Below are 57,052 nucleotides of genomic sequence, written 5' to 3' on the forward strand. Positions count from 1 at the left end.
GTATGGATAGTCCAAAATAAAAATAACTATAATTCTATTTTTTAGCATATCTAGATTGTATTCAGGTTGGATTTTACTTGTTTCTAGTTGTACACAGTATCAAAATATTATTTTTCTGCATTTGTATCCAGATTGTCAGTAAATTTTTTAAAAGACAGAAATGAGAAATGACACAAACAAATCTACATTTTTTGCATATCTACACTGCATCCAGTTTCCATACCTTTAATAGTCTGGAAAGCCAGAAACACCATGAAAACAGATTTCTTTGCATATTTAGATAAGGCTCTGATACTCTTAATCACCAGAAATTACATATGAATAATATTAAAATCACAGAAATCGATATTTGGCATTTATATGTTTAACGTCTGATTTGAAGATATTATCTACATTGCGTTCAGAATCATGCAAACAATGAAACCAAATAATTCAGATTTTTTGGTATATCTACACTGTATCCAGAACTGTGCTACTTTGTTAGTATGGACAGCCAAAAACCACAAGAACTCCAATTGCTGTGCATTATTACATTGTATCCAGATAGACATTTGACAGTCTGAACAGACAGTCTGAACAGACAGAATTCGACCGTTTCTGTCTCAGGAAGCCACTCAGGTGCTTGTGCAGTCTCTTGTCATCTCAAGACTAGACTACTGCAACTCTCTACTGGCTGGTCTTCCACTGAGAGCCACCAAACCACTACAATTAATTCAGAATGCAGCAGCACGACTCGTCTTCAATCTTCCGAAGTTCAGTCATGTGACTCCTTTGCTGCGTTCCCTGCACTGGCTTCCTGTTGCCGCCCGCATCCGATTCAAAACCCTGACGCTGGCCTACAAGGCAAAAAACGGACCAGCTCCTTCATACTTGATGGCAATGGTCAAAGCCAGATCTGCACCAAGAGCTCTTAGAGCTTCCAGCACGGCTCGGCTCGAACCTCCATCCCTCAAAACACACAGAAAACAGACATCCAGACTCTTCTCTGTGCTGGCACCAAGGTGGTGGAATGAACTTCCACTGGATGTCAGAACAGCAGAGTCACTCACGGTCTTCAAACGTCGACTGAAGACACATCTTTTTAAAGAGTTCCTAAACTTAAAAAAAAAAAAAAGGTTCCTAGGGTTCTAAACATGATTAAGTTCTATGTATCTCTTGATCCTAGTCTACAAACTAGCTTTGGATAACTTAAGTAACTTTGAAGCACTGTTGTAAGTCGCTCTGGATAAGGGCGTCTGCTAAATACCGAAAATGTAAATGTAAATGTAAATCAAACAAAAAATGATTTTTTGACATATCTAGATTTATTCTAAATTACTTTTTGTAAGTCTGGACAAACAGAAAGCACATGAAAGCTGATGTTTTGGTATATCTGTATTATTCAGATTCCTGTCTGTCTGAACAGACAGGAACCAATCAAATCCAATTTTTTTTTATTTTCTATGTTGCATCCATTAACCAGAACTATAGTTATCCAATATACTGAACAGACTAGAATCAGATTTTCTTGCATATTTAGACCACCATAATCACATAGAAATCTATTTTTTCCTAGAATCTTCTTTGGCTCTGGCCCTGGAGATCAACTTACTTCAATAAACAGACGCTACTGAGCGTGCTCTGATTTTTGTACAGCACTGCTCCATCCAAACGCATCAAGCAAATAACACAGTCCATCCAAGAATTCAGTCTTTTATTAAAGATGATATAAAGCCTTTAATACACTCCAAAAATGTCTTCAGTTGAAAATAACTGACTTAAAGTCTATTTAGGAAAATATTTTCTGAATACTTCCAGAAATTCTTCCAGGTCTTTTTTCTTAACAACTAATTAATAAGTAAATCTTAAGATTTTTCCAATAAATTTAATATCTTGGACAATATTCAGATACAGCTCTGGAAAAAAATTAACAGACCGCTTCAGTTTCTGAATCAGTTTCTCTGATTTTGCTATTTATAGGTTTATATTTGAGTAAAATGAACATTGTTGTTTTATTCTATAAACTACAGACAACATTTCTCCCAAATTCCAAATAAAAATATTCTCATTTAGAGCATTTATTTACAGAAAATGAGAAAAAGATGCAGAGCTTTCAGACCTCAAATAATGCAAAGAAAACAATTCATATTCATAAAGTTTTAAGAGTTCAGAAATCAATATTTGGTGGAATAACTCTGGATTTTAATCACAGTTTTCATGCATCTTGGCATCATGTTCTCCTCCACCAGTCTTACACACTGCTTTTGAATAACTTTATGCTGCTTTACTCCTGGTGTAAAAATTCAAGCAGTTCAGCTTGGTTTGATGGCTTGTGATCATCCACCTTCCTCTTTATTATATTCCAGAGGTTTTCAATTTGGTAAAATCAAAGAAACTCATCATTTTTAAGTGATCTCTTATTTTTTTCAGAGCTGTATATTCTGTAAATAGTTAATCTCTGATATTTATTCACTTTCTCTAAAGTTCACAATGCTGTGACTGTTTAAAGCACCATTTATACACTTAAATTGACTATAGCAGAACGTTATAACCCAGTTTAGGGTTTGTAATGATGCTAACAGTAAGAGTACCAGAGCTCGAGGCACTGTAAACTTTCCAAAAAGTCTCCAAAACAAGAACATGTGTGTTGTTTCTGTTATGAATGCATCCAATTTCAGTTTATTACACAAGAGAAAGAGGCATTATTGAGGAAATTATGGATCCAGGATGAGTTAAAGGTCCTTTCTCTGGGAGAAAAATCAGTGACAGAGCGCCACCTGCTGGAGATCAGCCATACTTCATCCAAAATCTCATCCACTCCTCATATTGAGTCCTGATAATCCTCCAGTCACTGAAACACTGTGTGTTTCTCTCTGTGTTACAGTTTGAGTTGGGAGTCCCGAGCCTCCATGGCTTTGATGGCGATCTCGGCGCGCTCTGTGAGCTGGGTGTTCTGCTCGGCTGACCCCTGTGTCTGAGAGCTCCGGAGCAGGAAGTGTTTGATGAAGAGCTTCAGGCCTTCCCGCAACATTCCCAGCTTCGGAATCCCTGAAATCCTGAATACAGAACAGATACACACAGAGGAACACATTCAGTAGGAGGTGCAAAGAAAAGTGTAAATAAATAAGTTATAAAGGCAAAAAGTTACACGTTAAAAAAATCTATATTTTTGTGTCAAGATAGAACTCTGTCTAAACTGCCAGAAACCACATAAAATACTATTTCCACAATATTTAGGTATTATCCAGATTGTATTTCCTTTAAAAAATGTTTTTGGCATGTGCATATTTTTCCCCAGATTTATTTTTGAAAGTCCAAATCAGAATAATAATAGTACAAATAAATAAATAAATTAATTAATTAATGAATAATAATAAAGACAAAATACTACACATTATACAAATAGAAAGCATTCCAAATGTAATTGTAGTTTGTACTTAATAAATAAAGTGCATCCACCCAAGAAGTATTTTTTGGACGACATATTGTCACAGAGGGTGTTGCAATAAATGGCAATATTGTATTTAATATTTTAACAACACTTTATGACATTGGTATAAGGATGAAATAGTTTAGAGATACACCCTTATGTATACTTTCAACATCCTAAATAAATGAAACTAATAAAAGTGTTATAAAACAAAGTCAACATATCATTCAAAAGCTTATTTAACTTAATAGGCTCTCTTTGTTTATAAAGGTCAATCTCCCTTATGTCCATTTACTGCAATATAAGCTGATTAAACAATAATATTAATATGGTGACAGGACTAATAGTTTGTGTCAGAAAGACTTTTTTTTTTTTAACATAATGTGAATCAGAAATTCAAATGTCTCGGTAAACGGACCAATAGAAACGCACTGACCTGCCGAACATCTGCACCAGGTCCTCAGGTTGGGTCTGCTGTAGGAGTTTAGAGAGAATCTGCCTCAAAAACTTCACTTTCGGCTTATCGAGCTCTCCAAACTCTATAGCCTGCAGGAGATAGACAGACAGAAACGCAGAAATAAGAGACAGAAAAAGAATTTAAACAATGAGAACATTACTTACCACAATAATAAACATTGTTAAATGAGTCCACAATGCTTTAATTAATTATTATCTGAGCCTGGTTAAGATTTTATTAAACATTATTAAATTTTAAAGCTTAAGGATGTTGTAAATCATTCTAATTAATAGTTAAAAAGCTGTAGTGATTATTAAAGTCTTAAAAAGTGTTACTGGTAAAATATACATAAACAAATATACTTTTGTTTGGTGATACTGTAAAAGTTATTTCCACAAAATCACTCATATTTCATATAAATAGATCTCACCAGCATCAGCAATTTAAGGGCTCTGTCACTTTATGCAAATAAGCTGTTGCTGGTCAATAAACTGTCACTGGGCATTTGAGTTAGCTTGTGCTACATAGCAAAACACACTAGTTCATGCTTAACTGTGATAGAAACACATTAACAGCTCATTGTTTGAGTTAAGTTATTAACATCTCCCTCATCTGCTGACTTGCCACAGACATTAGGTATAGATTCCTCCCTCAGAAGAAGTCCACTGGCTAATCCTGCTGTGTACTGTCTGATTTTCTCAAACAAAATGACCAAAATGATGTTTCTTTCAACGGATCTAGTGGGTGAGACTCTGGTGGGGGTTGATGGGTTAGGGGTGGAGCCAGGGTGGTTCTACGCAGGTTTCCTTTTTGAGTTTGAAGTGTTTATAGGGAGCGTTGAAATACAAAAGCATGCAAAAAGTGAGTTTTGCCTCTAATTTATGTCCTCTTTAATTTACAACCCAATGACAAAAAAGTACTTGGTTTTAGGTGAATGAAAGTACAACAATCAATCAATAAATCCCAAAAAAATGACCTGGGTCCGAGTTTACATGTAAAGACAGTTGTTTATTTGAATAGTGTCTAAATCCCAATAATAAATGGCAATATATATTATATTGCCTTGCTTACACTATCACTCTCAATATCTATCTATCAAATCAATCAACCAACCTTTATTTCCACTCCATAATACATTGAGGGTAACCCTCATTTTCAATGCAGCTGAGCATTAATAAAAAATTAAAGTGACTAAAATATAAGTTTAAATTAAATAATATAAGATTTAATTAAGAAGAAATGAAATAACTTAGAATAAAAGAATATGCAGACAGGCTAAAATGTAAAGCAATAAAACAAAGAGATAAATAATTAGAATAATAATTAATAAGTAAAAAGTTAAAAAAAGTAAAAAAAAAAATAAAAGAAAGAAATAAATGAAATAGAAAGATAAATGGCCAAAAGTAAAAACATGTAATAAAATAAATAAAAGGATGAAATGAATAAAATACATGAAATAAATATTGTATCATGAAAGTATCATGAAATTATAATAATCACCAGTTTTCTCCCAAAACGCAGTTCTAATAAAATAATAGAAAGCTGGAAGTTGAAGTTGAGGAACTGTGGGTAATGAAGTCCTACCTTCAGGATGGAGAGGGAGAGGGAGTTCTTGTGTAGAAGGTGGATCACCATCTGGACGAGGTTAGTGAAGGAGCTGCTGGAGAGGGACGCCAGTTCTTTAAACTTATCCCACAGACTGAACTGGAACGTCATCTAAACCAGTAACACAGGAATACAGATCAACAAGACAAAACAGTTTATTTAATTATTAAATAAAAACATTATGAGAGAATTGGTATTTCTGCTGCTCCTGGGCTCACCCTACTGGTGGGGAGTGTAATTTACTTTTACTCAACTGCAGTGAATACAAATCGTGCTCTGAGGTTTAAGGTTAAAAGTGTTGCATAATGTTGTTTTAAAATGACCAGTGAACACCCTCTCTTTTCCTGCAATTATTTTCCACACAGTGATATTTTTTAATAATTAATAATGTCTGTTTACACATTTGGTCACATAAACTGTATAGGCTTATTTATTACTATTGCACAAAATTGGTAAAAAAAAAAAAGTCATCCAAACTATGAAGAAAAACATATTGAATTATTTAGTAAAGAAAACATTGTTAAACAAACCAGAATATGTTTAATATTTTAAATTCTTGTTTAGATGAACAGCTTTGCACGACTAAGTAAAGAAGTTAAAAAGAAGAATTTCCAGAACTTGAAAGAATTCTCAAGTGCAGTCACCGCAAAGACCATCAAAACATTATAATGATGAAACTGGCACTCATCAGGACCACCAAAGGAAAGGAAGAGCAAGAGTTTCCTCTTAATATTCCTCTTTCCTCCTTCCACCTTAATACTTCTTCACAGAGTATTTTAGTTTGTTTAACACTTTTAAGTTACTACATGATTCCTTATGAGTTCCTTCATTGTCTAGATAGATCACTTTAGTTTTTAAAAGCAAATAAAAGCATTGAATGAGAAGGTGAGTCCTTCATCACCTGGAAGCGGCGATCGTGTGAGCAGAACTTCTCCGCTAAAACAGCGTAAAAGCCGTTGAAGCTCTTCTCCTGCAGACAGCAGTCCAGCAGAACATGAACGATATCCCTCTCCTGCTGACCTTTCAGCCCCAGCCTGATGTACAAGAGCAAGACAGACAGCTAATTAATCACTTTACCAAGTTTAGCCTCAATATCCTCCTGTAAATCACTCTTTTTGCCAAGCCCAGTGACAGTAGATTAGATTTGATAGAAACTGAATCATGGATTAAATCTATCAACTAACTCTCTCATAGTTCTCAGCTCTTTACACAGCATCGTGTTGTGCTTCAATATCAGATTAAATCTTAAAAGAACCAGAAATTCTACATTTAAAGCAAAACCGTCCAATCAGAATGCAGGAGAAACTGAGAAACTAACCTCAGAAGCTTCTCGAAGGCGTCCATATAGTCCTCGCTCGTCATGATCACACAGAAGATGTTCCTCCTGATATCTGTGTTCATCCGCTGCTTACGGGCCAGATCCAGCACTTTAGCGCTGAACTGAGAGAGAAGAGAAGATCATGTTCTAACTGTTCAGAACCCAATAGAGACCAGAGACAGTACCACCATAATCCATGTATCATTCGTTCCTTTAATATTCAATTGAAAGTCAAAATCGTAAAAAAAATTTTTTTAATATTAAACCGAAAAAATAAAAAACAGCTTGTTGATTTTCTGTTTTTCATTTGATGATCCAAATAAAAATAAAAATTAAAAAACAGATTCCAACTATTCCAAACTGATACAGTAATATCACTTGATATGCATGACATTAATAGTATAGAATGTCTCCTTTAAGGATTTCATTGTCTGATTAGATAACAATTCGATTTTTTGGTTTTATAGCACTTTATACAAAACTGAACGGACATTTTTGGTATCCAATTACTCCAAAATGAGGCAGTAGCCTTTCTGGTGTATCTGAGTTGATCAGACATGGTTTAATCACATTTATTTAGCTGTAAAACTAGTTTCTATCCCATTTTCAAGAGCAGAGTCGTGGCCGCGGTGAGTTTTCTGTTCACGGCAACGAGCTTAGTTCCTCTAAATAAGATAAAACTCTCCACCCTCAACTCCATCCAAAACCCAAGAGCTCCAGTTGCAGTAACTTCCGGGGCACACAAATGGGTCAAGTTTAAAAATCAAAATCAAGTCCGGCTCCGAATCCCATTTCCCCATTTTTGTTTGGATCATCAAATGAAAAACAGAAAATACAAGCCTTTTTTGTTTTTTAGTTTAATATTAAAAAACGAAAAAATAAAGTTTATTTGATTTTCCGATTTTGATTCTCAACTGAATATCAAACCATAATCCGAATAAAACACCCATTTATTTACACTACCAAAAAACAAGGGTACGGTAACATCTCACAGTGTGTTTTCTCAACTAAAAGGCCGGATGTCATTCCTCTTTTGTACCACTACCCCTTGTTTTTGACTTTAACCCTTTCAGTAACTAGAGAAATCTACATTGATCAGAGCTTGTCATCAGAACCTCTCTTACCTGTTCCCCTTTAGGCGGCTGTGAGGTCGCCTTGTTCTCGTTGTTCTCACTAATCATTGGAGCCCCGCTCCAGGACGAGCCCACGATCCACCAGCGGCCGACCCGCTCGGCTTCCAGAAGATTCTCCAGAGACACTCTGAGCTTCACGTCAGTCCCACTCGCACGGTTGTGGATCTTCAGAACACAGAAAACACACAACATGCTGTTACTGCTAGAGAGAAAGACTATTTCTGGCTATTTCTCTGATGAAGAGGTAATCACTGAGCCTCAGGCAGGTTGCTGCTAACCATAGCTGAGTAATTTACCATCACTGTAGCATAATAAATATTATAAGGCATACTATCAATAAATGTCTATTTTCTGGTCTATTTTCATACATAAGGTGCACTTGATTATAAGTCGCATTATGCAATACTAGTAAGGAACAGGAGTGTCGCCATGTTTCCTTCTAATTCAGCAGACATGTAAGGCTAAGCTAAGCTATGTAAACAAGAGAGAAGAAAAAACATTTTCTTTGAGTGCTGGATTTTAATCTACACAGATTTCTCTCCTGAAAACTGTTTATTTAGGTGAGTAAAGCACTTCCGTTTATCTACAGTAAGCTTAGATTTGCAGAGTTCCACTAAAGCTAGCTGTGGTTAGCAGCTAATGCCGCCAAACAGTGCTCCGGTAAGCCAGGGTAATATTAGCTAGCAGTTCATCCCACATAGCTTGTTTTAACACAGTAAAGACTAGAGTCCAATATACTCACCTCTGAATGGCAAAAGAGCTAGCGCCTAGCGCTGCGGTTAGTGGCTAATGCTAATACTGCTCCATCAGTGCAGCCTCCAGCAGCAGGTTACAGGTCAATAATATTCACCTCTGAACGTCGAAAGAGTTAGCGCTAAATGTGGTTAGCGGCTAATGCTAACACTGCTCCATTCTGGGTGATGGAGAACTAAACTGAAACTCCTGTATAACTCTGTACTTCAGCAGAGTGGCTTTACTGCTCCTAAATACCCGACTGGTAGAATTCATACATAAGACGCACTGGATTATAAGGAGCTCTGATGATTTTTGTGAAAATTAAAGGATTTTAAGTGAATCTTATAGTGTGAAAAATACAATAGTTTCGAACTCATACACACATTTATCACTGACTGTTCCTTTAACTATGAGTTTGGTCTGCCCCCTGGTGGTGGGAGGGTCTTACCAGAGTGCGCTGCAGCTTCCTGAGTCTCTCCACAGGTTCAGGATCGTAACCGGGGATCTTCCGCATGTCGTTGTTCTTCAGCGCCAGCATGGTCTCCAGCATGAACCGCACCTGAGAGATAGATCACACTTCATTACAGCACCTGAGAAAATTCACACTGAAAAATCCAGTTCTTAGTGTGAACTGGTATTAAAGCAACCCGGAAAGCAGTGGATTCTTGAGGTGAGCTTAAAAAATATATTGATTTTCGATTCAAAGCTACCTTAATTTTAATGATCTGATATCGAGTCACATAAACCCAAAATCGATCTTTAAAATTAGCCTATTTTTCTATGCTTATTATTAAAGGCTGCTAGAGTAGTTAAACAAGGTGTGTCAGTTAATTTATGATTTCTCTCTCGCTTTTACCAAAAAAGTTAGCATCAGAATTGTCCATAAGTTTTCGGTTCTACCTTAAACACACTAGGCCAGCTGTTTCAAAACAGCTGCTTTACTGTATAAATTACACGTATTTAGTGAACAAGTTTTCCATTACACTTTAAATGTGGTAGAAGTTACATAGAGAGGAAAAATGTAAAATTAATTTATAGTCTTTTTATGGTGTTTTCTGACACTGAAGTTGAGTGGAAGTGTGTGAGAATCACAGCTGAGTGTATGTTTACATTACATGCACTGTTGTTCTGTTGTGTTGTGGACACACTAGATATAACTAATAATAAAACATTATTGTAACTGTCGTGGGTGAATTTTTCATGTAAACACTAATATGCTTAATAATTGTACAGGGTTCATGCACTTTTCAAGCAGTACATTTCTTTTTCATGATTTCCTATGTTTTCAAGGGAAATTTTTATGACCATATGATCTTTAATAAAACACCAAAAATCAACTAAAACTATAATATTAAAAATAAATAAATAAATAAATGAACACAATCTTGAATAATAATAAAATATGTGTCAGGCCCTGAGAGCTCCATTGTGTAGGCTGTACTACTGAACTAACTGAGCTGATATACAGGGGTTGGACAATGAAACTGAAACACCTGGTTTTAGAGCACAATAATTGATTGTGGTGACGGACAGTTCTGGTGGAAACAGGAGAGTTGAGGTGCACATTGAATTCTGCCGTGATTTGATCAGCCGTGGTTTTATTTAGCACCCGAACATTCCTTTCAGACAGCTTCCTCTTACAGCGTCCACAGTTAATCCTGTTGGATGTGGTTGGTCTTTCTTGGTGGTATGCTGACATTACCCTGGATACCGTGGCTCTTGATGCATCACAAAGACTTGCTGTCTTGGTCACAGATGCTCCAGCAAGACGTGCACCAACAATTTGTCCTCTTTTTTTTAACTCTGGTATTTCACACATAATGTTGTGTGCATTGCAATATTTTGAGTAAAACTGTGCTCTTACCCTGCTAATAGAACCGTCACACTCTGCTCTTACTGGTGCAATGTGCAATTAATGAAGATTGAACACCAGGCTGCTCCAAATTAACCATGAAACCTCCCACAATAAAATGATGACAGGTGTTTCAGTTTCATTGTCCAACCCCTGTATATCATTAGTTCTCAAAAATCTCTTTTATATCTTAAAAAACGCTGTAATAGTAGCGGAAATATTCCTAAATAAATCAATATCTAATAAAAGCGGTTCAGTAAGTCAGTGGTGACGCTCAGCCCTGCTGCTGGATCCTGATCCTCAGCTTTACCCTGGTCTGGTCGCTGAAGCGCTGGCCCTCGGCGCTGGCTTTACGCTGGGCCTCGGTGATCAGCTCCTTCAGGGCCAGCGGGTCGTCCTTCCTCAGAGCGAAGCCCACGTTCCTCAGCAGCAGCAGCACCAGCTCCACGTCCCGCGCGCTGAAGGAGCCCAGCAGCCGCTTCAGCACGTCGAACAGCAGCAGAGCGTGAACCACGTGGAAGTTATACAGATGAGCCACGATGGACAGAAGATTATCACACTCTTTACCCTCCTCAGAACCCTGCCTGTACATCTCATCAAACCTCCGCACCACCGTCTCCAGAAAATGAGCTCCAACCTGAGAGAGAGACAGAGAGAGAGAGACAGAGAGAGAGAGACAGAGAGAGAGAGAGACAGAGAGAGAGAGAGACAGAGAGAGAGAGAGAGAACGACAGAGAGACAGAGAGAGAGAGACAGAGAGAGAGAGAGACAGAGAGAGAGAGAGACAGAGAGAGGGAGAGAGAGAGAGAGGGAGAGAGAGAGAGACAGAGAGAGAAACAGAGAGAGACAGAGAGAGAGATACAGAGATAGAGAGAGACTTTTGATGGTCCTTTATTTAAACCATTCAACAGTCACACTGTCATCTTAAAATTATAAATATATCAATCAAGGATTTAAAAAAAGATGACAAAAAAAAAAAAACATAGCTCAGTATTACACATGTAAATTTAAGAGAACTCAAGAGCAAAACAAAGCTCCTCCTCCTCCACTGAGCACACTGCTTCATCCCAGTACCACACACATTTAAAAGCTTCTAAATCTTGCATGATATTAAAATCAATTAAAATTCTGGATTTAACCAGTCTTATGAAAGTTCGTATGACTCGTATAAGAGAGAGAGAGAGACAGAGAGAGACAGACAGAGAGACAGAGAGAGAGACAGAGAGAGAGCATCAGAGGGAGAATGTGAGAAAGAGAAAGAGTGAGAGAAAGGGAGAGAATGAAAGAGGGAGAGAGAAAAAAGTAAGAGAAAAAGAGTGAGTAAGAGAGTGACAGAGCAAGAGAGCAAGACAGCGAGAGAGAGAGAGAGAGGGAGGGAGGGAGAGAGAAAAAATGAGAAAGAAACAGAGAGAGAGAGAGAAAGAGAGAGAGATAAAGAGAGAGAGAAACAGAGAGAAAGAGAAACAGAGAGATACAGTGAGAAAGAGATACAGAGAGAGAGATACAGATAGAGAAAGAGAGAGACCGAGAACAGATACACAGAGAGAGAGACAATTTATATTTACATTTGCAATTTATATATTATTATTGTACACTTCTATATTTATTTTTGTTTAAATCATATTCATATTTTAGTGTGATATTTTCCTCTTCTTTTTTTATTCCTTTTACTTTTTTCAAAAGATTTGTGTGTGTGTGTGTGTGTGTGTGTGTACTGGTATAATTATAAATATATATGTATATGTATGTACATATACGCTTGTGTATTTGTATGTTAGTGCACCCATTAATTTATGTCAGTACTGCTTGACTGAAATGCTTAGACAATACAAACGTAATTTTGTCATGTAAATAAAGCAAACTGAACTAAATTGAAAGGCCTGAGAGAGCATAAGGGAGCGAGAGAAAGACAGAGAGAGAGAAAGAGAGAAGAAAGAGGGCATAAAAGAAAGAGTAAGTAGTGAACATTAAAAAGCTTGAGAGAGAGCATATGAGAGAGAGAGAAAGGGAGGTAGAGAGAAAGGCAGTGTGAAAGAGGGAGAGAAAAAAAATGAGAGAGAAATAGAGAGAGAGAAAGAGAGAGAGAGATAGAGAGAGAAAGAGATAGAGAGAGAGAAAGAGAGAGAGAGAGTATACAGCCAGCTGTATACATATAGATACAGATTTTTTTTTTTTCCTAAAAACTTTGTTTCCAATTTGTTTTGGATAATTGGTCCTCACACAGAGAGAGCTCACAGCCTTAAACCATATATATTTTTTAATAAAGTTAAATGTATTAAGGTTAAATAATTATAAATATACTGCAGTCTTTATCACAATTTTACTGTAATTTATAATGACGGGATTTAAAGATAATTTAGTAAGAAAAGTAGGAGATGTGTCTGATTAAGGCTGATAAACTGTGGAAACTGAAATACCTCCAGACCAACTGTGTGATGCAGAACACTCAGAACCAGCACGTGCTCCATCAGCAGCCTGACGGGGAAAATAAGATAAAAAGATAAGATTAATTTAAGATTAAGATAATATGATAAGATATTCTTTTATCAATTCCACAAACATCAATACATCTAGTGTAAGTACAGGTGTAGATCTAGAATAATCTACTGTAGAACCCGTCTGCATTAAACCTGGTCCAGATTAAAACGCCGGTCTGATATAAAGTTACCTGTCAGGCATCAGAGTCGGCGTGACGCACGCAGCCAGCAGAAGATCCGTCAGCGTGTCGTTCATGTCCTTCCTGCTGCAGCTCATGTACATCTCCTCCACCTGCCCGCTGATGGACGCCATGTTCGCCTCACTCAGCCTGCCAATCACAGAGCACGATCAGGGTCACATGTCAAACCAAGAACAGTGAATATATTAGGAGTTATGAACAATCAAATCAATTCGGCAAAACAGTATCGATTTATATATCGATTGGTGTCAGAAGTGGATCATTTAGGGTTTAAACTCCGCCCACTAGACAGCAAGAGCTGCCATATGGAGAAAAACAGGTAATAAATCTAATGTCATAACTAAAAATCTTAGATTTCATCACTGTCCAATAAAAAAAACACTTATCTCCAAAACAGCAACTTTACAGGAGAGAGAGAAAACCTTGTAAACTTTCAATGGAAGTCGATGTAAAAAGAGTTTATTTCAGGTCATTTTGAAGATTTTTTTATTGGTCCGTTCATCAAGACATTTTGGCTTAGTGTGAGGGACAGTTTGTCTGTTCAAATGATGTAGTAAACTCAAAATCAACAAAAAATGGAGATAAGTGTTTTTCATTGGACAGCACAATTTGCTCTTTACATTAAATCAAATCAGGCTTATTGTCACACAGTAGTAAAATTAGTAAACTAATTTATTTACACTTAAAAATATATAGATATTTATGCAGTAAATATACATTATCACACTGTTTAAATGCACAAGGGACTATACATGATCTATAAACATGCAGATTGTTCATTATATATTTATAGATAGGTATTAGACACTAAGTATGGCAGCTCTAGTTAAACGCACCTGTTGATTAGACCCTTCAGACTGCGCTTCAGCCTCTCCAGCTCAGCTTTACGCTTACTGTCCGCTGCCTCCCGCAGCTGAGGGGGGACGTATTTACCCACAGTGGACGTGCTCTAAATAAATAATAAAAATACAACAGTTAACAGAACACAGTCTCTCACTGCAAACAAAACTTACACCACAATTAATTTAAAAAGTCACCCAAACGATGAAGAAAAATATATAGAATTATTAGGTAAAAAAGAAAACCGGAATACAACAAATCAGAATACAGCTCTGGAAAAAATAAGAGAGCACTTAAAATGATGAGTTTCTTTGATTTCACCAAATTGAAAACCTCTGGAACATAATTAAGAGGAAGATGAATGATCACAAGCTGATCATCAAATCAAACTGAACTGCTTGAATTTTTTAGTAAAGTCATAAAGTTATCCAAAAGCAGTGTGTAAGACTGGTGGAGGAGAACATGATGCCAAGATGCACAAAAAACTGTGAATAAAAACCATATTTATTCCCCAAATATTGATTTTCTGAACTCTTAGAACTTTATGAATATGAACTTGTTTTATTTTTTGAATTATTTGAGGTCTGAAAGCTCCGAATCTTTTTTTTGTTATTTCAGACATTTCTCATTTTCTGTAAATAAATGCTCTAAATGACAATATTTTTATTTGGAATTTGGGAGAAATGTTGTCTGTAGTTTATAGAATAAAACAACAATGTTCATTTTACTCAAACACAAACCTATAAATAGCAAAATCAGAGAAACTGATTCAGAAACTGAAGTGCTCTCTTCATTTTTTCCAGAGCTGTATATCTATCTAAAAACATAAATAATTAACAAAATGACAAAAAATGACCCATTATTAGATTTATATTAGTTTATAGAGACTTACTGGCTGCTCGCTGTTGGTCGACTTTTCAGACTCCTCCTCTTCTTCCTCCTCCTCTTCCTCCTGCTCATTTTCTGGGACACCTTCTACCTCTTCTTCCTCCTCCTCCTCCTCATCATCATCTCCACCTTCCTCCTCAACCTCTTCATCATCATCATCATCATCATCAACTTCCTCCTCAATCCCATCATCATCACCACCACCATCCTCCTCATCTTCATCCTCATTTCCTTCATCTACTTCTTCAGTAACACCCTCCAAATCTTTCTCCCGACCAGCATCCCTCTCCCCCTCCTCCTCTTCCTCACTGTCACTGATCTCCTTCAGTCTCTCCAAGCCCCCCTCATCATCCTCGTCTTCCAGCAGCGCCCCGCACCCCCCCGGCTCCAGGATGCCCAGGATGTAATCCAGTCCGTCGTCGATGAAGGACTGAGGAAGAGTGCGCTTGTTCTTCCTCTTGTTGAGATGAAGGCGTTTCTCCAGCTTCTTGATCTCCTTGTCCTCGGCCTCGTTTGCCTCCAGCAGCGCTTTCCTCCTCGCTATGTTCAGCTTGGCCTTCTTAGTTTCTTGAGAAGCGGCGTCGTCAAAGTGGACTTTCCTTTTAGGCTTTTCTTTAGGTGATTTCTCAGGTTTTTCTTTGGTTTCTGGATCTCTGAACTGAACTCTGTTCTTTCCACCAGCTCCATCATCACTGCCAGCCTGTATCAGGAGCAGAATCAGGAGTTTGTATTTATACAGGTGTTTTAAAACTTGCCTTTAAAGGGTATAAAGGGCATAATATCATTTAAATAAATCATTTTTTTCCCATTTTATCCCCAATTTACACAGCCAATAACCCAACCCACTCATTAAATCTCCCCCTATTACCAGTGATGCCCCAACACCAGGGGATTGAAGACTAGCACACGCCTCCACCAATACATGTGAAGTCAGACTCTGCCTCTTTTTGAACTGCTGTTGATGCTATAGCATTGCCGAGTACCATCACAGCGTTAACGCTCGGAGGAAAGTGCAGCGACTCGATTCTGATACATCAGCTCACAGACGCAGCCTCGTGCTGATCCATATCACCCTAGGAGTGATGAAGGAAAAGAGTGGCATCTACTGTAAAACACCCTGATAGAGAGCAAGGCCAATTGTGCTCTCTCAGGGCTCCGGCAGCTGATAGCAAACTTCACGAAGAGGATTCAAACCAGCAGTCCAGGTGTTTGTATTTCTACAGGTGTTTTCACATTTGCCTTTAAACTTTAAAGGGTATGATTAGAGATAACTACATCCTCACACTCTTATTCTTAATTGTTTTATACATTTATATAGATAGATATTGATGTGAGAGAACAAGACAGAGAGAAAGTGAGAAAGCGAGAAAGAAAGAAAGAAAGAAAGAGAGAGAGAGAAAGCGAAAGAGAAAGTCGTGAAAGAGAGAGAGAACGAAAAATAGAGAAAGTGAGAGAGAAAGTGGTCAAAAAAGAGAAATGTAGAGAAAAAGAGAATTATGTGCAACAAAGTATTTTAAAAACAAGAAAATTTTTCAGTGATGGAAAAATATAAGAATGCTGTTTTCTCCCTGTAATGTACATAAAATAAGACTCTATTCTAATAGAAAAATCTATATAAAATGTATCCAATTAAATGAAATATTTATTTTTTGTTTTTATATCCATTGTGTTTGAGGCTTGTGCTTAACATTTTAATTTGATATTTTACAAACCACTCCTAAACATGATTTATAAAGTGCTCTAGATCACATAAAATTAGTAAAAAAACGATCTCTTATTACTCTAGCTAATAAGCTAGCTAATATTGTCTCTAGCTACTGTTTCATTGGCTTGTAAATTTGTTCATTGGCTGGTTCATCTGATAGACAACAGGTCTCAAATACATTTATGTGCAACAAAACATTTGAAAAACAAGAAAAATAATGAAGTCCTTTGTAATGGAAGCAGAATATAAAGGGGTTAAACAAACAGAGAGAAATGAATGAATGAATAAATGCCAGTATAGATGAAACACTGGGTTTTGCTTGCCTTGGTTTTGAGGATGCTCTTGTTATTGGTTTGGGTCTGAGCTGCTGCAGATCCCTCAGAGCTCTGGGTCTGAGCTGCAGGGTTCCTCTGATTTCTCAGCTTCTTATTCCTCCTCTTCTCTCTGCGCAGATCCTTCCTACTCTTCCTCTTCATCAGATTCCCCATCCTCTCAAACCGGTCACTGTCCTCCTCCTCCTGTCCTCCCCGGCTCTTCACAAAGCTCTCCACACTCACCATCATCTGCTGCAGCTTCTTCTGCTGCTGCTTCCCTCTGAAGCGCCCTTTAGGCTTCATATCTGCTGCTGTTTCTCTCTGATTTAATGCTAATTTAACTCTGTTTATTCAATTCCTCTCGGTTTTAACTCTAATTTAACTGTGTTTATTCAGTTCCTCTCGGATTTATCTCTAATTTAACTGTGTTTATTCAGTTTCTCTCAGATTTAACACTGTTTAATACGTTTTCCCTGATTTAACTATGTTTAATCAGTTTCTCTCTGATCTAACTCAAATTTAATGATGTTTATTCCGTTTCTCTCAGATTTAACTCTAATTTAACTCTGTTTATTGTGTTTCTCTCTGATTTAACTCCAATTTAACAGTGTTAATTCAGATTTTCTCGGATTTAACTCTAATTTAACTGTGTCTATTCAGTTTCTTTTGGATTTAACTCTAATTTAACTGTTTTTATTCAGTTTCTCTCTAATTTAACCCTGTTTGTTTAGTTTCTCTCTGCTTAAACTCTGTTTATTCACTTTCTCTCTGATTTAACGCTAATTTTAAGCGATTTATTCTGTTTCTCTTTGATTTAACACAGTTTATCTCTTACTTTACGCTAATTTGACGCTAACAAGTCCGTTTCTCTCTTATTTAACTGTTTATACCGTTTCTTTCTGATTTAACTCTGTTTTAACGCTGTTTATTCCGTTTCTCTCTGATTTACCGCTGCTTTTTTTAGTTTCTCTCTGATTTAAGGCTAATTTAACGCCGTTTTACGCGTTAAATAAACATTTACGCATGCTACAGCTCTATATACTGTATTATAACCGATTAAACCCCTGTAATATTAGTAAAAAGCAGATTAAAGAGGAAATAAACGCGCTGTTATGGTCCAGACTCACAGCTCACATGGTGCATGGAGGTCGCCATTGCTCTGAACTGTAGGGTCTGCTGAAATATCTAACACTGCCCCCTACTGTTCAGGAGGAAAACAGATTCTCAGTCATACAGTATCTCACAAAAATGAGTACACCCCCCCCCCCGCTATATATAGTATATATATATACTATATAGGTGTATTACACACAGAGTGATATATTTTAAGTGTTTATTTCTTTGATTGTTGATGATTATGGCTTACAGCCTATTAAAACCCAAAAATCTGAATCAGTGTCTCAGAAAATTAGAATATTATATAAGACCAGTTGGTACTTTTGGCCACATCCTGCTGGAAAATAAAATCCTCATCTCCAAAAAATGTGTCAGTAGCAGAGGGAAGCATGAAGGGCTGTAAGATTTTGTGGGAAAACAAAACTGCACTGACTTTAGACTCGATAATAAAACACAGTGGATCAACACCAGCAGATGACATGTCTCTCCAAACCATCACTGATCATCAGTAAATTTTACATTTCATTTAAAGTAAATCAAGAGATCAGAGTCTGGAGGAAGAGTGGAGAGACACACAGTCCAAACTGCTTGAGGTCTAGTGTGAAGTTTAAACCAATCAGTAATGGTTTAGAGAGACATGTCATATTAAAAATTAATATGCTGATTTGCTGATTTCTGAAATGTTCTGAAAATTATTTTCAACATTAATATTGTTTATCTCAATTATTTTTGGCACAATATACTGTTTAAACAAAGTTGTCTTAAACCTAAAACATGTCAAAATACAGACTTGTACAGATTTTTACCACAATACCATGAGATTTATTCAATAAATCTGAAAAAAAGATCTGACAAATAGTTAATATATTATTAAAAAACAAGACTTATATAATGCAGGTCACATGTTTTTATTAGAACTGCATCCAGAACACAGAAAACAGACAAATTATTTTTTTATTTAGCAATTTTCATTACTAAAATTGACATGTCCTACAGAAAATATAGAATTTGATGCAGTTGATTGTATAACTTTATAGTAAGCTCAAAATAACTGATCAGACTCAAATATTTAATGAAAAACTCAACATGTAATTTCATCACATAAAAATAAACAATTTATCGTCTTCGGAAGCAGAGGACAAAATTAACAATACACTGTTTTATGATAATATATACTGAATATAGTGAAAATCATGCTTTTACAAATATGGTACTTTATAGGGATGCCCCAAGTACCTTAATGCTCAATTTGCAGATACTGATCTGATCTTTGTGTTTGTATAAATACCAGTAATACATTCACACAGTTTAGATAAGATGAGCTGTTGATTAATACTGAGTAACAGTTTCTATAAAAAATACATTCTGTACTGACTCATTTAATTTGGCAACTTTTTAAAACTTTGATTAAATTTTAGTGTGTTTAAAATCGTATAATTCAGTCTGATTGATGAATCTGACCATTCAATACTGCAGTCAAGTACTGTGTTTAGTTTATGCCAGATTCACAACACATTACTTTTCATACTCACACTCTTTTAATTTCTCCTATAAATGGGGATTATTTAAGTTGGTATCTGGTGCTCTCACCAGGAGGAACACATAACAAGTCTGTCTGCTCTCCAAAAGCACATTTGGTCTCAAAAACATAAAAAATACTCTAAAAAAGAAGAAAATATGGACGAGAACATGGATAAAAACCAACATGTACAACCTCCCCACACAATACTGGGTTACGAACCATCCAGATAACAAACCTGCTTCATTATTTAAGGTGGAATGGAGAGTTAGCATTAGAAGCCAATTTTAGCCTTGTTTTGGCTGATAACTTGTAACCAGCAACTGGTTGGAATTTGTGTAGAGGTTTTCATAATGCTCATCAGAGTTTAATTACTCTTTAAGGATATAGTCCCACCTTTTAACAAGAAGAGCTAATCAGCATGCTACTTAAGCTGGGAGTGAAGGAGGGTTATTGTTCTAGTGGGGAAGCTCTCACTCAATGTGGAGATCTGCGCAAGCGCAGTAGCAAAATATTGAGCCAAACTCTACAAAGTGTTCATGAGGCCTATTTGTTAAATTGTATCAGTGATGATACAAAGATATGCTGTTGAAATTATCATTCAGTATTTTGGTCTCTCTTCATTTACATAAGAGGCGTGTCTTGCATGACCTTAAATAAGTGCCTAAGTCCTGGGTGAAATAAAATAACATTTTGTTTGCAACGATCATCACAGCTTAAGGATATAATCCTACCCTTTAACAAAAAGAGCCAATCAGCACTCAGCTTAAGCTGGAAGTGAAGGAGGCTTAGTGCTCCCCACTCAATATGGAGATCTGCGCAAGCGCAGCAGTATAATATTGAGCCAAACTCAATAAGTAACCTCAGTAAACTTAGTAAACTGTTGTTTATGAGGTTTATTTGTTTGATTTTATCAGTAATGATAAGAAAATATGTTGTTGAAAAGATCATCTGAACTTTCCCCATTCAAACAGACAGGAGGATTGTCTTGCATGACCTTAAATAACCTGCTGACTGGTAACATCCCCACCCCAGAAACAGTATTAATGAGGAGACCAGCACCTGCTTAAAATATTAATTGAAGTTTTCGTAACGCTTATCAAGGCAGCTGTTTAGATATAATCCTTAACATATCATCAGTGCGCTGGTGGGGAAGTCCCCACTCAATATGGAGATCTGCACAAGCGCAGCAGCATAACATTAAGCCAAATTCTTCAAACTGTTCATTAGGTTTTTTTTTGCTAGATTTTATCAGTTATGATAAGAAAATATGCTGTTGAAAAGATGATCTGAACTATAGTTTAAAGTATTTTGGTCTTTTTCCATTCAAACAGATAGGAGGCTTGTCTTGCATGTAGGGTTGCAACGGTATGAGATTTTCACGGTATGATAACCTTCTCAGAAAATACCGCGGTATCACGGTTATCACGGTATCACAGTTTGTTACATATATTATTAAACTGACCCTTAAAGAAATTACAACAAAGTTTTTTTGTTCAATTAACTATTTATTGTAGAAACCTGGAAAAACTATAATTTTAAGTTCTCCTTTAAAAAAATAAGCTGTACACCATCAGGTGAAGGAAACCAGTTTTTCCACTGCTCTTAAGGGCATAAATATTGTGTGTATATATATATATATATATATATATATATATATATATATATATATATACACACGTTACACACATTACATGTCCTCTAAGAAGTAAAGATCCTGTATTTAAAATATTCAATTACATTATTTAAGTTTACATTTTTTAATATCTGATAAACTGAGCCTGGGTCAGTGTCTGATCAACAACTGTTGTAAACGTCCGTTTTACTGCCAAGTTGGTATATAACCAGATACTGCAGAAAGAGGGGATTTTATTTCTGACATGATCCTCACAATAGAGATTTCTATTTTAAGGCTTTCACACCGAGTCTGATTTTAACATATGAAAAACAGGCACGTCAGAATTTGAAAATGAACGCATGTAAATGAATGGCGTCTTTCACATCCAGTCCGGCCAGGACCTTTACACGGACACGTGAATCCATCGTAGCACGCACTTCACGCCGGCACCTGCGTGCCCAAATTTCGGATAACTCAGCGCTTTTGCGGGCGCTTACCGCATGGGCTGTGCACGACTACAAAGAGGTTTTATTTAGGTTCAGATTAAAATGATAAACTAAACACATACTTTGCGCTGCACAGCGGGGTGGTGTTCTCGGAGATGGGAGAACAGGTTTGACGTATGTCCACCTTTACCTTATTACAAATCGGATAACCATCCTCGGGTGCGTTCGGCGGGTCTCTGAAATAGTCCCACTGCTGATTTTAGTGTAGCCTTTTTTAGGCGGACGGAGATTTGTTTAGTCTGATGCACTTTCTGCCGTTCTCACCGCTGTGTGCTGGAGGGCTGAGTAGCTGAAGCGGAGCAGAGTTGCGCATGCGCGGGTGAGTTTCTCCGCTGGCTTGCGTTTTACCGGTAATAAGCAAACACACACGGTATGATAACCGTGCATTTTAATACCATGGTATACCGTGAAACCGGTTACCGCTGCAACCCTACTTGCATGACCTGCTAACTGATAACATCCCCACCCCAGAAACAGTATTAATGAGGAGACCTGCACCTGCTTAAAATATTAATTGAAGTTTTTGTAATGCTTATTAAGGCAGCTGTTTGGGTATATAATCATAAACATATAATAAGTGTTCTAATGAGGAAGCCCCCAGTCAATGTGGAGATCTGCGCAAGCGCAGCAGTATAATATTAAGCCAAACTCTACAAACTGTTCATACATTTTTTTGTGAGATTTTATCTAAAAAGATATGCTATTGAAATTATTATCTGAACTTAATTGTTCAGTATTCTGGTCTCTAACCCTTCTTCCACGACCTTTAATAAATGCCTGGTGGCATTGTGAATATGTTTCAAGTGATATGACATGCATATAAGGACTTTAAAAGACACATTATAAGTGCTGCACCATTTAAAGTGGAATGGGGAGTTAGAATTAGAAGAAACTCAGCCTTGTTAACTCAGGCTGTTGACTGGTAACATCACTGCACTTAAGAGTTCAAATATGCTGTTTGTTTGTTGTGTGAACACTGTTTTAGGAAAGGTCGTATTGGGAAATTAAATAGCACAGATAGTAACAAGAGGAAAGCAGACTGATGTCTGTAACATGAGGACGCACTGCTACAGCAAAACAAATCTGTGATTTAACAATCTCATTTTTGTGGATCTGTAAATCTCTAGTTGCTTGAAGATGTTTCAACAACTGCTGCTTCAGTTTTAATGCACTGGTGTTTTTGGAGGCCGATCTGAGTGAAGGTCTTCCCGCACTCTGAGCAGATATACTGCTCTTCCACTGCTCTGCGAACGCACTGGTGAGTCTGGAAGTGACCCAGCTGGTTAAAGCTTTTTCCACACGCTGAGCAGGTATACTTCTCTTTGCTGTGAATGCGCTGGTGGCTTTGGAGATGAGCCAGCTGTTTGAAACTCCTGCCGCATTCTGAGCATTGGCATGGGGTCTCTTCTTTTTTTTGGACGCACTGGTGGGTTTGGAGGTGACCCTGCTGGGTGAAGCTCTTCCCGCACTTGGAGCAGAAGTAGGGTTTCTCTCCGGTGTGAATGCGGCGGTGCGTTCGGAGGTGACTCTGTTCGTTGAAGCTCTTCCCGCAGTCGGAGCAGGAGTACGGCCTCTCTCCGGTGTGAAGGCGACGGTGGGCTTGGAGATACCTCAGCTGATGGAAGCTCTTGCCGCACTCGGTGCAGGAATACGGTTTCTCTCCTGTGTGAATGCGCTCGTGGTATTTGAGCTTCTGGAACTGAGTAAAGCCCTTCCCACACTCAGAGCAGATGTATTTCTCTCCGGTGTGAATGCGCTTGTGCGTTCTTAGACTGCGATGACTCGTGAAGTTCTTCCCGCACTCCGAGCAGTGATACGGTTTCTCACCGGTGTGGATAATCTGGTGACTTTTGAGATTACTCGGATGTGTAAAAGTCTTTCCGCACTCTGAGCAGCTATAGGGTCTCTCTCCAGTGTGAACGAACTGGTGCGTCTGGAGATTAACCAGCTGGTTGAAACTTTTTCCACATTCTGAGCAGGAATACGGTTTCTCTCCAGTGTGAATGCGCTGATGCGTTTGGAGGTTACTCCACTGGAAAAAGCTCTTCCCGCACTCCGAGCAGCAGTAGAGCTTCTCCCCAGTGTGAACGCGCAGGTGGTTCTGGAGATTAGTCCACTGAATAAAAGTCTTGCCACAATCTGAGCAGGAATACGGTTTCTCTCCGGTGTGAACGCGCTGGTGCCGCTTGAGAACAGAAAGCTGACTGAAGACTTTCCCGCATTCTGAACACTGGTGGTTCAGCTCCTCTGCTGTGTAGTTCTGCATCTGTTGAACTTCACTGTTGGATTGAGGAGAACTGCAGTCCTCTTCGGTTGCCAGATCCTCACATTTAACTTCTCCTGATTTCAGCATTCTGACTTTTTTTTGGTGTTTTTGTGGAGGTCAATTTAAACTGTAAAGAGTCACATTTCTAGAAGGGAAACAAGGAAAAAAATATGAATACACATTATGAACTGAAAGAAATAAAATAAATCCAGCATACTATAATACTATTAGCTAAAGGACATATTTACAAATTACACACCTAAACAAAGAAATAATTAAATATACACACAATTATTTAGATAAAAATACATTAACAAAAGAATATGAAGGACGAAATAAATAAATAAATACATGCAGAAATATGGTGATAAATAAACGTTGAAAAGTTAAAATATATAAATAAATACATGTAGAAATACATCAATCAATGAATATATAGATAAATAAATGTAGAATTAAAAAAAAAACCAAATTAATAATTGGAAATACACCAATTATACATTATACATGTTTTCCTAGCTCCTATTAACTGTCACAAATCACCTTCTAATATAAACGTATTAGAAGGTCTTATTCTTCTGTTAATCGCACAAAACTAATAGAAAGTTTAAAAAATATATATAATCTTGAACATTGTGTGCCAGCAATTAATATTCCTGCCAGAGATCATCAGTACATTTTGCATTTCATTTAGAAATCAAGGGAAAAGAGTCTGGAGGAAGAGTGGAGAGAAACACACTCAAATAAATTTATCTAAAATATTTATTTCAATCCAGTGTTGCATTAATTTTTCACCAAGATCTTGTCATTCAGTATATTATTCCGGTAGTCAGCTGACTTCATTCTTTTAACACATACTGTTGCTGAACCCAGACCTGCACAACCTCAGATCATTTGCTTATTTAAGTCCAGGCAGTGTTTCTAATAGTGCAAGTTATTTTGGTATTGTTATTTTTATTCTATTCGTGTTTTTTTAAATGCTACTCCTCCTACAGCTTTTGACGGGAAGGTGGAGGGGGATTTCCCTGGAAAGGAGGACCCCCACATCAACCACCTAGCAACACCACAGCAACCGTCTATCAACACCACAGCAACCACCTAGTAAAACCACAGCAACCACCGAGCAACACTACAGCAACCACCTAGCAAAACCAAAACAACCACCTACCAACATCATAGCAACCACCTAGCAACACCACAGCAACTACCTAGCAACATCACAGCAACAACCTAGCAACACCAAAACAACCACCGAGCAACACTACAGCAAACACCTAGCAAAACCAAAACAACCAGCTACCAACGCCATAGCAACCAACTACCAACACCATAGCAACCACCTACCAACACCACAGCAACTACCTAGCAACATCACAGCAACACCACAGCAACAACCTAGCAACGCCACAGCAACTACATAGTAACACCCAGCAACTACCTAGCAACACCACAGCAACCTCCTAGCAACACCAGAGCAATCACCTAGAAACACCACAGCAACCACCTACCAGCACCACAGAAACTGTGTACCAACACCCCAGCAAATACCTACCAACATCATAGCAACATTACAGCAACAACTGAACAACTCTACAGCAAACACCAAGCAACACTACAACAACCACCTAGTTTATTTTTCTTATTCTACTCTGTTATAAATATTGTTTCCTGTATCTAAGTGAAAAAAATCTGCACCCAAGTTTTTTACTCACCTGTACTCTTGTAATGTGAGAATATTTTTTTTATTATTTAGTTTGAAACTCAATGGTGATCGTGCATTTTAGATGTATGCTCCGAGACTCTGGAACAGTTTTTAAATCTGTTTTTTTGTAATCAGGTTTAAAAACTCACTAATACAAACTTGCATTTGAACAGGGAGTGATTGGGGTGATTTAGTTGTGGATATATCCTATATTTCTTGTTATGCATTTTAGTTTATTTGTGTTTTAGCACTTTTTTATTTATCTTATCTGTGTTATATGTTGGGCTACTTATTTTAATCTGTTATTTAAGTGTTTTATTTACCTGTGTTTTGGTTGTATGTATTTATGTGTAGCCATTAGGCTTTGTGTGTACAGCACTTTGGTCAGTGTAGGCTGTGTAAAGAGTGGTTTATAAATAAAGCTTAATTACTTACTTCATTTGTTTTTTTTTAAACATATCCTATAGCAATGAAACAAACTGAAACACTGAAACCCTGCTGTGTGCTGCTGGATCAGGAGCTCAGCTGATGAGTCTGATCTGGTTCTGCTGGTGTTCCTCTCAGCAGGGTGGAGCTCTGAGCGCGTGTTACAGTGTGAGATCTGCTGTAATATAGAGTAATATAGTTAAATAATAGTATAAATAAAGGAGTGTAGTGTATAAATCTGTGAGTGTTTACCTTCAGCAGCTCCTCTCTCTCTCTCTCTCTCTCTCTCTCTCTCTCTCTCAGCAGCAGCGCAGCAGCAGCATCTCCGCTTCTACTGCTGGAGAAACTCTCAGTACTGGCGCCTCAGCCTGGAGAGGAGGACCACAGCATCCAGAGCATATGTTCTACTATACCATCAGCTATAGCATATATATACACATATAAAACACCTAAATAAATTTATCATTTAATATACACAATTATTTAGATAAAAATACATTAACACGAAAAATGACATAAGTATATGTCAGGAAATATATAAATAAATACATGAAGAAATGTGGAAATAAATAAATACATGAAGAAATGTGGAAATAAATAAATACGTGAAGAAATGTGGAAATAAATAAATAAATACGTGAAGAAATGTGGAAATAAATAAATAAATACGTGAAGAAATGTGGAAATAAATATATAAATACATGAAGAAATGTGGAAATAAATAAATACATGAAGAAATGTGGAAATAAATAAATAAATACGTGAAGAAATGTGGAAATAAATATATAAATACATGAAGAAATGTGGAAATAAATAAATACATGAAGAAATGTGGAAATAAATAAATACGTGAAGAAATGTGGAAATAAATAAATACATGAAGAAATGTGGAAATAAATAAATACGTGAAGAAATGTGGAAATAAATATATAAATACATGAAGAAATGTGGAAATAAATATATAAATACGTGAAGAAATGTGGAAATAAATAAATAAATACGTGAAGAAATGTGGAAATAAATATATAAATACATGAAGAAATGTGGAAATAAATATATAAATACATGAAGAAATGTGGAAATAAATATATAAATACGTGAAGACATGTGGAAATAAATATATAAATACATGAAGAAATGTGGAAATAAATAAATACGTGAAGAAATGAATTCTCTACAGTCCTCCTGGACAAATGGGCGAATTCATGCATGAACTTGACATGCTACTGTCTTCTATCCCTGAGCAAGATTGTCCCATGCTCATTCTAGGGGATATGAACATCCACCATGACAGTACCAGCTTCACAGACTTCCTATCCCTCATGCAGTCTTTCGATCTGGAGCAGGTTCCCAGCCCTCCAACACATAAAGCTGGCAAACATCTAGACCTGATCTTCACTCGTAACTGTGACACCGACTCTCTAACTGTCACTCCTTTGCACGTCTCAGATCACTACTTTATGAAACTCAATGTTCATATTTCAAATAAACCCACAGCTACTCCTACTATGGTCTCGTTCCGCCGAAATCTTCGAGATCTCTCAGCAGACCAGTACTCCTCGCTGGTGACTGACAATATGCCCCCACCAGGCTCATTTTCATCACTCAATGTAAATGATGCCACTGACACTCTCTGCTCCACACTAAGCTCCTGTTTGGACAACCTCTGTCCTCTTACATCTCGAGCCATTAGCTCAAACAAACCGCAGCCATGGCTTAAAAATGACACACTCAGGGAACTACGCTCCAAACTCCGAGCTGCCGAAAGAAAATGGCAAAAAAACAAAAAACAAGCAGACCTAAAAAATTAACAACTGCTCCTGGCTTCTTTTTCAGCCAACCTCACTACTGCTAAAGCTGAATTTTATCACAATAAATTCTGCTCTCTCACAGACTCCCGGAAACTATTTGCTACATTTAAATCACTACTCAACCCTCCGCCTCCTCCTCCGGCTACATGCCGTACGGCTGAAACACTTGCCTCATTCTTTACTGGCAAAGTGGCGGCCATCAGCAACCAGTTTACTGATGCACAATGTAGCAGTCCTACTACATCCTCTACTGCCCGGTGTCCCTCCACCGAAGGCGTTGCTTTCTCCTCGTTCACTCCTCTCACTGAGAACGAGACACTGGCTCTCCTAACACGTAGCCGTCCTACTACGTGTCCGCTTGACCCAATTCCTTCAAACCTACTGCAAACTATCGCACCTGCAATCATTCCGGCTATCACTCACACGATCAATGCCTCTTTAACTTCTGGTGTATTCCCGACTGCTTTCAAACAAGCACATGTGACACCACTGCTTAAAAAGCCTTCTCTCAACCCCGCCCAGGTTGACAACTACAGACCGGTCTCACTGCTACCCTTTCTCTCTAAAACACTAGAAAGAGCAGTTCTAAATCAGGTCTCTGGCTTCCTCTCCCAGAATGACCTTCTGGACCAGAACCAATCTGGGTTCAAAAAAGGACACTCTACCGAGACGGCTCTGTTGTCTGTGACTGAAGCGTTGAAAACTGCCAGAGCTGCAGGACAGTCCTCAGTGCTCATTCTGCTGGACCTCTCGGCCGCATTTGACACAGTCAACCATGACTTTCTCCTAACTATACTCTCAAACATGGGGATCGCAGACAATGTGCTGTCATGGTTCAGATCATACCTCACTGGGCGCTCGTTCAAGGTGTCGTGGCAAGGACAGCTATCCTCAGCCCGCTCCTTATCCACTGGGGTTCCCCAAGGTTCGGTACTGGGACCCCTTCTCTTCTCCATATACACCACCTCTCTTGGTCAGGTTATCCGCACACGGATTTTCCTACCATTGCTTTGCTGATGACACCCAGCTATACCTGTCGTTCTCACCTGAAGATCACTCAATCTCTGCACGGATATCGCAGTGTCTCTCTGACATATCCTCATGGATGAAGGAGCATCACCTTCAATTAAATCTCTCAAAGACTGAACTTCTGGTTATACCAGCAAAACCATCTTTTCAACACAACTTCTCTATAAGTATCGACTCTCTCTCTCTCACCGACAAAGGTTGCTAGGAACCTGGGTGTTCTGGTTGATGACCAACTCTCCTTCACGCACCATGTGGCCTCAGTTGCTCGGTCCTGCCGCTTTGCGCTCTATAACATCCGAAAAATTAGACCGTTCTTGACGCAACAGGCCACCCAACTCCTGGTGCAAGCGGTCGTCATCTCACGCCTCGACTACTGCAATGCCCTGCTAACTGGCCTCCCGGCCTGTGTAGTAAAACCACTCCAGATGATCCAGAACGCAGCAGCACGTTTGGTCTTCAACCAGCCAAAACGGGCACGTCACCCCGCTGCTCATTGAGCTCCATTGGCTACCAGTTGATGCTCGCATCAAATTCAAAGCTCTTACAATCGCCTACAAGGTGATGACAGAACAGCTCCTTCCTACCTGCACTCATTCTGAAGGCTTACGCTACCTCCCGGCCGCTGTGCTCCTCCAATGAACGTCGCCTCGCTTTGCCAAACATTCACACAAAGCAATCCAGACTGTTCTCATACAGAGTTCCCCAATGGTGGAACAAACTACCTTCCACTACCAGATCAGGAGAATCTCTCACTATCTTTAAGAAACTCCTGAAGACAGAGCTCTTCAAAGAGCACTTACTCTCTTAACACCTCTAACACACTAACTACTTCTAACCTCATTTCCTTCTTCCCCTCCTTCACTCCTCTATCCTATTATTCCCCTTTGACCTCCTTTTATCCCTATCCAAAGATGTTTTACCTTTAAACTTATTTTACATTGTACTTCACTATTGTAAGTCGCTTTGGACAAAAGCGTCTGCCAAATGTAATGTAATGTAATGTAAAAATGTGGAAATAAAAAAATATGTGAAGAAATGTGGAAATAAATAAATACATGAAGAAATGTGGAAATAAATATATAAATACATGAAGAAATGTGGAATAAATAAAGAAATACGTGAAGAAATGCAGAAATAAAAAAATGCATAAAGAAATGTGGAAATAAATTAACAAATAAATACATAAAGAACATTTTTACATGTATTTATTTATGTATTTTAACATTTATGAAATAAATAAATAAATCATTACATGAAGAAATGTGAAAAATAAATGTAGAAATAATGTTGAAATAAACAAATTAATAAATTCATAAAGGTTGAAATTAATAAATGAAGAAACAAATAAATGTAGAAATACATTAATGAATAAATACATGAAAAAATAAATGCAGAAACAGCGCAAAATAAAGGTTCATGCATGGAAATATGGAAACGGATTCCTGATATAATTTTAAGTATGTAATTTTTCATGACAAAATTTATTTATTAATTAACTTATTTATCTATGCAATTATTTATGCATGTATTTTTTATTTATTTGTATATATATGTATTTATTTTTAGCCCTCCTTATATAAACAAATTAAAAATATATATATTTTTACGGAAAGGCTGGCTTATATTGCAGAAATATTTAATATTCATTTTACCCACACAAACGTCCAGAAAACCTGACATTGAACCAATATAAATTTTTCCATCACCAATGCATTTAAAATAGTGTTGATTTTACTCTGATTCAGCGTTATGGTTTTACAGCCACTGCCGAAAGAAAAGTAGTGCAATAACATGTTTTGTTAACATGTTTCTGTGCATTGAAACAACACAAAAGGAGCAAAAAAAGTCATTTTTTCCTATCATCTAAAAGAAAGAAAGGAGGAAATAAGAAAATATTACAAATAAAACAAACCAATAAAATAGAAAGTTAGAAAGGGTGTTTGAATTACAGACAAAAAAGTGCATGAATTGTGACGTTTTCCCATCCACACGAAACAGCAAAAAAAAAAAAAAAGATAGCACTTTATTAATCCCCAAATAGGAAGTGAGACACAAATAAACAATGATGTAAGAAAACTATAAATATAAAATATGATAAATATAAAATAGCATAGCAATAAGAAATACAATAAAGAAATATAATAATTTCCAAATAGTGTTTGGAACAACCTCAGTTTTAATAACGTGGATGGGGTATTAAAAATTAAAAAGCACCAATATTAGAGACTTTTTGACACTATTTCATAAAATCGTTGCATTAAAAAACGAACTGTGCAATTTCCTGGTAAATGTATAATTCCCAAAGCCTACAGTAGTGTTTACACTAGCTTAACCATAAATTATGGCATTGGTTATGCTTAGTACAGTCTGGGTTTTGACTAGTAACAATTACATTTATATTATTCAGAATAACATTCAAACATACCTTTATTTACACTAAAGTAAATGACTAGTAAGATGGGCAATTAACTAGTCAAAATGACTTTTTTTTTTTAGATATCTGAATATCTGAAAAAATGCAGAAATTAAATTTGAACACCCACAGTTCTGAAAGAAAAGCTCAGCTTGGTCAGATAAAATCCCCTCTACACTTAAGTACAGTGAGTTTACTAAAAATAAAACTGGAAAATAGAATTAGACTGCGCTCAATAATGCCAGTAGGTTTTAGTACACATTTAGGAGATACAATGAAAACAAGGGAAAGGCCTTTTACTAATACAGGGCTGCATTTTCAGGGCGTTTTTTTCAAATCAGATTTGAGTCACTTTCATATGTGATCCTAAATCGGATACGTATCCGATCCATGGACATGCGACATGAATGTGAACGGTCAAAATACCGGAATTCATGCGTCTTTTTGCTTTTACACATTAGCGATAGCGCTACATGCTTCTCTCTCGTACCCACACTGCATCTCTTGGTGCAGCTGTGCAGCTATAGCTGCAAAAACAGCAAAAGCAAACCGCCTGGCCTTTTTTCACGTCCTCCTCGACCTGAGCTAAAGATGCTCCACATATGAGCTGCTAACTCATCCATTTCCCTTTATAAAGCTACAAGTCTCTCGTCTCACTAATATGAGTGTTTTTTAGTCTGTAAAGAAGGAGACGTTTATACAGGTATCAATGTGCAGCATGTGAGACGTTTCAGGAACAGATTCAGATTAATTAGATTCAGTGTGGTAAAATTCTAAAGCCAGGAACACGAAACCCTGTACTGATACTATATTATGACAGTAATGAAAGTTGTTCTTTTTCTGATATATTAGAAGCATAAAAGTACTTTGAATTAAGATTTTAATCTCCACATTCGTTGATCAACAGTCAAGCCTTTATTTGAAAAAGGGAACAGAGTGAAAGCTTTTACACATTTGTGAAAAAAAAACATGGATAAAAAACTAAAGACATTAAAGTTTCAAAGCTTCAGGTAAAAGCAGTGTGTAAGACTGGTGGAGGAGAACATGATGCCAAGATGCATGAAAAAAACTGTGATTAAAAACCAGAGTTATTCCACCAAATACTGATTTCTGAACACTTAAAACTTAAATATATGAATATGACTTGTTTTCTTATCTGCATTATTTGAGGTCTGAAAGCTCTGCGTCTTTTTTCGTTATTTCAGCCATTTCTCATTTTCTGATTTTCTGCAAATTCAATTCAATTCAATTTAGTTTGATTTATTTAGCGCTTTTTACAACAAAAGTTGTCACAAAGCAGCTTTACAGAGAAAAACAGGTCCACGCCTGTTAAATAATCTAAATTATAATATTTTTATTTTTAGGAATTTGGGAGAAATGTTGTCTGTAGTTTATAGAATAAAACAACAATGTTCATTTTACTCAAACATAAACCTATAAATAGCAAAATCAGAGAAACTGATTCAGAAACTGAAGTGCTCTCTAAACCTCTTCCCATCAGCACTGAGTCGTCTCTCCTGTAGGAACGCACTGGTGGCCACTAAAAGTATGAAGCTGGCTAAAGCTCCTCCCACAGCCTGAGCAGTAAAACCTCTCTCCTCTGTGAATGCGCTGGTGCTGTATGAGATTACTCTGATTATTAAAGCTCCTCCCACAGTCTGAGCAGGAGAACGGTTTCTCTCCGGTGTGAATGCGCTGGTGGCTTTTCAGATTAGTGGCGAGAGTGAAGCTCTTCCCGCACACTGAGCAGGAATACGGTTTCTCTCCAGTGTGAACGCGCTGGTGCGTTTGGAGATGACTCTGCTGATTAAAGCACTTCCCGCACTCTAAACAGACGTAGGGTTTCTCTCCAGTGTGAACGCGCTGGTGGGTCTGGAGGTGACTCTGCTGGTTGAAGCTCTTCCCGCACTCTGAGCAGTGATACGGTTTCTCTCCAGTGTGAACGCGCTGGTGTGTTTGGAGATGACTCTGCTGGGTAAAACTCTTGCCGCAGTCTGAGCAGACGTACGGCCTCTCTCCTCTGTGAACGAGCAGGTGGTTTTGGAGACACGCCTGCTGGATGAAGCTCTTCCCGCACTCAGAGCAGATGAATAATTTCTCTCGAGTGTGAATGATCTGGTGGTTGGTGAGGTACCTCTGCTGGGTGAAGCTCTTCCCGCACTCGGAGCAGGAATACGGCCTCTCTCCGGAGTGAATGCGCTGGTGTCGTCTGAGGAGATACGGCTGAATGAAGGCCCTCCCACACTCTGAGCACTGGTGTTTTTTCATCTTGCCTGTGTTTTTCAGGGTTTGTTGAACAGTATACGACTGGGGAGAGCCGCAGTCCACTTCAGACAACTCACACTTAACCTCTCCTAACTTCAGCATCCTGAGGTTTTCCTCTCGATGAGATTATCTGATGTTCTTGTGGAGGTGAATGCAAACTGTGTAGACAGCCATAATAATTCTGTAAGCGAAACAGTAAAAAAAATAAGTATAAATAAATGAATATAAGTGAACTGCAAAAAATTATGACAACTATAAATGTTTTAGTCATAAATATACCTCAGAAGTGCTACTTTTGTTATAGATTTGCCTCAGCAGAGCCACTCTAAGTCAAGTCAAGTAGTTTTATTGAACTGAAATTACGTTACTCTTCTTCCCAAAAGTTACAGCAAGCACAGAAAACAGATATATCATATAAAAGAATGGGAGACACTATATGTACAATACAACAAGGACACAAATAGACATATGGAAACAGAAGACAATAGTGCAATAATGATGGGGGGGAGTGATTATGATGGGATGACAGTACAAGTATAAACAGAACCCGTATAAAACAGTAGTGTAAATATGGTATAATAATAGCTTAAGGCTGGTAAAATGAATGAGTGCATAAATAAATAATAAATAAATAGTGCATAAATGAGTAATAAAGTAATGCAGAGCGTAGCAGTAGTGCAGGTATGGGATGTTTAGTGCATGTCCATGTAATAGTAATTAAATCATAATTAACGTAATTAAATCATAATTAATGTAGTTAAATCATAATTAAGCAATAGCCCTGTCACGATGAGAATCTTTTGTGGGCGATATATCGTCCTGGAAATGATTGCGATACACCGTATTTGTCATTTTAAAACTCTGATAGACACTGATAACAGAATAGCATAAAAGAGAAATTATACACTTTTTAAAGACAACAAAACTGTCATGAATTATTGTAGCATTGTGCTATTCTAATAATACATTTAGGTTAGCAATGCTATTATAATGATATAGGAAGTTCAGCAGCACTATTCAAATCATACATTTTCCTCATTAGTGTGATTCAATCATAATTTTACCTCAGTAGTGCAATTCTATTAAAAACAATTCAATTCAAATGGATTAGTGTTATTTCGTTTGGTGCCTAAAACTTTTGCACAGTACTGTACGATAGATAGATAGATAGATAGATAGATAGATAGATAGATAGATAGATAGATAGATAGATAGATAGATAGATAGATAGATAGATAGATAGATAGATAGATAGATAGATAGATAGATAGATCAGGTAAATTCTCAGGTAAAGAACTGTCATCCAATACTATAGAGGAAGCAGCAGAACACAGGAAACTCTCAGTCTGAGCAAAAAACGCTCCTAATTCAACATTTATCAGCCTGTTTCTACAGATATACCTGTAATATAGAGTAATATAGTTAAATAATAGTATAAATAAAGGAGTGTAGTGTATAAATCTGTGAGTGTTTACCTTCAGCAGCTCCTCTCTCTCTCTCTCTCTCAGCAGCAGCGCAGCAGCAGCAGCATCTCCGCTTCTACTGCTGGAGAAACTCTCAGTACTGGCGCCTCAGCCTGGAGAGGAGGACCAGAGCATCCTATATTCAGTGATTCTTCATTATATTAAAATGTTCTACAGTGTAGATCAGCGGTTGTCAACTGGTCTCAGTCCACATTTTCTCATGGTCATTAAGACCACACAACCCACACAAATTTATAGCCTTCAAAAACCTATTTTAACATACATACAGCTCTGGAAAAAATTAAGAGAGCACTTCAGTTTCTGAATCAGTTTCTCTGGTTTTGCTATTTATAGGTTTATATTTGAGTAAAATGAACATTGTTGTTTTATTCTATAAACTACAGACAACATTTCTCCCAAATTCCAAAATAATAATGTCATTTAAGGCATTTATTTAAAAAAACAAATGAGAAATGGGAAAACGAGTTTTCAGACCTCAAATAATGCCAAGAAAACAAGTTCATATTCATAAAGTTTTAAGAGTTCAGAAATCAATATTTGGTGGAATAACCCTGGTGGTTTTTTAATCACAGTTTTCATGCATCTTGGCATCATGTTCTCCTCCACCAGTTTTACACACTGCTTTTGGATAACTTTCTGCCTTTACTCCTGGTGCAAAAATTCAAGCAGTTCATTCAGCTTGGTTTAAAGGCTTGTGATCATCCTTCTTCCTCTTGATTATATTCCAGAGGTTTTCAATTTGATAAAATCAAAGAAACTCATCATTTTTAATTGGTCAATTACCTAACACAATCATTAGGACTGCCCCAACATACCAGGAGGGTGAAGACTAGCACACGCCTCCTCCAATACATGTGAAGTCAGACTCTGCCTCATTTTGAGCTGCTGCTGATGCAGTATTACCGAGTAGCATCCCAGCGCTAACACTCTGAGGAGAGCGCAGCGACTCTTAAGTTCTGATACATCAGCTCACAGACGCAGCCTTGTGCTGATCCACATCACCCTAGGAGTGATGAGGGGAAAGAGCTCCAAATTTTTAACTGGTACTGTATGAATGTGTGGTGGCCTGGGATTTAAATCAGCAATCCTCGGATCCCACTGCTTTATAATCTTGGCACGGTAACTCAGACAGCTTTAGGTCGTGTCACAGAATATATCAGCACAAATAGTATAATTCAGGCTTACAAACCACAAGACAAAATCTTAATAAACAATAATAAAAACTGTTTTTATTAGCAGAATTACACATGTATAAAATTATTGTGAGTACAATAAATATTACAACAAATTTGCAGTAGTAGTAGTAGAAGTTCAGAACTGATATGCACTCACACGCCTCATACCTGCACCACTGATTATACTTACTTGCATTGTCATAGCCACTTTAATTCCACCTACTCTACTGAAGGCACTGGCACCTTCTGAGATTTCAAGGAAGTCAAAGTAAAAAGAGTTTATCTCAGGTAATTCTGAAGTATTTCTATTGGTCCGTTCATCAAGAAATATTGGCACAGTGTAATAAATAGTTTGTCTGTTTAAAATATGTAGTAAATTAAAAATCGTCCACAATGAAGATACTTGTTTTTCATTGGACAGTGACGATATGCTGTATTAGCAATAAAAAACTACTTCACTTGACTTGATTTGACTTCATTAGTGTTCCTACTGCATTTGTGTGCTTTAACAGAGCCTATCTGCCTGAAGCTCTTCCCACACTCAGTGCAGGAATACGGTTTCTCTCCGGTGTGAATTCTCTGGTGTGCTTGGAGTTGACAGTGTTGGCGGAAACTCTTCCCACACTCCGAGCAGCAGAACGGTTTATCTCCTGTATGAAGACGCTGGTGCTTTCTGAGATTACTAGGTAGAGCAAAGCTCCTCCCACACTCTGAGCAGATATATTTCTCTCCAGAGTGAGTGTGCTGATGAGTTTGTAGAGTTCCCTGATTATTAAAACTCTTCCCACAGTCTGAGCAGGAGAACGGTTTCTCTCCAGTGTGAATTCTCTGGTGGTTTTGGAGATGAATATGCTGAACAAAGCTCTTCCCACACTCTGAGCAGTAATACGGTTTCTCTCCAGTGTGAACACGAAGGTGAGTCTGCAGATGATTCTGAGTATTAAATCTTTTTCCACACTCTAAACAGGAATACGGTTTATCTCCTGCATGAAGGCGCTGGTGCTCTTGGAGATGATTTAGGTATCGGAAACTCTTCACACACTCTGAGCAGTCGTACGGCCTCTCGCCTGTATGAACACGTTGATGTCTTTTGAAGCTGTTTCGATGAGCGAAATTCTTCCCGCACTCAGAGCAGCTGTACGGCTTCTCTCCTGTGTGAAGAAACTTGTGTTTTTTGAGGCCAGTTTTTGTAGCAAAACCTTTTCCACACTCTGAGCAGCGGAGAATGTTCTTCTCTACATCGTTCTGGGTTTGTTGAACAGTGTTTGATTGTAGAGTGTCGCCGTTGGAAGATGCCATACTCATTTAAAACATTTAATGTCTTATTTTTTCCAGTCTATAGAGCATATTTATACTTCTGAAACAGAAAAGAAGTAAAATATACATTACAACAAAACCTATAATAAATGTTGTGGACTACAGCTACAGGGGTTGGACAATGAAACTGAAACACCTGTTATCATTTTAGTGTGGGAGGATTCATGGCTAAATTGGAGCCACCTGTTGGCCAATCTTCATTAATTGCACATTGCACCAGTAAGAGCAGAGTGTGAAGGGTCAATTAGCAGGGTAAGAGCACAGTTCTGCTCGAAATATTGCAACGCACACAACATTATGGGTGACATACCGGAGTTCAAAAGAGGACAAATTGTTGGTGCACGTCTTGCTGGAGCATCTGTGACCAAGACAGCAAGTCTTTGTGATGTATCAAGAGCCACGGTATCCAGGGTAATGTCAGCATACCACCAAGAAGGACCAACCACATCCAACAGGATTAACTGTGGACGCTGTAAGAGGAAGCTGTCTGAAAGGGATGTTCGGGCGCTAACCCGGATTGTATCCAAAAAAACATAAAACCACGGCAGATCAAATCACGGCAAAATTCAATGTGCCCCTCAACTCTCCTGTTTCCTGTTTATTGTGGTTTAAAACAGGTGTTTCAGTTTCAATTTCCAACCCCTGTAACTACAATGTTCAACAAAACAAAAAAATCTTAATTAATGTAATTGACTTGAAACACACATAAAAAAAAACATAGCTGTGAACTTGTACATACATTAGTTAGAGCAATGTACCATCAACAGTAAGATTGTGGATTCAATACATGAGCTCATCAAGCTGCCAATTAAAAAGTGGAGGGACAGTGGGGAAACATCATCTTGAATGATGATGATGTTTAAATAATAGAAAAACAACAGTAGAACTCAGAAGTATGTTTAATAGTGAAGGTAAGAGCTTTACCACGCACACAATGCAGTGAAGGGAACTCAATGGAATGGGACTAAACAGCTGTATAGCTTTAAGAAAAACACTTATCAGTGAATCTATCAGTGAATGCAGCTTGCCATCAGCTGCCGGAGTCCCGAAAGAGCACAACTGACTTTGCTCTCTCTGGGTGGGTACAGTACAGTAGATGGTGCTCTCTCCCCTCATTGCTCCTAGGGTGATGTGGATCAGCACAAGGCTGCGTCTGTGAGCTGATGTATCAGAACCGAGTCGCTGTGCTTTCCTCCGAGCTTTTTACATTTCAGATTTATTGAAAAAAAAAATGTATTACTAAACTCAATCCAAGGCTAACAAGACAGTGTGGCAAATACAGCTCTGGAAAAAAATAGAAACCACTTAAAAATTATGAGTTACTTTGATTATACCAAATTGAAAACCTCTGGAATATAATCAAGAGGAAGATGGATGATCACAAGCCATCAAACCAAACAGAACTGCTTATTTTTTTGCACCAGGAGTAAAGGCATAAAGTTATCCAAAAGCAGTGTGTAAGACTGGAGGAAGAGAACATTCCAAGATGCATGAAAACTGTTATTAAAAAAACAAGGTTACTCCCTTAAAACTTTATGAATATTAACTCTTTTTTTTTTTTTGCATTATTTGAGGTCTGAAAGCTCTGCAACTTTTTTGTTATTTCAGCCATTTCTCATTTTCTGCAAAAAGAAAATGCTCTAAATCACAATATTCTTATTTTTAGGAATTCGAGAGAAATGTTTTTTGTAGTTTATAGAATAAAACAACAAAGTTCATTTTAAACATAAACCTATAAATAGCTAAATCAGAGAAACTGATTCAAACTGAAGTGCTCTCTTTATTATTTTTTTCCAGAGCTGTAAATATTAAGATTACATTTAATAAATATTAGTTCTAAACAGCAAAATTAATACTGCCAATAGTTGTTTTCCAGTCTTGTGTAAAGCCCAACATAATACTATTGTTATTATACAGTAATAACATTAAGAAAACCCACAGAGACAGAAACTAGCATTAGCTTATCCAGCTAAATCTGGCTCTACATTATAATTTACCTGCTTTAGCCTAACGAGTTCATCATTTTTATTATCTTTAGGAACATCACAGAATTCCTATGATATAAGGGACCTGGGGAAATAATGAACTCAAGGCTAAAAATAGTATAAAAACACTGTTTTTACCTTCAGTGCTAACCCACCTAGCTTAGCTCCTTCTTCTTCTGGTATGACTGGGGGCTGTGTTGTTGTGTATTGCTGCCCCCTCACTGTTAATAAAGGGTACTACACCAGAGTGCCAGTCTAAAGTTTAAACACACCTCTTCTCTCTCTTTTAATGTGTTTCTTTCTTTGTATGATTTTTTTTACATTGTAAATTTAATATTGAAGACTTTATTAAAGCTCTACAGGAACACAAGCTAAATTATTCTATAAATAATAAGTGTTAAATAAACCAGAATATATTTTTTATTTTAGATTCTTCTGTATAAGTATCCAATTTCTCTTTGAGGACAGATCTGCAGACTCTTGGTATTTTAATCTCAGTCTCTTCATGAGGGAGAGTCACCTGGAATAGTTTTCTCAGCATCTTGAAATAAGGAGTTCCTGGAGGTGCTGAACAATAGTTGTTGCTTTGCCTTCACGCTGTGAAGCTCCAGCTCATCCCAATTAAATCACCTCAAATCACCGTCTCATTTCATCAGGTTTAGATCAGGGGATTAATGTGGAGGATAAACACTTTTTACTGTTTAATACAGAATTCCATATGTATCCCATAACTGTTCATGTCTTTAATATTAAATTCTACAATGTAGAAAATAAATAAAACAAAGAAACACATTAAATGAGAAAGTATGTCTGTATTTTTGGCTATTACTGTACATTTTTCAAGATTTACTCTGAATTAACACACTATTACACATATAGAGGAACAATAACGCTCACTTTACTTATATACAGCTCTGGAAAAAATTAAATGCCCACTTTAGTTTCTGAATCAGTTTCTCTGATTTTGCTATTTATAGGTATAAGTTTGAGTAAAATGAACATTGTTGTTTTATTTTATAAAATACAGACAACATTTCTCCCAAATTCCAAATAAATATATTGCCATTTAGAGCATTTATTTGCAGAAAATGAGAAATGGCTGAAATAACAAAAAAGATGCAGAGCAAATAATGCAAAGAAAACAAGTTTATATTCATAAAGTTTTAAGAGATCAGAAATCGGTATTTGGTGGAATAACCCTGTTTTTTTAATTGCTGTTTTCATGCATCATGTTCTCCTCCACCAGTCTTACACACTGCTTTTGGATAACTTTATGCGTTTTCTCCTGGTGCAAAAATTCAAGCAGTTCAGTTTGGTTTGATGGCTTGTGATCATCCATCTTCCTCTTGATTATATTCCAGAGGTTTTCAATTTTGTTAAATCAAAGAAACTCATAATTTTTAAGTGGCCTTTTTTTCCAGAGCTGTATATATTAATATACAACAGAATATGTTTACATATATGCAAAAGAAACAGAAGACTACAGTCTGTAATTATTAAACAACTACAAAGTGTCCTATATGATCCGTGAAGATGAAAAATTAACAGAAACAGGGTGTAGAAAGAAGGCAGTCATAATATCATGCTTTATTGGTGTATTATTGAACATTTAAATGCTATAAATACTGTACAAAAGACACCTTTCTCCCTTTAATAGGCAAACAGTTGCGCTCACAAGTGTAGATAGATATATGGTGTAATGTCGATATCAAGCTTTCTATCATGAAGAAGACAACACCCCAAGAAGATCTGTTGTTCGTCTCGCTCCCTCCTGGTGTCGCATTGCTGTTAGCCAATCAGAGGCGATATGTTTGCATGCATGAATATTTATCCCACTCCTCCACTGGACTAAAACAGCGTTATACCTGATCACTTTTTTGTCACAAAAAACAGCTCACATGGCGTTCATTCATACTAGAGACTAGTGCTGGGCGATATGGGAAAAATCATATATCACGATACGAATTTTTTATATCACGATAACGATATATATCATGATATAAGTATACATTTGAGTATATATTTTTTTTAGTTATTCTTCTAAAAATATGAAAAAATAATATCATTGCTTACTTTTTTCCAACTTTAATTCAAAGTGACATTAAACCACACTTTCACAAATGAGAATTACTACCTTTTAGTGCAGCAATATATATATATATATATATATATATATATATCAAATGAAAACAGGTGAGGTAGATGCAGTAACTATTTTTTTTTTTAAAGAACCATAAGTGTCCGTCAAATAATGTAAAGCAGAGTCGTGTCGCAAAACCACATTATGAAGCTTTTTTTTTTGTGTGAATTATTATCACTTATATAAACCGAGTTTATGCAAAGTGACCATGCCAATACATTTCATCGTAGCCTCCTGAGTAATCGTTTATTTAATTAAAAAACTTAAAAAAAAAAAAAGGAGTAGGCAGCGGAGGTTTTTAGTTAGCGCCGAGGGAAAAGAGCGACAACTTACGAGGAAAAAGGGCAATAATAATGGAGCATTTTAGGCTGGACAGCGTGTATTCGGTGCAGCGTGGCTCTTGCCTCCCACAACAGCAGGGGCCTCGTGTACTAAGACTTGTGTGGACTTCCTACTAAAATGTTCCGTACGTTCAGACCTGAAAAATTCCGTCCGCACAAAAAAATCAGGATTTATCAAATCGTGCGTAGGCAGAATCACACGTACTTTCTCTTAGTACATCGCAATCAACCTGAAATCAAGCGCACGAAAACATCACACCTGCCACGACTCCTCCCTCAATTACACAGAGTATAATGTAATAATAATAATAATTATTATTGTTGATATTATTATTATTATTTATGCTTAGCGTATAATTACCCATGTTTTAAATTGTATTATTCGAAGTTGGATAATAAATGCTTGCATTTAAATGCTTTAAATGAGTTGCTTACCAAGAAGCCACACATCACGCACGTTTTCTTATCCTCCTATGCTCTTGGAAATCTAAAATGGCTTATAAGCCAGTCATCATCATGAGCCAAAAAACATAATGGTCACGGCAAATGTGCTCTCAGTGAATTTGGCCATTAACAATATTTTCCACTAATGCCAACACTGCCATATCCAACAACTCCAGCACAAACTTTTATGCATGTTTATATGATCTAGGATAAGTGGAAACACGTTGAATGATTATTTCTGTAAGCCAATGAAATTGTCTGATTAACTGACTTTATTTTACCCAATAATGCTTACTACAATGTGTGCATAAAGGATATCTTAATAGTTGTAATTTTAATGCATCGCCAAATGACAAAAACACAAAATATACACACAAAAAAAGGCGTACGCCTGAAATGAAAGTGCCATGGGGGAACGCACTTTCTCACGTTCTGGTCAAATTTAGTACATCTGACCGTGAGAGTGAAAAATGGCGTACATAAGGCCCCAGGTCTTTAATGCTGCACCCTCTCAACCGAGGATACATTAGCGCTGAAGCTGAGAGAAGGTTAATATAACTCATAACAAATCAGTGAGATTAACATTAAATGTACCTTTATAACAGAAAGACAGCGCTGTGGAGCGCTGATTTTTAGAAATAATGTCTATTGTGTGGTTAGTTTATAAAAACAGACAATTCTGGCTTTGATACAGGCTTAACACAGCGCTGAGGAGTTTATAAATTAATACATTAGTGAGGCAAACTGGTTATTAAGATGCACAACATAATGCAAATGTTTATGATTTTTATTGATTAATTCCCTATAGTTTTGATACTTACAAGAAATCTTTGTTAAAAAAATGTAACTTCATTTATTAAAGTACTAATTATTAAATTATTATTATTCCTTTTTTATTTCTATTTGTGTTTGCGGTTTGGAAATGTATGTTGTGAATTAAAAAATATAACTTATCTAAAAAAGGAAATCAATTGGTTATTTATTATTAAGTGAAATGTCTTGTTTTTTTCTTGTGTATTTTTAATTACTCTTTAAGCAAACAAATATGTTTTATCCGAGTACTCGATTAATAGAATAGCTTTTTCAGTAGATTACTCGATTATTGTGAAAATAATTTAACTTAATTTATTAAAGTACTAATTATTAAATTATTATTATTCCTTTATTTATTTCTATTTGTGTTTGCGGTTTGGAAATGTATGTTGTGAATTTAAAAATACAACTTATCTAAAAAAGGAAATCAATAAATCAATTGGTCATTCATTATTATAAGTGAAAAGTCTTGTTTTTTTCTTGTGTATTTTTAATTACTCTTTAAGCAAATGAATATGTTTTATCCGATTACTCAATTAATTGAATCGATTTTTCAGTAGAGTACTCGATTACTAAAATAATCGATAGCTGCAGCCCTACACTTTTTTTATCGCCCCCACCATATTTATCGTCATATCGCACAGCACTACTAGACATTTTAAAATAAATGAAAAAATGATGAATTGAACCTTTAAGGTTGTTTTGTCCACCCAAGCAATAAATACAAATTAAAACAAACCTGTAATCATGCTAAGAAATCATGCTTTTGACAAGGCGAGTTCATCAGAGTTCTTATTACATTTGTGTGCTTTAACAGAGCCTATCTGCCTGAAGCTCTTCCCGCACTCAGTGCAGGAATACGGTTTCTCATCTCGGTGAATTCTCTGGTGTGCTTGGAGTTGACAGTGTTGGCGGAAACTCTTCCCACACTCTGAGCAGCAGAACGGTTTATCTCCTGTGTGAAGACGCTGGTGCTTTCTGAGATTACTAGGTAGAGTAAAGCTCCTCCCACACTCTGAGCAGATATATTTCTCTCCAGAGTGAGTGTGCTGATGAGTTTGTAGAGTTCCCTGATTATTAAAACTCTTCCCACAGTCTGAGCAGGAGAACGGTTTCTCTCCAGTGTGAATTCTCTGGTGGTTTTGGAGATGAATATGCTGAACAAAGCTCTTCCCACACTCTGAGCAGTAATACGGTTTCTCTCCAGTGTGAACACGAAGGTGAGTTTGGAGATGATTCTGGATATTAAACCTTTTCCCGCACTCTAAGCAGGAATACGGTTTATCTCCTGCATGAAGGCGCTGGTGAGCTTGGAAATTATTCAGGTGACGAAAGCTTCGCCCACATTCCAGGCACTCGTACGGCTTTTCTCCAGTGTGAACGAGCTGGTGTCGCTCGAGGACGTACTTTCGCGTAAAGCTCTTCCCACACTCTAAGCAGCTGTACAGTTTCTCTCCTGTGTGAACGAGCTGGTGGTTTTTGAGGCTGTTTTGTTGAGCAAAGCTCTTCCCACACTCTGAGCAGCTATAGGGCTTCTCTCCAGTGTGGAGGAGTTGGTGATTTTTGAGGCCGATTTGCGTAGTGAAGCTCTTTCCACACTCAGAGCACTGAACAGCCTTCTTTTTCTCACCATCGTTCTGTATCTGTTGTATTTGTTCAACAGGGTTTGATTGGAGAGTCTCACAGATGTTAGACGCCATATTGTCACATTTAAAGTCCTCTTATTCCAGCTGTCTGATGGGTTTGTAGAGGAATATATGTGTGTTTATATATATATATATATATATATACATATATACACACTTTGTACTTCTGAAAAAGAACAAAAGAAAATAGATGGTGAGTGAAAAGTCAAAGGAAAGCCGCCATATATCTTTTCCTACTAGGGGTGGGCACTATATGTCACTGAAATAATATCACAATATTTTATGGTATTTTTTGCGATAATGATACTCTTAGCGATATGACAAAACCCTGAATTAAAAAAAAAAAAAAAATTCAAGAATACACTACTGTAACAAAATGAAAATTGTATTATTGCATTTCATATAATATAGCACACCCCTAATAACTGAGATGTTAAAAAATACAAGAACTTTATCAGATTTGTAGCAGAAGTCAATAATCCAGATTGTCATGATACTAATAATAATGCACTCCAAATATCTCCATATATCCTGATGAGAGCCAGTTTCACCATCATAGCGCTTTTGATCGTCTTTGTAGCTGCACTTGAGGAATATTTTGTAATATTTCAAGAAAAAACACGTACTGAATGGCAATTTGAGAATATAGTCGTAATATAAAAAAAAAAGACGTACAGTATGGCAATTTGAGAAAAAAAGTCTAAATATTTCAAGACAAAATACGTACGGAATGGCAATTTTCAGAATGCCGTCGTAATGTTTCAAGAAAAAAAGACGTGTATGGTATGGCTATTTAAGAGTAAAGTTGTAATATTTCAAGACAAAAGACGTACAGTATGGCAATCTGAGAAGAAACATTTAAAGGAAAAACACATACAGTATAGCAATTTAAGAAAAAAAGAGTAACATTTTAAGAAAAAAATTGGTACAGTAATTTGAGAATAAAATTGTAACATTTAAAAAAAGACGTGTATGGTATGGAAATTTAGGAATACCGTAGTATTTCAAGAAAAAAGACGTACGGTATGTCAATTTGAGAATAAAATTGTAATATTTCAAGAAAAAAAGATGTGTATGGTATGGCAATTTAAGAATAAAGATGTAATATTTAAAAAAAGGCATATACAGTATGGCAATTTGAGAATAAAGTTGTAATATTTCAAGAACAAAGATGTACAGTATAACAATTTGAGAATAAAATCGTAACATTAAAAAAAAGATGTATACAGTATGGCAATTTAAGAATAAAGTTGTAATATTCAAAAAAAGGCATATACGGTATGGAAATGTGAGAAAAAAGTCGTAATATTTCAAGAAAAAAGATGAACGACATGGTAATTTAAAAATAAAGTTGCAATATTTTAAGAAAACAGATGTATGGTATGGCAAACTGAGAATAAAATTTTAACATTTTAAGAAAAAATACGTACATTATGGCAATTTGAGAATACAGTCTTCATATATTTTTTTAGTTTTTGCCCACCCCTAGTATTTACTCGGTATTTTTAAGCCATTTTTCAGATGAATTTCAAGACTTTTTAAAGATCTTTATTCATGTTTTTAAAGAAAAATATATATATATTTTGTGATTGAAATAAAAATATTTAGGCAAAAAGTTGCAGTATTTTAGGGAAAGTGATTCTACATGTCTATTGTATGAATTCAATGTTTTGTTATATCGCCAAGAAATATCATTATCACAGAAATACCCTTGAAATATTGTGATATAAATTGAGGGCCATATTGCCCACCCCTAGTATTTTTAATTGGTTTTAAGATGAACTTAAGACTTTTTAAAGATCTGCAGGTCTTTTGTATAACTGAAATGGAACAGAATGAACCAGGCTCGTCTCAGAAAGCTCAGATTAGTTAAATGTCTATGTTGATTTTCTCTGTGGAAAAGCCATAGCTTTAATAAAATGAAATGATGTGCACAAAAAAACAATTCAAACGCCAAAACACCAAAACAGCCCTTTAATAGAAGAGTTTCCAGACCAGGATTAAGCTTAGTCCTAAAATCAACCACATTCTTAATAAAGATTTCCACAGGTTTAATACAGAGTCAAACCATTTACCAGGAACAATCCCTGACTGGATTACAGAATACATTTTAGTGTAGCCTAATGCTTACACCAACACCTCAAGACCTCTTAACATCTCAGGAATATCTGTAACTGCATAAAATAATGAATAAAGCAGTAAATCCAGCACTGAAGAGCTCTTTGTTTTTACCTTCTTTGCTAATCCAGCTCTTCTCCTCCTTCCTCTTCTTCTTCTTGTGAGGTTGGGTTCAGCAGTGGTGTAATGCTGCCCCTAACGTTCAATAAAGGGTACTACACCAAACAGTATGTCAAAATATATTTTTTTCCCAAGTTTGACCTCCTATTTCTCCAAAATGCTACAGTAATTTCACGATATTAATAGTATACAAAGGATACTTTGAGAATTTTATGTTTTTATTTGATAAACATTTGATTGGTTGGTTTTATAGGACTCCAAATTCAGGTTTATGCAAAACAGAATGGGCATTTTTCCTAAGTTTAACATCCCATTACTCCAAAATGCTACAGTAATGTCACTTGATACTTCCGATATTAATAGTATAGACAGGCTTTTTAAAGAATTGTATGTTTTTATTTAATAACAATTTGATTTGCTGGTTTTATAGGACTCCAAATTCAGATTTATGCAAAACAGAATGGGCATTTTTCCTAAGTTTAACATCCCATTACTCCAAAATGCTACAGTAATGTCACTTGATACTTACGATATTAATAGTATAGAAAGGCTACTTTAAGAATTTTATGTTCTCATTTAATAACAATTTGATTCGCTGGTTTTATAGGACTCTAAATTTGTGTATATGCAAAACCGAATGGGCATTTTTCCTATGTTTAACATCCCATTACTCCAAAATGCTACAGTAATATCACTTGAAACTTCCGACATTAATAGTATAGACAGGCTTTTTTAAGAATTGTATGTTTTTATTTAATAACAATTTGATTTGCTTGTTTTATAGGACTCCAAATTCAGATTTATGCAAAACAGAATGGGCATTTTTCCTATGTTTAACATCCCATTACTCCAATATTCTACAGTAATATTACTTGATACTTCTGTCAATAATAGTATAGAAAGGCTTATTTAAGAATTGTATGTTTTTATTTAATAACAATTTGATTTGCTTGTTTTATAGGAGTCCAAATTCAGGTTTATGCAAAACCGAATGGGCATTTTTCCTAGGTTTGACCTCCCATTACTCCAAAATTCTACAGTAATTTTACTTGATACTTCTGTTATTAATAGTATAGAAAGGCTTCTTTAATAATTTTATGTTTTCATTTAATAAAAGTTTAATTTGTTGGTTTTATAGGACTCCAAATTCAGGTTTATGCAAAGCCAAATGGGCTTTTTCCTAGGTTTGACCTCCCATTATTCCAACATGCTACAGTAATTTTACTTGATACTTCTGTTATTAATAGTACAGAAAGGCTTCTTAAAGAATTATATATTTTCCCTTTGATAACAGTTTAATTTGCTGGTTGTATAGGACTTTGAACTCTGGTTTATGCAAAAATGAATATACATTTTTCCTAAATTTGACCTACCATTACTCCAAAATGCTACAGTAATATCAAACCAATCAAATGTATTTTATTATAGCACTTTTTACAACTGGTGTTAACACAAAGCAGCTTTACAGAAACATGATCACAGGACAAAGAATCAGGCAAAACATTAAATATAGAAAATACAGAATACAGAACCCCCACCGAACGGGGGGTATCACTTGTGTTAATACTTACATTATCAATATGATGGAATGGCTGCTTTAATAACTTTATGTTTTAATATCATAACAGTTTGATTTGCTGGTTTTACAGGAGTCCAAAATCTGGAAAACCAAAACCAAATGGACATTTTCCTAAGTTTGACCTCAATCCGTGTATCATTCGTTCATTTGATATTCAATTGAGAATCAAAATCGGAAAATTAAAAAACCAATTCGTTTTTTCGTTTTTTCGTTTTTGAATATAATACCAAAAAACGAATAACGGCTTGTATTTTGTATTTTTATTTGGTTATCCAAACAAAAATTGGAAATTTAAAAAACGGACCAGGAGCCGAATTTGATTTTGATTTTGAACTTGACCCATTTGTGTGCCCCGGAAGTTACTGATTTGTTTATTCTTGGTGGGTTTCTGTTGCGCGGGAGTTCACTGCAGTGTTATCTACACAGTCTGTATTGCTGTAGGCTTTGGATGGAGTTGAGGATGGAGAGTTTTATCTTGTTCAGAGGAACTAAACGCGTTGCAGTGAAAGAAGACGATATGACAACAGAAAATACATGTCTTTTTCGCTTAAGGTCGTGTTGAACACAGAACCTTCTAACACTCATTGCAGAACATCGCTGGATCCCCATTTGCTGCAACGTGCACGAAATCTCTTCATGCGTCTTACCACCTTCAAAAAGATCTTTAATTAGGCCAGAATGTGGTTCCAGTCCGGCCATGCTGCCTACAGCAATACAGACTGTGTAGATAACACTGCAGTGAACTCCCGCGCAACAGAAACCCACCAAGAATAAACAAATCAGTAACTTCCGGGGCACACAAATGGGTCAAGTTCAAAATCAAAATCAAATTCGGCTCCTGGTCCGTTTTTTAAATTTCCAATTTTTGTTTGGATAACCAAATAAAAATACAAAATACAAGCCGTTATTCGTTTTTTGGTATTATATTCAAAAACGAAAAAACGAATTGGTTTTTTAATTTTCCGATTTTGATTCTCAATTGAATATCAAATGAACGAATGATACACGGATTGACCTCCATTACTCCAACATGCCACAGTAATATCACTTGATACTAATGATTGACGATTTTTTAAAAAATATTTTAAACACTCCAAACTCTTGTCCATATACAAGCAAATATAATATATATATATTTGGTTGTATATAGATAATATACATACATAATGAATGAATAGGAAAACCATTTAACAATCCTTTGATTTTCTTAATATCTTTATTTAGTATTTATCATATGTTACATGTGGTGAATAACAAATTCTAGCATTTAATTCTACAGAAGTGAAATTTATTACCTTTTTTTTTAAATTATATCAGAGAAGGAACAATTCAATCTCACTCAGATTTCAACAAACTGCACCTCCTGTTAGAACCACAGAAGTACAAATAGATGGATAACTTATTACAACCTAATTAAATGACTCAAGTTAAGTTGGGTAAGTCGTGGTGCAGAATATTTTGAACCTAAAAAAAAGGGGTTGCACAGCAAAACAGGTTAAAAACTCCTGAAATAGAGGAAAGACATTTCACTTCAGAGCTTTTGTTGTCATGGGAATCAAAACTTAATGTAGCTAACTTGCTGCCAACGTTTCTATGTTAGCTAGCTCACCGCTAATGTTAGCTAGCTTGCCGCTAACATTAGTTTTCTTCCCGGTAACAGAGCTAACTTGCTACTAAAGTTGTGTTAGCATGTTAGCTAGCTTGCTGCTAATATTACTATGTTATCTAGCGCGTCGCTAACCTTAGTTCTCTGCTCAGTAATGTAGCTAAATAACGCTGCTAACGTTAGTATGTCAGCTAGCTTGCCGCTAATGTTAGCTAGCTCTCCGATAAACTTAGTTCTCTAAAGTTAGCATGTGCACAGTCTGAAAATGTAATACCTACAGCAAATTTACAGTAAATAAAGACAATTTAAGACCTTAATTACCCATTTTAAAATGTTTTAAGAACCTGCAGGAACCCTGGAACAGTCTGGATTGCTTTGTGTGAACATTTGGTAAAGCTCAGTGATGTTCACTGGAGGAGATTAGCAGCGGCTGGGAGGGAACATAGACATTTACGAGAGAGTGCAGGTAGAGGGGAGCCTGCTCTGTCATCACCAACATGATTTATAACCATTACAGACGGATTTAGAAAAATATAAACATATGGCAGACGTATATGTACTGCATATATATATATATATATATATATATATATATATATATATATATATATATATATATATATATAGCCATGGGCTACCATTTACAAACTCATACAGACAAATGTACTATGGAACATTTTAAAGTTTTAAAGTTAAATAAGTAACTTTAATCTGATTTAATCTAATTAGATTTCTCATTACTGGGAAAATGGACAAATTAGAGTAACGCATTACTTACTATGTAATTGACATTACTGGACCTAGCAAACAATATATGTTGTAGTTAGCAAAAGTTAGCAAGTTTTTATAAGCTCAAAATCAGCAACGCAATTATACCAGCACCGTGCTTTCATTATAATTTATTTCGTTAAAATTTACTGCAGTCTGGCATTGGAGATTTGCTCTCATAAATGTCAAATTGGCCATAATAACTGTTCCTTTAATTCTGGGGTGGCAAGGCTTTATTTTAGGGTGGCAGCTGCCACCCTGTTCCACCCCGGTAGATCCACCCATGCAGACATAATATTCTATAACACAGGTGTAGAAATAGAAATTACAAATTTGGAGTAAAATAGATATTATTGTTATAATTTTTACAAACAAATGTCATATTGACAAGGTGAGTTCATTAGTACTTCTACGGCATTTGTGTTGGTTGATGGATTTTAACTGTGTAAAGCTCTTCCCACACTCCGGGCACAAGTACGGTTTCTCTCCGGTGTGAATTCGCTGGTGTTTTTGGAGCTGGCATCGCTGACGAAAGCTCTTCCCGCACTCTGAGCAGCAGAACGGTTTATCTCCTGTATGAAGGCGCTGGTGCTTTCTGAGATTACGGTGCATGGTAAAAGTCTTCCCACACTCTGAGCAGATGTACGTTCCGTCTGTGTGAGTGCGCCGGTGCTGTATGAGGCTACTCTGGCTGTTAAAGCTCTTCCCACAGTCTGAGCAGGAGAACGGTTTCTCTCCAGTGTGAATTCTCTGGTGGTTTCTGAGATTAATACGCTGAGCAAAGCTAATCCCGCACTCTGAGCAGGAGTACGGTTTCTCTCCAGTGTGAACGCGCTGGTGAGTTTGGAGATGATTCTGAGTGTTGAATCTTTTTCCGCACTCTAAACAGGAATGAGGCTTGTCTCCGGTGTGAAGGCGCTGGTGCGCTTGGAAATTACTCAAATCGGTGAAGCTTTTTCCGCACTCTGAGCATTCATACGGTTTTTCTCCAGTGTGAATGCGCTGATGTCTTTCCAGAGCATACTTCCATGTAAAGCTTCTCCCACAATCTGGACAGCAATGTGGTTTCTCTCCTGTGTGAAGGAGCTGGTGAGCTTTGAGGCTAATGTGATGAGAAAAACTCTTACCGCAAACTGTGCAGTAATACGGTTTCTCTCCAGTGTGAACGCGCAAGTGCGTTTGAAGATTTCCATCAGTGCTAAACGTCTTCCCGCACTCTAAACAGGAATACGGCTTCTCTCCGAGGTGAAGGCGCTGGTGCGCTTGGAGATTACTCAGATAGCGAAAAGTCTTCCCGCACTCTGAGCAGTCGTACGGTCTCTCTCCAGTGTGAATGCGCTGATGCTTTACGAAGCTGTTACGATGAGCAAAGCTCTTCCCGCACTCCGAGCAGCGATGCGGCTTCTCTCCGGTGTGAAGGATCTGATGGCTTTTGAAGCCAACTCTCGATTTAAAACCCCTGCCACACTCTAAGCAGTTGAAGAGTTTCTTCTCTGTGTCGCTTTGAGTTTGTTGAATAGAGTCTGGTTGTAGAGTTTCGCAGCTGTTTGACGCCATATTGTCACATTTAACGTCTTAACATTTGTAGAAATGTTGAACAAATGTAAACTTTGAATTTCTGGATAAGAAATGGAGAAAAAAATAAAAATATCAGAGTTAAAATTGTTTGCGAGAAAATATAACAACTGCTGAATAAGATAAGACAAGACAAAACAAAACAAAACAACGTACCCTCATTAAAATGAGGTGTACCTCATTTGTACCTCATCATGTTCCATCATGCTCTGTGAAAAAAAAAAGACCAGTTAAAAATGATAATTTTTTTTATTTTATCAAATTGAAAAACTCTGGAATATAATCAAGAGGACGATGGATGATCACAAGCCATCAAACCACCAAACTGAACTGCTTGAATTTTTGCACCAGGAGTAAAGCAGCATAAAGTTATCCAAAAGCAGTGTGTAAGACTGGTGGAGGAGAACACGATGCCAAGATGCAAACAGAAAACTGTGATTAAAAAACAGGATTATTCCACCAAATATTGATTTCTGAACTCTTTGCATTATTTGAGGTCTGAAAGCTCTGCATCCTTTTTGCTATTTCAGCCATTTCTCATTTTCTGATTTTCTGCAAATAAATGCTCTAAATGCTCAAATTTTTATTTGGAATTTGGAAGAAATGTTGTCTGTAGTTTATAGAATAAAACAACAATGTTCATTTTACTCAAACATAAACCTATAAATAGCAAAATTAGAGAAATCGATTTAGAAACTGAAGTGGTCTCTAAATGTATTGTTAAAGTAGCTTATAAAACAAAAAGATCTGTTCCTTCACACTGAACTCCAGAACACACTAAAACAGGGAACATATTCACACAAAAAACAGCCTTATAAAAGAAAACGCCACCAGATTCTGAGATTTCTTTTTTTTTATTTAATCAAAAGAAACTACAAAATAGGCTGGAATAATTACTAAATGAACAGAAACATAAGCTAGCATTAGCTCATCCAGCTAAAACATGGGTCTAAAATAACATATATATTCTACAGCATAGTTTATATATTTATATATTTATTAGAACATCTCAGAACTCTTAAAGTATAAAGAGCACTGTCTCAGAAAGCTGTGTTTTACCTTTGTTTCTTCTCCTACTGAGGCGAGGTGCTTCACTGGAGTATTCTTCTTCTTCTTCTACTTGTTAAGCAATTAAAGAGCATTACTGCCACCTACTGAACTGGAGTGTTGAGCGAGACTACTGTCTGAAGTATAGTAGTGCATCTCAAAAAAAATGAATATCATTGAAAAGTTACTTTATTTCACTAACTCAGTTAAAAATGTGAAACTCATATATTATATAAATGTATTAAACATAGAGTGATCTATTTTAAGCATTTAATTATTTTACTGTTGATGGCTATGGCTTACAGCCACTAAAAACAGAAAATCCTGCTGGAAAATGAAACCCACATCTTTACACAGTGGACCAACACCAGCAGATGACATGACAGATGAAACCTCTGCAAATTAAAGACTCAGGTCGCTCCATGGACACACCTCCTCTCTGCAGACACACTCCCCGAGATGCCTTATTCAGAGGTGGAAAAAGTACTGAAAAATTGTAATTAAGTAAAAGTACCTTTACTTGGCTAAAATTCTACTCGAGTAAAAGTAAAAAGTACTCAATTTAAAATGTACTTTGAGTAAAAGTTACATAGTTACTTTTAATTATTTGATGTAAAAAAGTAAAAACAAATCATAAATTCAATCGTTTTTAATGAACTATTATTCCACATAATAATTTGGCCCTTCAGGCAGTATTTATTCAGACCAGCCCATAAAACAAGTGGCATAGGTTTCTATCATCCATTTTTTTCTTTACTGTTAAAAAGTTATGGTCATATATATATGTGACTATAAACTGTATTTTTATAGTTTTACAGGTCATTATTATTTTTTAACTTGCCATTGCTGTGCTTTAACTGCTATTTTAACATGTTTTTTAACATTTAAGCAGATTGTTTAATGATAAAAGTACTTACACCACATGCTTTCGCAGGTTTGATGTGGAAGTTTTGAAGCTGACAGCTCTGTCCGGTGGGGCACATTTTGTATTGCATGAGGACGTTATTGCCTCGTTATTCCTCGTTATTTTTTTTTTCTCCCAGCATTTTTTTTTTGCAGTAATTGGGAGTTTTCTAATGTAGCAAAGTAAATTACTTGTGTCACAATTTACTTGAGTAAAAGTAAAATTCCCTATTTTAAAAACTACTTTAAAAATGACAAATTACTCATAAAATCTACTCAATTACAGTAACTTGAGTAAATGTAATTCATTACTTTCCACCTCTGGCCTTATTACATTATTTTTGTAGTTTTACCCTATTTTGCACTAGTAGTTTATTATGATATAATTATTATATAACTGTGTATTTGAACTGTCTGTATGGATGACATCAGTTATCCTCACTTTATGCACATCAACTGGTGTTCACTGTCTATTGTTCAACTGCACTACCTCTATTCTACATTACACTATCAAAATGTACTTACTGATGGTCAGTGATGGTTTGTAAATCTTTTAATTGATTTTATAACATAAGAAACAAAAATATAATCTACAGCCATTAAAGCATAATATCAAACAAAATAATTATTGAAGATAAACTATATTGCCAAAAGTATGAACTCACTCATTTTATTGAATTATTATTATTTTTATATAAATAATTTAAATTATTATTCAGTTTGTTCCAATCAATTCCATGTCCACAGGTATATAAAAGAAGAGATAAATGCAGTGAAAGAATGGGATGCTCTCAGGAGCAGAGTGAACTTTAGTGTGGTACCGTGATAAAATGCATCACCTGTGCAACAAGTCCAGTTGTGAAATCTAATCGACGAATCTGGTTTTAAAGATTGCCAGGAGAATGGTACTTGTCTGACTAAAAGTGCAGAGGTGGAAAGTAATGAATTACATTTACTCAAGTTATTGTAATTGAGTAGATTTTAAGAGTAATTTGTAATTTTTAAAGTAGTTTTTAAAATAGGTAATTTTACTTTTACTCAAGTACATTTTGACACAAGTAATTCACTTTACTACATTATAAAACTCCCAATTACTGAGTAAAAACTAAAATGCTGGGGGGAAAACATCCTCATGCAATACAAAATGTGCCCCACCGGACAGAGCTGTCAGCTTTCAAATTTTCCACATCAAACCTGAGAAAGCATTTGGTGCAAGTACTTTTATCATTAAACAATCTGCTTAAATGTAAAAAAAAAAAAAAAAACATGTAAATAGCAGTTAAAGCACAGCAATGGCAAGTTAAAAAATAAAACTATAAAATTACAGTTTATAGTCACATATATATATGACCATAACTTTTTAACAGTAAAGAAAAAAATGGATGATAGAAACCTATGCCACTTGGGCTGGTCTGAATAAATACTGCCTGAAAGGTCCAAATTATTATGTGGAATAATAGTTAATTAAAAACAATTTAATTTATGATTTGTTTGTACTTTTTTACATCAAATAATTAAAAAGTAACTATGTATCTTTTACTCAAAGTACATTTTAAATTGAGTACTTTTTACTTTTACTCAAGTAGATTTTTAGATGGGTACTTTTACTTTTACTTGAGTAGAAGTTTAGCAAAGTAAAGGTACTTTTACTTAATTAAAAATTTTCAGTACTTTTTCCACCTCTGCTTATTAATCAGTTTGTTTCAATCACTTACATGTCCACGAGTATATAAAAGAAGAGATAAATGCAGTGAAAGAATGGGACGCTCTCAGGAGCTCAGTGAATTTTAGTGTGGTACCGTGATAAAATGCATCACCTGTGCAACAAGTCCAGTCATGAAATCAATCGACGAATCTGGTTTTAAAGATTGCCAGGAGAATGGTACTTGTCTGACAAAATTGTGCAAAGTGTAAAGTTTATGTAGCCCGATTGGCTTCTAGCATTTCTTTGGAGCTATCACATACAAGATTCTGCTCTCTGAACTTTTTTTTTCTTTTCACATTTCGTTCCTACCACACAGAAACTGCCAAGAGTCTAGCAAGCTTGGGAGTCATAGCTGCAGAATAAAGTGGCGGGAATAAAAATTACTGGATGGTGAATGTTGTATATCTATTATACATTCATTAAACCATTTTAATAATCTGTATTTAGTTAACAAATAGATATATATATATATATATGATAAAAACAACAGAGAAGTCAGATCAGGTATTTGACAAGGGTCTTCAAAGGGACATTTAAATGCTATACATATATTTATATTAAGTAGACAAAGAAATAAAGGCAAATCATGTGAAGACACAAAACAAATGGAGGTCTAAAATGCGAATTTCAATTTATGAATCAATGAAGTAAATCAGCTCAGAGCCAGGTAGGATTTCCAGTT

At 36.3% G+C, this 57,052-nt stretch overlaps 3 protein-coding genes across 4 annotated transcripts; all 3 read right to left on the reverse strand.

Annotated features, from left to right (window-relative positions):
• Positions 1-1,676: 1,676 nt before the first annotated feature.
• On the reverse strand, positions 1,677-18,107 carry nom1 (nucleolar protein with MIF4G domain 1). 2 transcript variants are annotated; one of them, XM_049482730.1, is made up of 14 exons: positions 17,883-18,107; positions 16,943-17,841; positions 14,919-15,614; positions 14,023-14,135; positions 13,178-13,315; positions 12,927-12,984; positions 10,820-11,146; positions 9,106-9,216; positions 7,914-8,087; positions 6,790-6,911; positions 6,373-6,505; positions 5,451-5,582; positions 3,846-3,955; positions 1,677-3,035 (listed from the first exon to the last, which is right to left on the reverse strand). In XM_049482730.1, exons 2-14 carry the CDS (start codon positions 17,234-17,236, stop codon positions 2,858-2,860), a joined length of 2,586 nt encoding a protein of 861 aa, XP_049338687.1. In that variant the 5' UTR covers positions 17,237-17,841; positions 17,883-18,107; the 3' UTR covers positions 1,677-2,857. The 2 variants fall into 2 exon arrangements, with proteins under 2 accessions (XP_049338687.1, XP_022522410.2); XM_022666689.2 differs by having other exon boundaries at positions 16,943-18,107.
• An 841-nt stretch (positions 18,108-18,948) lies between these two features.
• Positions 18,949-35,163, reverse strand: LOC103047526 (zinc finger protein 665). The gene is made up of 4 exons (XM_049482752.1): positions 35,080-35,163; positions 32,844-33,785; positions 22,191-24,076; positions 18,949-20,630 (listed from the first exon to the last, which is right to left on the reverse strand). Exons 2-3 carry the CDS (start codon positions 33,704-33,706, stop codon positions 22,816-22,818), a joined length of 2,124 nt encoding a protein of 707 aa, XP_049338709.1. The 5' UTR covers positions 33,707-33,785; positions 35,080-35,163; the 3' UTR covers positions 18,949-20,630; positions 22,191-22,815.
• A 1,128-nt stretch (positions 35,164-36,291) lies between these two features.
• Positions 36,292-54,294, reverse strand: LOC107197047 (zinc finger protein 850). Its single transcript, XM_049482753.1, has 6 exons — positions 53,775-54,294; positions 52,872-52,924; positions 51,529-52,758; positions 50,122-50,129; positions 44,295-45,023; positions 36,292-36,949 (listed from the first exon to the last, which is right to left on the reverse strand). Exons 3-6 carry the CDS (start codon positions 52,695-52,697, stop codon positions 36,714-36,716), a joined length of 2,142 nt encoding a protein of 713 aa, XP_049338710.1. The 5' UTR covers positions 52,698-52,758; positions 52,872-52,924; positions 53,775-54,294; the 3' UTR covers positions 36,292-36,713.
• Between the last annotated feature and the right edge of the window lie 2,758 nt (positions 54,295-57,052).

This window comes from Astyanax mexicanus, chromosome 8, assembly GCF_023375975.1.
Source record: "Astyanax mexicanus isolate ESR-SI-001 chromosome 8, AstMex3_surface, whole genome shotgun sequence".
In the NCBI taxonomy this organism is placed as follows: Eukaryota; Metazoa; Chordata; class Actinopteri; order Characiformes; family Acestrorhamphidae; genus Astyanax; species Astyanax mexicanus.

Coding starts and splice junctions, on each gene's coding strand:
- LOC103047526 (XM_049482752.1), bottom strand. CDS start 33,706: ATGCTGAAGTTAGGAGAGGTTAAGTGTGAGTTGTCTGAAGTGGACTGC. Junction 24,077..32,843: donor CCTACAGGAGAGACGACTCA/GTGCTGATGGGA, acceptor CAGTTTAAATTG/ACCTCCACAAAAACACCAAA.
- LOC107197047 (XM_049482753.1), bottom strand. CDS start 52,697: ATGGCGTCAAACAGCTGCGAAACTCTACAACCAGACTCTATTCAACAA. Junction 36,950..44,294: donor TGGGAGGAGCTTTACTCTAC/CTAGTAATCTCA, acceptor GCTTTGCTCTAC/CTAGTAATCTCAGAAAGCAC.
- nom1 (XM_049482730.1), bottom strand. CDS start 17,236: ATGAAGCCTAAAGGGCGCTTCAGAGGGAAGCAGCAGCAGAAGAAGCTG. Junction 9,217..10,819: donor GCTTCAGCGACCAGACCAGG/GTAAAGCTGAGG, acceptor TCTATCTCTCAG/GTGCGGTTCATGCTGGAGAC. Junction 5,583..6,372: donor CACACGATCGCCGCTTCCAG/GTGATGAAGGAC, acceptor TTACTGGTTTAG/ATGACGTTCCAGTTCAGTCT.